The sequence below is a fragment of the Triticum aestivum genome, chromosome 1B, assembly GCF_018294505.1.
Source record: "Triticum aestivum cultivar Chinese Spring chromosome 1B, IWGSC CS RefSeq v2.1, whole genome shotgun sequence".
Taxonomy (NCBI): domain Eukaryota; kingdom Viridiplantae; phylum Streptophyta; class Magnoliopsida; order Poales; family Poaceae; genus Triticum; species Triticum aestivum.
Genome location: NC_057795.1, coordinates 54608481 through 54680569, shown reverse-complemented (window position 1 = coordinate 54680569; position 72089 = coordinate 54608481). Strand labels below are relative to the sequence as shown.

Sequence of the window (72089 nt, the reverse complement as noted above, 5' to 3'; positions counted from 1 at the left end):
TCGGTGCAGCATTGGGATCGGTCGGGTGAATATGAATCGGCTTCATTTCACCAGTCGACTGAAATTCAGAGTCTCTAGCATGCTTCTTGGCTTGGAGCAAATCACTCGGATCTACACTCTTCTGATACTTTTGAAATTCAACTGCTGCCATCTGTGCATCGGCAATTTTGGAACCTTTCTGGAAACATTCATCTGCCTTCTGTTGATTGCCAGTAACTGTGATCACACCTTTGGGGCCAGGCATCTTCAGCTTGAGGTACACATAACATGGTCGAGCCATAAAATGTGCATAGGCTGGCCTACCCAGAATGGCATGATAGGCACTCTGGAAATCCACAACTTCTAATGTCAACTTCTCCTTACGGTAATGCTTGGAATCACCGAAAACCACGTCGAGGGCGATCTGGCCGAGTGATTAGGCTTTCTTTCCAGAGATAACACCATGAAAACTCATGTTGCTCTCGCTAAGTTCGGACATAGGAATGCCCATCCCCTTCAAGGTTTCAACGTACAGGATGTTCAAACCAGTGCCACCGTCCGTCAGTACTTTGGTCAGTCGAGTGCCCCAACCACAGGGTCGACCACAAGTGCTTGCCTTCCAGGAGTGGCTACACGAGCAGGATGGTCAGACTGGTCGAACGTGATGGCCGTCTGAGACCATCTCAGGTATGTGGTCGTCGCCGCCGGAGCGACCATATTCACTTCTCTGTTGATGACCTTCAATCGACTCTTGCTCTCAACATCAGCAAAAATCATCAGAGTGGAATTGACTCTGGGATAGCCATCGTCTTCCTCTTCATTCTCGTCTTTGTCTGACTCCTTCTCCTTCTCATTGGGTTGTTTCTCTCGGAACTGCTGGATCAGGAGTCGACATTGTCGAGTGGTATGCTTCGGGTAAATCATATTACCTTCTTCATCTTTCTTCGTGTGGATGTGACATGGCAAATCCAGCACATCATTCCCTGCTTGATCCTTTACCTTCCTAGGGGGGCCAGGGACCCTTAGGTTTTCCCTTAAACTTCCCTTGAGTCACTGCTGCAATCTCTCCAGGTGCCGCTGGTTCGGCCTTACGCTTCTGTTTCCATCGGCCTCTTGGCTGATTGGTTTGCTCTTCCCGCTATGGAGTCGATCCTCTTCCTCTCCGTTAGCGTACCGGGTTGCTATCTCCATCATCTGAGTCAGAGTCATATCCCCAGTCTGATCGAATTTCAAGACCAACTCTCCGTATTTGACGCCTTCCTTGAAAGTGCACACTGCCTGATGCTCTGGAACATTTTCGACGGTGTGATGCAAAGTGGACCACCTCTAGATAAAATCTCTCAAGGTTTCACTCGGCTTCTGCACACAATGCTGCAACTCGGTCAATCCCACTGGTCATTTGCAAGTTCCTTCGAAAGTTCTGACGAACACTCGAGTCAGTTCTTCCCAACTGCATATACTGCTCGGAGCCAACTGAGTCAACCACGCTCGGGCTGACCCTTCCAACATCAGAGGGAGATGTTTCATCGCAACCTCATCGTTTCCACCGCCAATCTGTACAGCCACTCGGTAATCTTCAAGCCAAGTTTCAGGCTTAGATTCGCCGGTGAACTTACTCACTCCGGACGCCAACCTGAAGTTGGGAGGAATCACTGCTGCCCTGATGGCCCTGCTACAACACTCGGGACCAGAAACATGCACTTTGCTGCCACTCGGACAATCTCTGCCAGGGTCTTCTCTGTGTGCTCTGTTCCGGTCGACCAGGCCTTGAACGAGGATAGACCTCGCGTCGAAGCCCGATTCCCTTGGGTCGACTGAGGCTCTGTGCTCGCCACTGTGACGGCGCCTGTCATCGTTCCGCCAAGGCACATACGACGCACTCCTTGGGGGAGGCGTGGGTCCTCGACGATGATTGTCACGGTCGAGTGGATGATCATACTTCCCATGGCCTTCACGCCACGGAGGCGATCTTGGGCCGTGAGCCAACTGAACCGTGTCCGCTGCAATGGATCTGCTGTGAATCCTATTCCGCGACTGAGATACTGTTGTGTTTTGCTCTCCTGCTGCCCGGAGCAAGGCCCGGATCTTCGTCAACCCTCTGCCAGCTTCTGACTGGGAAGGTTCGATCGACTCCGCTATTAGGGCCACAGCTGTGAGATTCTAAATCGGAGTGCAGTATACCTTAGGTGGAGTCGGAAAGAGTTGTCGTCGACTGGACTCATGGATCCGCTCCTGAGCCCCCTCGTCGAGAGCCCGTTGAAGGTTATCCAGTCGAGTGCGCTCATCCAAATTAGCTAGGTGCACCTCCTCCAAGGCCCGAGCCTCGGGGGTTTCTCCAATGATGGGCGTGTGGAGTGCATCCATGTTGCAGCGATGAAGTCCTTCCCTTTGCTGCGAAGAGAGGGGCTCGGGTCGGTATTCCTCGTGGACGTGCAACGGATCACCGCCCCCATCTCCGCCTCCTTCACAGCGAAAACCGGGAGGGCTGTGAGGTCCGTCGACCATCAAGACATCAGCCGCAGGGTTGCTACTATCGCACTCGGATGCGGTCTCCGCGGAGCCAGTCGACAGGTCGAATGTGCCGTGGAGAGTTTCGTCGGGCTCGATTGCCGCAACTTGATGGGTGGTCGAACGTCGAGCCACCACGTGTTTCACCCACCGCTGAAGCCGCGATCGACCGGATCGCTTGCGGCGACGAACGGCGGGGAGTGAAAACACGGTCGGGGTCGACTGATACTGAGTCGACGGCTACCGAAGGAGAACACCATGAACATGTTGGGGAAGGTTGCAGAAAATAAAAAAAATTCTATGCTTCACCAAGACAATCTATGGAGTTCATCTAGCAACAAGAGAGAAGAGTGCATCTACATACCCTTGTAGATCGTGAGCGGAAGCGTTCAAGAGAACAGGGTTGAGGGAGTCGTACTTGTCGTGATCCAAATCACCGATGATCCTAGTGCTGAATGGACAGCACCTCCGCGTTCAACACACGTACGGTTGGGGAAGACGTCTCCTCCTTCTTGATCCAGCAAGGGGGGAGGAGAGGTTTATGGAGATCTAGAAGCACGATGGCGTGGTGGTGGAAGCAGCGGCGATCTCGGCAGGGCTTCGCCAAGCTCAGCGAGAGGGAGAGGTGGTACGGGGGGAGAGGGAGGCGCCAGGGACTAGGGTGCGGCTGCCCTCCCTCCCCCCTCTTTATATAGGGGGCCTAGGCGGTGCGCCGGCCCTCTAGAGATCCATCTCCAAGGGGGCGGCGGCCTAGGGGGGGGGGACTTGCTCCCCAAGTCAAGTGGGGCGCCCCCCACCCCTAGGGTTTCCAACACTAGGCGCAGGGGAGGCCCAAGGGTGGGCGTACCAGCCCACCAGGGGCTGGTTCCCTTCCCTCTTCAGCCCACGTGGCCCTCTAGGATAGGTGGCCCCACCCGGTGGACCGCCGGGACCCTTCCGGTGGTCCCGGTACAATATCGATAAACCCTGAAACTTTCCCGGTGGCCGAAACTGGACTTCCTATATACAATCTTCACCTCCGGACCATTCCGGAACTCCTCGTGACGTCCGGGATCTCATTAGGACTCCGAACAACTTTCGGGTTACCGCATACTAATATGTCTACAACCCTAGCGTCACCGAACCTTAAGTGTGTAGACCCTACGGGTTCGGGAATCACGTAGACATGACCGAGACAACTCTCCGGCCAATAACCAACAGCGGGATCTGGATACCCATGTTGGCTCCCACATGTTCCACGATGATCTCATTGGATGAACCACGATGTCGAGGATTCAAGTAATCCCGTATATAATTCCCTTTGTCAATCGGTACATTACTTGCCCGAGATTCGATCGTCGGTATCCCAATACCTCGTTCAATCCCTTTACCGGCAAGTCACTTTACTCGTACCGTAATGCATGATCCCATGACCAAACACTTGGTCACATTGAGCTCATTATGATGATGCATTACCGAGTGGGCCCAGAGATGCCTCTTCGTCATACGGAGTGACAAATCCCAGTCTCGATCCATGTCAACCCAACAGATACTTTCGGGGATACCCGCAGTATACCTTTATAGTCACCCAGTTACGTTGTGACGTTTGGTACACACAAAGCACTCCTACGGTGTCCGGGATATACATGATCTCATGGTCTAAGGAAATGATACTTGACATTGGAAAAGCTCGAGCAAATGAACTACACGATCTTGTGCTATGCTTAGGATTGTGTCTTGTCCATCACATCATTCTCCTAATGATGTGATCCCGTTATCAACGACATCCAGTGTGCATATTCAGGAAACCATGACTATCAGTTGATCAACGAGCTAGTTAACTAGAGGCTTACTAGGGACATGTTGTGGTCTATGTATTCACACATGTATTACGATTTCCAGATAACACAATTATAGCATGAATAATAGACAATTATCATGAACAAGGAAATATAATAATGATCCTTTTATTATTGCCTCTAGGGCATATTTCCAACAGTCTCCCACTTGCACTAGAGTCAATAATCTAGTTACATTGTGATGAATCGAACACCCATAGAGTTCTGGTGTTGATCATGTTTTGCTCGCGGAAGAGGTTTAGTCAACGGATCTGCGACATTCAGATCCGTATGCACTTTGCAAATATCTATGTCTCCATCTTGAACATTTTCACGAATGGAGTTGAAGCGATACTTGATGTGCCTGGTCTTCTTGTCAAACCTGGGCTCCTTGGCAAGGGCAATAGCTCCAGTGTTGTCGCAGAAGAGAGTGATCGGCCCCGACGCATTGGGTATGACTCCTAGGTCGGTGATGAACTCCTTCATCCAGATTGCTTCATGCGCTGCCTACGAGGCTGCCATGTACTCCGCTTCACATGTAGATCCCGCCACGACGCTCTGCTTGCAACTGCACCAGCTTACTGCCCCACCATTCAAAATATACATGTATCCGGTTTGTGACTTAGAGTCATCCAGATCTATGTCGAAGCTAGCGTCGACGTAACCCTTTACGACGAGCTCTTCGTCACCTCCATAAAAGAGAAACATATCCTTAGTCCTTTTCAGGTACTTCAGGATATTCTTGACTGCTGTCTAGTGTTCCATGCCGGGATTACTTTGGTACCTTCCTACCAAACTTATGGCAAGGTTTACATCAGGTCTGGTACACAGCATGGCATACATAATAGACCCTATAGCCGAAGCATAGGGGATGACACTCATCTTTTCTCCATCTTCTGCCGTGGTCGGGCATTGAGCCGAGCTCAATTTCACACCTTGCAACACATGCAAGAACCCCTTCTTAGACTGATCCATATTGAACTTCTTCAATATCTTATCAAGGTATGTGCTTTGTGAAAGACCTATGAGGCGTCTCGATCTATACCTATAGATCTTGATGCCTAATATGTAAGCAGCTTCTCCAAGGTCCTTCATTGAAAAACACTTATTCAAGTAGGCCTTAATGCTGTCCAAAAGTTCTATATCATTTCCCATCAAAAGTATGTCATCTACATATAACATGAGAAATGCTAAAGAGCTCCCACTCACTTTCTTGTAAACGCAGGCTTCTCCATAAGTCTGCATAAACCCAAACGCTTTGATCATCTCATCAAAGCGAATGTTCCAACTCCGAGATGCTTGCACCAGCCCATAAATGGATCGCTGGAGCTTGCATACCTTGTTAGCATTCTCTGGATCGACAAAACCTTCCGGCTGCATCATATATAGTTCTTCCTTAAGATAGCCGTTAAGGAATGCCGTTTTGACGTCCATCTGCCATATCTCATAATCATAGAATGTGGCAATTGCTAACATGATTCGGACGGACTTCAGCTTCGCTACGGGAGAGAAAGTCTCATCATAGTCAACCCCTTGAACTTGCCGATAACCCTTAGCGACAAGTCGAGCTTTATAGATGGTAACATTACCAATCGCGTCCGTCTTCTTCTTAAAGATCCATTTGTTTTCTATCACTCGCCGATCATCGGGCAAGTCTGTCAAAGTCCATACTTTGTTTTCATACATGGATCCTATCTCGGATTGCATGGCTTCAAGCCATTTGTTGGAATCTGGGCCCACCATTGCTTCTTCATAGTTCGAAGGTTCACCGTTGTCTAACAACATGATTTCCAGGACAGGGTTGCCATACCACTCTGGTGTGTAACGTGTCCTTGTGGACCTACAAAGTTCAGTAGCAACTTGATCCGAAGTACAGTGATCATCATCATTAATTTCCTCTCCAGTCGGTGTAGGCACCACAGGAACATTTTCCTGAGTTGTATTACTTTCCGGTTCAAGAGGTAGTACTTCATCGAGTTCTACTTTCCTCCCACTTACTTCTTTCGAGAGAAACTCTTTCTCCGGAAAGGACCCGTCCTTGGCAACAAAGATCTTGCCTTCGGATCTAAGGTAGAAGGTATACCCAATGGTTTCCTTAGGGTATCCTATGAAGACACATTTTTCCGACTTGGGTTCGAGCTTTTCAGGTTGAAGTTTCTTGACATAAGCAACGCATCCCCAAACTTTTAGAAACGACAGCTTAGGTTTCTTCCCAAACCATAATTCATACGGTGTCATCTCAACTGATTTAGACGGTGCCCTATTTAAAGTGAATGTAGCTGTCTCTAAACCGTATCCCCAAAATGATAGCGGTAAATCGGTAAGAGACATCATAGACCGCACCATATCCAATAAAGTGCGATTACGACGTTCGGACACACCGTTACGCTGAGGTGTACCAGGCGGCGTAAGGTGTGAAACAATTCCACATTTGTGACTTAAATATTCTCCTCCACGATCTGATCGTAAGAACTTTATTTTTCGGTCACGTTGATTCTCTACCTCATTCTGAAATTCCTTGAACTTTTCAGAGGTCTAATACTTGTGATTCATCAAGTAAACATGCCCATATCTACTTAAGTCATCAGTGAGGGTGAGAACATAACGATAGCCACTGGAGCCTCAACGCTCATTGGACCGCACACATTAGTATGTATAATTTCCAATAAGTTGGTTGCTCGCTCCATTGTTCCGGAGAACGAAGTCTTGGTCATTTTGCCCATGAGGCATGGTTCGCACGTGTCAAATGATTCGAAATCAAGAGACTCCAAAAGTCCATCTGTATGGAGCTTCTTCATGCGTTTGACACCAATGTGACCAAGGCGGCAGTGCCACAGATATGTGGGACTATCATTATCAATCTTACATCTTTTGGTATTCACACAATGAATATGTGTAACATCACGTTCGAGATTCATCAAGAATAAACCATTGACCAGCGGGGCATGACCATAAAACATATCTCTCATATAAATAGAACAACCATTATTCTCGGATTTAAATGAGTAACCATCTCGTATTAAACGAGATCCAGATACAATGTTCATGCTCAAAGCTGGCACTAAATAACAATTATTGAGGTTTAAAACTAATCTCGTAGGTAAATGTAGAGGTAGCGTTCCGACAGCGATCACATCGACCTTGGAACCATTCCCGACGCGCATCGTCACCTCGTCCTTCACCAGTCTCCGCTTATTCTGCAGCTCCTGCTTTGAGTTACAAATATGAGCAACCGCACTAGTATCAAATACCCAGGAGCTACTACGAGTACTAGTAAGGTACACATCAATTACATGTATATCACATATACCTTTAGTGTTGCCGGCCTTCTTGTCCGCTAAGTATTTGGGGCAGTTCCGCTTCCAGTGACCCTTCCCTTTGCAATAAAAGCACTCAGTCTCAGGCTTGGGTCCATTCTTTGGCTTCTTCCCGGCAACTGGTTTACCGGGCGCGGGAACTCCCTTGTCGTCCTTATTGAAGTTCTTCTTACCCTTTCCTTTCTTGAAACTAGTGGTTTTATTGACCATCAACACTTGATGCTCCTTTTTGATTTCCACCTTCGCTGATTTCAGCATTGAAAATACTTCAGGAATAGTTTTAACCATCCCCTGCATATTGTAGTTCATCACAAAGCTCTTGTAGCTAGGTGGGAGCGACTGAATGATTCTATCAATGACCTCCTCGTCCGGGAGGTTAATGTCCAACTGGGACAAGCGGTTGTGTAACCCAGACATTTTGAGTATGTGCTCACTGACAGAACTATTTTCCTCCATCTTGCAACTATAGAACTTGTTGGAGACTTCATATCTCTCGACCCGGGCATGAGCTTGGAAAACCATTTTCAGCTCCTCGAACATCTCATATGCTCCGTGTTGCTCAAAACGCTTTTGGAGCCCCGGTTCTAAGCTATAAAGCATGCCTCACTGAACGAGGGAGTAATCATTAGCAAGTGACTGCCAAGCGTTCATAACGTCTTGGTTCTCTGGGATGGGTGCTTCACCTAGCGGTCCTTCTAGGACATATGCTTTCTTGGCAGCTATGAGGATGATCCTCAGGTTCTGGACCCAGTCAGAATAGTTGCTGCCATCATCTTTCATCTTGGTTTTCTCTAGGAACGCGTTGAAGTTGAGGTTGACATGAACGTTGGCCATTTGATCTACAAGATATTTTTTAAAGGTTTTTAGTCTAAGTTCATGATAATTAAGTTCATCTAATCAAATTATTTAATGAACTCGCACTCAGATTAGACATCCCTCTAGTTATCTAAGTGATACATGATCCGAGTCAACTAGGCCGTGTCCGATCATCACGTGAGACGGACTAGTCATCATCGGTGAACATCTCCATGTTGATCGTATCTTCCATACGACTCATGTTCAACCTTTCGGTCTCTTGTGTTCCGAGGCCATGTCTGTACATGCTAGGCTCGTCAAGCTAACCTAAGTGTTTTGCATGTGTAAATCTGTCTTACACCCGTTGTATGTGGACGTTGGAATCTATCACACCCGATCATCACGTGGTGCTTCGAAACAACGAACTTTCGCAACAGCGCACAGTTAGGGGGAACACTTTCTTGAAATTATTATGAGGGATCATCTTATTTACTACCGTCGTTCTAAGCAAATAAGATGCAAAAACATGATAAACATCACATGCAATGAAATAGTGACATGATGTGGCCAATATCATATAGCTCCTTTCATCTCCATCTTCCGGGCGCCATGATCATCTTCGTCACCGGCATGACACCATGATCTCCATCATCGTGTCTCCATGAAGTTGCTCGCCAACTATTACTTCTACTACTATGGCTAACGGTTTAGCAATAAAGTAAAGTAATTACATGGCGTTTAATCATTGACACGCAGGTCATACAATAATTAAGAAAACTCATATGGCTCCTGCCGGTTGTCATACTCATCGACATGCAAGTCGTGATTCCTATTACAAGAACATGATCTCATACATCACATATATATCATTCATCACAACTTTTGGCCATATCACATCAGCATATGCGGCAAAAACAAGTTAGACGTCCTCTAATTGTTGTTGCATGTTTTACGTGGCTGCAATAGGGTTCTAGCAAGAATGTTTCTTACCTACGTAAAAGCCACAACATGATATGCCAATTTCTATTTACCCTTCATAAGGACCCTTTTCATTGAATCCTCTCCAACTAAAGTGGGAGAGACAGACACCCGCTAGCCACCTTATGCAACTAGTGCATGTCAGTCGGTGGAACCTGTCTCACGTAAGCATACGTGTATGGTCGGTCCGGGCCGCTTCATCCCACGATGCCGCTGAAGCAAAATAAGACTAGTAGTGGCAAGAAAATTGACAACATCTACGCCCACAACAAATTTGTGTTCTACTCGTGCAAAGAAACTAAGCATAGACCTAGCTCATGACGCCACTGTTGGGGAACGTTGCAGAAAATAAAAAAAATTCTACGCTTCACCAAGATCAATCTATGGAGTTCATCTAGCAACGAGAGAGAAGAGTGCATCTACATACCCTTGTAGATCGTGAGCGGAAGCGTTCAAGAGAACAGGGTTGAGGGAGTCATACTCGTCGTGATCCAAATCACCGATGATCCTAGTGCTGAACGGACAACACCTCCACGTTCAACACACGTACGGTTGGGGAAGACATGTCCTCCTTCTTGATCCAGCAAGGGGGAAGGAGAGGTTGAGGGAGATCCAGCAGCACGACATCGTGGTGGTGGAAGCAGCGGCGATCTCGGCAGGGCTTCGCCAAGCTCAGCAAGAGGGAGAGGTGGTACGGGGGGAGAGGGAGGCGGCAGGGACTAGGGTGCGGCTGCCCTCCCTCCCCCCTCTTTATACAGGGGGCCTAGGGGGTGCGCCGGCCCCCTAGATATCCATCTCCAAGGGGGCAACGGCCTAGGGGGGGGGACTTGCCCCCAAGTCAAGTGGGGCGCCCCCCCACCCCTAGGGTTTACAACCCTAGGCCCAGGGGAGGCCCAAGGGGTGCGTACCAGCCCACCAGGGTCTGGTTCCCTTCACTCGTTAGCCCACGTGGCCCTCCGGGATAGGTGGCCCCACCCGGTGGACCCCCGGAACCCTTCCGGTGGTCCCGGTACAATACCGGTAAACCCCGAAACTTTCCCGGTGGCCGAAACTGGACTTCCTATATACAATTCTTCACCTCCGGACCATTCTGGAACTCCTCGTGACGTCCGGGATCTCATCCGGGACTCCGAACAACTTACGGGTTACCACATACTAATATCTCTACAACCCTAGCGTCACCAAACCTTAAGTGTGTAGACCCTACGGGTTCGGGAATCACGTAGACATGACCGAGACAACTCTCCGGCCAATAACCAACAGCGGGATCTGGATACCCATGTTGGCTCCCACATGTTCCACGATGATCTCATCGGATGAACCACGATGTCGAGGATTCAAGTAATCCCGTATGCAATTCCCTTTGTCAACTATACGGACTGGGTCCGGAACTTGAGGATTTTCCTCATAGCTGCCAAGAAAGCATATGTCCTAGAAGCACCGCTAGGTGAAGCACCCATTTTCCCAGCAACTCAAGACATTATGAACGCCTGGCAGTCGTGTAGTGATGATTACCCCCCTGGTTCAGTGCGGCATGCTTTACAGGTTAGAACCGGGGCTCCAAGAGCATTTTGAGCAGCACGGAGCATATGAGATGTTCCAAGAGCTGAAAATGGTTTTCTAAGCTCATGCCCGGGTCGAGAGATATGAAGTGTCTGACAAGTCCTACAGTTGTAATATGGAGGAAAACAGTTCTGTCAGTGAGCATATACTCGCTATGTCCGGATTACACAACCGTTTGTCTCAGCTGGGAGTTAATCTCCCTGATGACTCGGTCATTGACAGAATCTTCTAGTCGCTCCCACCTAGCTACAAGAGCTTTGTGATGAACTACAATATGAAGGGGTTGGAGAAGTCCATTCATGGGTTATATTCAATGCTGAAATCGGCGGAGGTGGAAATCAAAAAGGAACATCAAGTGTTGATGGTGAATAATACCACTAGTTTCAAGAAAGGCAAGGGATAAAAGAACTTCAAGAAGGACGGCAAGGGAGTTGCCATGCCCGGTAAATCAGTTGCCGGGAAGAAGCCAAACAATGGACCCAAGCCCGAGACTCAGTGCTTTTATTGGAAGGGAAATGGTCACTGGAAGCGGAACTGCCCCAAGTACTTAGCAGATAAGAAGGCCGGCAACACCAAAGGTATATGTGATATACATGTTATTGATGTGTACCTTACCAGTACTCGTAGTAGCTCCTGGGTATTTGATACCGGTGCGGTTGCTCATATTTGTAACTCAAAACAAGAGCCGTGGAATAAGCGGAGACTGGCGAAGGACGAGATGATGATGCGCGTCGGGAATGGTTCCAAGGTCGATGTGATCGCCGTCGGCATGCTACCTCTACATTTACCTACAGGGTTAGTTTTAAACCTCAATAATTGTTATTTAGTGCCAGCTTTGAGCATGAACATTGTATATGGATCTCATTTAATGCGAGATGGCTACTCATTTAAATCCGAGAATAATGGTTGTCCTATTTATATGAGAGATATGTTTTATGGTCATGCCCCGCTGGTCAATGGTTTATTCTTATTAAATCTCGAACATGATGTTACACATATTCATAGTGTGAATACCAAAATATGTAAGGTTCATAATGATAGTCCCACATACTTGTGGCACTGCCTCATTGGTCACATTGGTGTCAAACGCATGAAGAAACTCCATGCATATGGACTTTTGGAGTCTCTTGATTATAAATCACTTGACACGTGCGAATCATGCCTCTTGGGCAAGATGACCAAGACTCCGTTCTCCCGAACAATGGAGCGAGCAACCAACTTGTTGGAAATAATACAGACTGATGTGTGCGGTCCAATGAGCATTGAGGCTCGCGGTGGCTATCGTTATGTTCTCACCCTCACTGATGACTTAAGTGGATTTGGGTATGTCTACTTGATGAAACACAAGTCTGAGACCTTTGAAAAGTTTAAGGAATTTCAGAATGAGGTGGAGAATCAACGTGACAGGAAAATAAAGTTCCTACGATCAGATCATGGAGAAGAATATTTAAGTCACGAGTTTGGTACGCACTAAAGGAAGTGTGGAATCATTTCACAACTCACGCCGCCTGGAACACCTCAGTGTAATGGTGTGTCCGAACTTCATAATCGCACTCTATTGGATATGGTGCATCCTATGATGTCTCTTACCGATTTACCGTATCATTTTGGGGTTATGCTTTAGAGACAGCCACATTCACTTTAAATAGGGCACCGTCTAAATCCGTTGAGACGACACTGTATGAATTATGGTTTGGGAAGAAACCTAAGATCTCGTTTCTAAAAGTTTGGGGATGTGATGCTTATGTCAGGAAACTACAACCTGAAAAGCTCGAACCCAAATCGAAGAAAGTGTCTTCATAGGATACCCTAGAGAAACCATAGGGTATACCTTCTACCTTAGATCCGAAGGCAAGATCTTTGTTGCCAAGAATGGATCCTTTCTGGGGAAAGAGTTTCTCTCGAAACAAGTAAGTGGAAGAAAAGTAGAGCTTGATGAAGTACTGCCTCTAGAACAGGAAAGTAGCGTAGCTCAGGAAGATGATTTTGTGGTGACGGCACCGACTAGAGAGGAAGTCAATGATGATGATCAAGGAACTCTAGATCAAGTTGCTACTGAACTTCGTAGGTCCACGAGGACACATTCCACACCAGAATGGTATGGCAACCCTGCCTGGAAATCATGTTGTTAGACAACGGTGAACCTTTGAACTATGAAGAAGCGATGGTGGGCCCAGATTCCAACAAGGCTTGAAGCCATGAAATCCCTGATAGGATCCATGTATGAAAACAAATTATGGACTTTGACATTCTTGCTCGATGATCGGCGAGCCATAGAAAATAAATGGATCTTTAAGAAGAAGACTGACGTGGATGGTAATGTGACCATCTATAAAGCTCGGCTTGTCGCTAAGGGTTATCGATAAGTTCAAGGGGTTGACTATGATGAGACCTTCTCACCCGTAGCAAAGCTGAAGTTCGTCTGAATCTTGTTAGCAATTGCCGCATTCTATGATTATGAGATATGGCAAATGGACGTCAAAACAGCATTCCTTAACGGTTTCCTCAAGGAAGAATTGTATATGATGCAGCCGGAAGGTTTTGTCGATCCTAAGAATTCTAACAAGGTGTGCAAGCTCCAACGCTCCACCTATGGGCTGGTGCAAGCATCTCGGAGTTGGAACATTTGTTTTGATGAAATGATCAAAGCGTTTGGGTTTATGCAGACTTATGGAGAAGCCTGCGTTTACAAGAAAGTGAGTGGGAGCTCTGTAGCATTTCTCATATTATATGTGGATGACATACTATTGACGGGAAATGATATAGAACTTTTGAATAGCATAAAGGCCTACTTGAATAAGTGTTTTTCAATGAAGGACCTTGGAGAAGCTGCTTACATATTAGGCATCAAGATCTATAGAGATAGATCGAGACGCCTCATCGGTCTTTCACAAAGCACATACCTTGATAAGATATTGAAGAAGCTCAATATGGATCAGTCCAAGAAGGGGTTCTTGCCTATTTTGCAAGGTGTGAAATTGAGCACAACTCAATGCCCAACCTCGGCAGAAGATAGAGAAAAGATGAGTGTCATCCCCTATGCCTCATCCATAGTGTCTATTATGTATGCCATGCTGTGTACCAGACCTGATGTAAACCTTGCCATAAGTTTGGTAGGGAGGTACCAAAGTAATCCCTGCATGGAACATTGGATAGCGGTCAAGAATATCCTGAAGTACCTGAAAACAACTAAGGATATGTTTATCATTTATGGAGGTGACGAAGAGCTCGTCGTAAAGGGTTACGTCGATGCTAGCTTTGACACAGATCTGGATGACTGCAAGTCACAAACCGGATACGTGTATATTTTGAATGGTGGGGCAGTAAGCTGGGGCAGTTGCAAGCAAAGCGTCGTGGCGGGATCTACATGTGAAGCGGAGTACATGGCAGCCTCGGAGGCACCACATGAAGCAATCTGGATGAAGGAGTTCATTACCGACCTAGGGGTTATTCCCAATGCATCGGGCCCAATGACACTCTTCTGTGACAACACTTGAGCTATTGCCCTTGCCAAGGAGCCCAGGTTTCACAAGAAGACCAGGCATATCAAGCGTCGCTTCAACTCCATTTGTGAAAATGTTTAAGATGGAGACATAGATATTTGTAAAGTACATACGGATCTGAATGTCGCAGATCTGTTGACTAAACCCCTTCCACGAGCAAAACATGATCAACACCAGAACTCTATGGGTGTTTGATTCATCACAATGTAACTAGATTATTGACTCTAGTGCAAGTGGGCGACTGCTGGAAATATGCCCTAGAGGCAATAATAAAATGGTTATTATTATATTTCCTTGTTCATGATAATTTTCTATTGTGCGTGCTATAATTGTATTAACCGGAAACTGTAATACATGTGTGAATACATAGACCACAACATGTCCCTAGTGAGCCTCTAGTTGACTAGTTCATTGATCAATAGATGGTCATGGTTTCCTGACCATGGACATTATATGTCATTGATAATAGGATCACATCATTAGGAGAATGATGTGATGGACAAGACCCAATCCTAAGCATAGCACAAGATCGTGTAGTTCGTTTGCTAAAAGCTTTTCTAATGTCAAGTATCATTTCCTTAGACCATGAGATTGTGCAACTTCCGGATACCATAGGAATGCTTTGGGTGTACCAAACGTCACGACGTAACTAGGTGGCTATAAAGGTACACTACAGGTATCTCCGAAAGTGTATGTTGGGTTGGCATGAATCGAGACTGGGATTTGTCACTTCGTATGACGGAGAGGTATCTCTGGGCCCACTCGGTAATGCATCATCATAATGTGCTCAATGTGACTAAGTAGTTAGTCATGGGATCATGCATTACGGAACGAGTAAAGTGACTTGCCAGTAATGAGATTGAACAAGGTATTAGGATACCGACTATCGAATCTCGGGCAAGTAACATACCGATTGACAAAGGGAATTGTATACGGGATTGATTGAATCCCCGACATCGTGGTTCATCCAATGAGATCATCGTGGAACATGTGGGAGCCAACATGGGTATCCAGATCCTGCTGTTGGTTATTGGCCGGAGAGTTGTCTCGGTCATGTCTGCATGATTCCCGAACCCGTAGGGTCTACACACTTAAGGTTCGGTGACGCTAGAGTTGTTATGGGAATTAGTATGCAGTTACCGAATGTTGTTCGGAGTCCCGGATGTCATGAGTGTTCTGGAATGGTCCGGAGACAAATATTTATATATGGGATGTCCAGTTTCAGTCACCGGAATAATTTCGGGGTTATCGGTATTGTACCAGGACCACCGAAAGGTGTCCGGGAGTCCACCGGGTGGGGCCACCTGCTCCGGTGGACTTAGTGGGCTGAACAAAGGGTGGGAACCACCCCCTAGTGGGCTGGTGCGCCCCCCCCCCCAAATCCCAAGGTGCCTAGGGTTGCAAACCCTAGGGGGTGGGGGTGCCTCCCACCAACTTGGGGGGCAAGCTCCCCCCCCCCCTTCGCCATCGCCCCCCCCCCCACTTAGATGAGATCTAAGGGGGTCGGCCCCCTCTCCCCTTCCACTATATATAGTGGGGGTTTGGGAGGGTTGCCACACCCTTCCCCTGGTGTCGTGGAATTAACACGTCAGATGTCCTTTGTGTGAGGACTTAGTCGTGAGGCCAACGCATCTATGTGGTAGCTTGAGAGGGGTTGGCGGAATCGAGAGATCCAACACAACACAAGGGTTTAGACAGCTTTGGGCCCCGGGAAACATCATCCGGTAAAAACCCTACATGTTGTTTGAGGCTAGATCTCATTATCATCATGAGGGAGTCACCGCAAACCGGCTCTCCTCTAGTTGTGTCTAGCCCTAGAGATTGTTTCTTGCTTTTCCCTCTTTTGGGAGCCCTGCCCCTCTTTATATAAGTTAAAGGGGCGGGTTACATGTAGAGTCCATCTCGGACTAAGACTTAAACTATTTTGACTTCCTTTCCTGGGCTTCTTAATGTCTGCTGGTTTAATATTGTCTGCCGGTTTAACATTGTCTGCCAGTTTAACATTGTCTGCTGGTTTAACATTGTCTGCCGGTTTAACATTGTCTATCGGTTTAACATTGTCTGAATACCTACCGGTGCCACCATCTGTCTTAACTCTGTCGGTTTAACACTCACAGGTTTATCGTCTGTCTTAGCCATCTGTCTTAACTCCTGTCGGTTTACCACTCACCGGTTTACCAAGTCCCGGCCAGGTTACGACTCCGGCCAGGTCATACCGCGGGGTATATCCCTCACATTAGCCCCCAGTTTAATTTGGATTTATCCATGTTAAACTGATCCTGATCATCCTTAAGTCCTGGTCACTTCCTTCTTCTAGAAAATCCGGTTTTAATAGGCCAGCTTCATAATCAACTTGCTGACATTGGTTTCTCACAGAAAATGTATTGTGAAGAATAACTCCTTTGATTCAGCTCCCAATGCTTAAAAACAATATTGGTCCTTGAAATACTCATCTGATCTTCAGCCGGTTTAAGAATGTAAAACTTGGCCAGTTTACAGATATTGATGGCACCGGATCAAAACTGTTTGTTGACATCAGATTTTTGAAAATATACCTCTTATATACCCATCACTTGTAGCCCTCAAATCTTAAGAAGGTAACATAGTAACAGCTTAAGACTTGCTTCAATATGAATGTCACAAGCTTGAAGAAATCCAGTTTGTTCATCTCAATCACTAGTCAGAACTGAGTATTCCGCATATGTAGCCCCCAAGTGTCGGGTTGTTATGCTTGCAGCAACCTAGGACTTGTATTTTCCTGATGCTCATAAAAACTTCAACCAGTGTAGCCCCCAAGGGCTGGGTCATTATGCAATAATGAGCAGGGACTTTGTAAATATAATCATGTAAACTTTGAATAGCAACGGTGTAGCCCCCATGGGTCGGGTCAGTAGGATAATATTGAGCTGGGACTTTCATATATACTTCAATAAAAATAACATCATATGATGTAACCCCCATCATGGGGCTTGAATCCATGTCCACAAGTTTAAGAGCCTTATGCTTTACCAACTGAGTAGTGGACCCTTCAATGATAATTGAAAATTGGTGTACCTTGAATTATTGACAGTGGAAATTGGTATCCCCCAAGGGCCGGCTCATTATAATGTGATGAGTCGGGTCTTCAATAAGATGAGCAAAAAATGAATTTGCATTAGCCCCCAAGTGTCATGGTGCATGCTTGAAGCGACATGAGACCTGCATATTTGATGTAATCTCAATTTGAATAATGTAGCCCCCAAGTGCCGGGTTGTAAGCCTGCAGCGACTCGGGACTATTCCTTGAATTGTAGAATAAATCATATCCATTGATAATATGATAGCCATTGCGCTAAAGTGACTTTGAAAACCTTGATCATAATACTGGTTATTGATAACCATAATAAAAATCCAGCAATGTTGGCTATTTGAATAATATACCCAATGATTTATAAGCGCATAATTCCAATGACGCAATCCAAATATATATTGGTGACTTATAGTCCAAAGCCAGGCCGGGTTAATAAACACCGGATTATAAGTGATTATGTACTAACAACTTGTAGTTGAAAGCCGAGCCAGGTTAATGAACACCGGGTTAATTTTGATGACTGATAGTCATGCCGGGTCAATAGACACCGGTTCAACATAAAAAAGAGAAAAAACTCATGACAAAGGCAAATAAAACCGTGTAGTCGAGGCTTTTCAAGGGCTGCCAAGCCCAAATTCGAGGCTTTTCATGGGCTACCAGGCCGCTGAGTTAAACCATTTGACAAAGCCTTTTAAGATGGGCCTCCAACTAACCAATCGTCGTTTTAACTTTGACAAGTTCAAGGTCTCAATGAGAGTAACTGTCAAACGTTCGGCGGGTCATGCCAGGATTACCTGGATAGGAGTGGCTTACTTGATGAAGGCAGGTTAACCCGGGGTTTTTGGTGAATGCACCAGGCTTCCAATCCATGGGTCGATACCCAATTACAAGGGTCCTTTCAAACTCTTTGTTACTTTACACAAAGAGCCCCCAAGTAACTTTGTGAGCTGTGCTCATTGGGTTCCTATGTTTGAGCTATGCGTAGCAACAAGACTCTCTTCGGCCCCTTGGGTGTGAAGCTCCCAAGCTTTGTTGTGGCATGATAGCCGGATTAATGGACAGAACTCCACTTTGTCAGCTAAAGCCCCCATGTAACCAATAATATGATAAGCCAATAAGGCGGGATACCCATGTTTGAACCATGCATCATGGCAACAGGTCCTCTTCGGCAACCTTTAACTTTTTGCAAGAGATAAATTCTTCTTGATCCGGGATTTTGAACCGGATATTGAGAGCGTCGGAGCTTTGTGGGAGATAGATTTCCCCTTGAACCAGATTTTGAACCGGATTTGAGAGCTTCAAAGCTTCATGATAGATAAATTTCCTTTGAACCGGATTGTAAACCAGACATTAGAAAGCTTCAATGAGACTGACTTCCTTTGAGCCGGATTTTAAACCGGATATTTGAGAGCTTCAATGTTTTATGATAAAGATGTCTCTTGATCCAGATTTTGAACAGGAATCCTTTCTGATGAACTGGAACTTCTTCATTGAGCCGGGTTTTTGTAACTGTCATATATTTTTTAAGCCGGAAATTTTCTGACAGCCTTTAAATTTTCATCAATACAGCAGTAGCCTCCAGGACCGTGTTATCTTTCCCTCGATCATCCTAGGGTTCTTAAATTTGCTGAAACTGGCAAGATTCGCTGAGTCATGTCATCGTAGCCCCCGAGTCTTAAGATGTCTCGAGGAGTTGACTTTGAGATTCTCCATACTTGACCGGCATAAATTGTATATCATTGATGTTGATAGCACGATATGCATCCATAGAAGGTTGAGGTGACTGCGGCGAGTTATAAATGATCCCGTATGAGCCGTGTCAGCAACTCGGCCAATGGTTCCTTCCAACTGGTTGTTTGAAGCTAACCAAGCTGTAGTGGCGGCGACTTGTGCACATGTCCATTGAGCCATCTAGCACAGACGGCGGTTGATAATAATTTGCCTTCAATTTGTTGGAAGAAAAACAGGCTACCCAAGCTGTGATTTTCTTATACTTAATAAATGGCTCATCCGGGTAGATGCGGCCCAGTGTGTTGATGTAGACCTGACAGGGTCAGACGAATGAACCGGCCGCGGCGTTGTAAGCCGGTGCAGACGGCAGTTCAATGCAAGCGCGGTAAACCGCGCGAACGGGTGAGTCAACCACGTCATGTTTGATGTAGCGGGGCGGCGATGTGCACATGTGCCCGTCGAGCATCTAGGCATAGACGAGCGCTAGTGAAAAAAATAATGATGATGCTTGCCCCCTTGCCACACCTTTGTAATAAATAATGGTCCTGCGAAAAAATATCACATACCGGAGTAATTGTTCTTTGATAAAACAATTTGTGTTAAGGAAAATAATCTTTAGATGAATATCACCTGATTTTTTTCAGACGACGGATGATCCCTTCAATCGCGATATAAGTGGTTCAGACAAAGCAGCGATTAAAACAACCCCGGTAACTCATCGCGGCAGAAACAGCTTAAAACGGTCCTGACAGCTCAGAAAAGATCATCTGGGTCATGTTTGACCCTTGTTAAAGTAGAGGACTACTTTGCAGAAGTAGCTTGCAGCCTGTGGTTAGTGGTGTGCATGCAGGATGCTATAGTATGTAGGGGCACCGTACCCCCTCAAACTCCTGGAGACTTTGCTTTCAGGCACTGAACCAGACAACTTACTTTCAATTGCAGTCAGCAGCTACTCATTCTAAACTGATGTTTTAGACTCCAGAAAATCACTTCACAAAAGCCAAATTTCAAAACAAGTTTTCCAACAAAAACAATGAACCGCTCCCATCTTCGGTTCATTTCCTTCTTTAGTAAATAGCTCATATTGGATCTTTAACTGATGCAGGCGACTTGGCGTGGGCCACAGCGACTTAGCAAAAACACGCGGCAGTCGAAAGCAGCAAACGCGGCTCAGCCCGAGGCACCGCAGCGGTTCAACGGGGCTCCCAGCGGGTTACAGCCTCGGTGTTTCAGACGACGGGCGGCTCGACGATGCGTAAGGCCGGTGCTGGCGGAGCACCCGATGAGGCGAAGGCTCTCAACAGCTGCAGCGCCTTAAGGCGGCGATTTTGCAGTCCAAGTCGTGGCGCCTCAGAGGCTGGTCAACCTGAAGCCGCAGGGGTGAGGTGTTGCGCAGTCGCGGCGAATCGCTTGTCAAGACCGGTGGGCGACGCGGGCACCCAGGAGAAAAAACAGCGGCAAAAGCCATGGCGGAGAAGGCAGCTCAGGGCGCCGGTTTAAGGCGAATCCGCGCGACGGGAACTCAGGCAGGTGCGAGGACACACCAGTAGCAACCCGACGGCCAAGTCAGAGGGGCATCGGCGACTCAAAGCCTGCATGGGGGTGGTTTAAGGCAGAGGTGGCTCGGCAGCAGGGGTGGCCGGTGACTCAGCAGGGGTCATGGTGAGGGCGGCATGATGGGCGCGTCCAGTATGACCCAGCGCCGGCTTACTGTCAGCGAGGCGGGAAGAACCGGCTCACCGAGCTCAGGAACCAGCCGCAGTAAAGCGGAGGGCGGCCGGAACGCACAGTAGTGGAGGCGACTTGCGGCGATTTGGAGTGGGGCCGAAGCAATGACGGCGGAGGCGGTTCGGAACGGGGGCGGCGTGCCACGATATTGGAGGTAGCCGAGCGCAACCGAGCCGGCTCGAAGTGAGGCGACGGTGGCCGGTCGGTGCGCGGCCGAGGTGGCGCGAGGTGAGTCAACCGTGGCGGGTTGTTCGAAGCAGAGCCAACCAGCGGACGGGGCGGCCAGAGAGCCACCAGTGACGAAGGCAAGACCGCAGGCCTCGTTCAGTATGGCCACGCACCGGCTTGGATGCGGAGGCGAGGGGATTTGATGCCCGAGGTGCGGCGGTTTACGGATGGTGGCTGAAGACGACGGGCGGCTCATCAGGCGAGAAGAAGGCAAGCCAGATCCAACCCGTCCTCTCGTACCACTCTTGACAGCTTTGCTTTAGGCCAGCGATCTGCGCCGGCACACCGGCCGAACTGTTCGGCCGGTCCAGCCCCAGCCGTGCGATGCGATTAGCATGGACCGTTGGATTTCCGCGCTAGGCCACAACCGAACCAACCGTTGCAGCAAAAAAGAAAACGTTTTGTTGCAACCGTTGTACGAACAGCCACAACGAGAAAAACAGGGGAGCTCGATCCCCTGCGTCTGCCTATCCCCGATCTGCGGCGGTGGCGACTGGATCCGCCTATTTTTCATTCCCCGCAGCCGAATCACGTCGAAGAGGGGATCCCCCACCTATTAAGCCGCCTTGGGATTGCTTCAATCATGTCGTACATACGTCATGACCTCCTTGCCGCCATGGATTTGGGCTTGAGCTCCGCTGCCGTTCATGGCTGAAGTCCACTGAGGAGGGAAGACCCTGGTAGTAGAGGACCGATGCTGCAACGATACTACAACCCTGGTGTGGTCTTCCAAGATGCAGCCCGGCATGGCCGGGATGAGATTGATCTGGTATGAATTCCAATTGCAAACCCTAGATCGTTTTGTTCACAAAAAAAATTTGCAACCTTTGATGAGCATGAGATTGAAAAGAGATGTTGTCAACATGCTTGTGCTTGATTGTTGTGGAATATTACTGCGATGGTGTCAATTAATGCTAGTAAGATGTTTCATCCTAATGTCATCTAGTAAAATGTTACAAGCATGTGTTGCATTTTCTACATGCTACTTGCTGGATGTTACATGCTGCATCCTAAAATGCTGCATGCAGGAATTGTTTTGGGATTAAGATTGCCATGCTGCGTCCACTTTTTTTGTTCGCGCTTTTTGCATGTTTTTTCATGCAGCAAAAAAATGACTTGGGTGCTGATTTTGTTGCAGAATGTTGCTGTTGAGCCATCAATTTTCCTTGACGATGATATGCAAAATGTTGCGCATGAAGAAGAAGAATATGGCATCGATCTAAATGATACTCCGCAAAATGATAGTGACGATTTGTTGCAGCCGAACACCGATGGTGTAGCTCCAAATCATGGCAATGCCCGTGTGGCTAGTGACAATGCCAATGGAAATGCTGCAACACTTGTTGATGAACCGGATGAAGATATATCATCACAGCCAGTTGTCCCTTTTGTTGGAATGGTTTTTGACAATGTTGAAGAACCTCAACATGTTTACAATGAATATGCCTCGAAGATGGGCTTTGGTACTCGCATTGTGACATCAAAACGTAGTAGGAAAAATAGCTCGGATCAGAAGCGCATTCTAATCTATAGAGTTTTTGAGTGCATACACTCACGGAAAAATCCTTCGAAGAATGTTGGTGGTAGCATTTCTAACGGAGCTGCAACAAATGAGTGTGAAGATGTTGATATGAGCTATGCGAGTAACAAAAAATCTCCAAGCAAACAAGCTGGCATCTATATGGATGTGAGCGACAAGAGGAAAAGAAACCGGTTGGAGCGGTATGATTGCAAGGCTCGTATGGGTGTTAACCTCAAAGACGATAGCTGGGTTGTGACAGTTTTTGAGGCCGATCACACACACCAGCTGATGTTGCAAAGGGGGCGTCGGATATTTTGCCGCTCTCACAGAAAGATCCTAGATGCAGACATGCAGTACATCACTTCACTACACTATCGCAACATATCAACGGCTAATATGATGGGCTTGCTTGGAGATGCACGGTGTTGTGATCCGAGGAGTTTGTCGTATGTGAAGACTGATGTGACAAATGCAAGAGCAAAGCTGCGAAGGGCCTGTCAGAGCGTGATTTGGAGCTGACAATCGAGTACTTTGAGAGAAGACAAGTGGAGAATCCCAACTTCTTTTTCTCAAAGCTACAAGAAGATGGAGCTATTAGGGCGCTTTTCTGGGTTGATGGGAGAACAAGGGCCTTGTATATCCAAAGTACAAAGATTGTGTGTTTTTCGACACCACATTTTGCACAAATCACTACAACTTGCCCTTTGCTCCGATTGTTGGCATTAACAACCACACACACACTGTTTTCTTGGGGTGTGCTTTGTTGCCTGATGAGACCATCAAAACTTTCAAGTGGGTCTTCCAGCAATGGGTGTTGGCAATGAATAATGAGCATCCGTTGAACATTATGACTGATCAAGATCAGGCAATGGCTACAACCATCTCAATGGTATTTCCAGATTCAACACACAGATGTTTAAAGTGGCACGTCTTCCGGGTTGCAAGGACAAAACTAGGGAAGATGCTGGGCAAGGATGAGCCTTTTGCAGAAGCATTCTATGGTTGCATTAATGGTTCAGATACTGTTGAGGAGTTTGAAGAACGGTGGAAGCAGATGGTCGAGGTGTTTGGTGTGGCTGATAAGAAGCACCTCAAAAACATGTGGAACAGCAGGGAGACGTGGGCTCCTGTGTACTTTAGGAGTAAGTTCTTCCCATTCACAGGAACAACTGGGCGCTCCGAGGGCCTGAATTCCTACTTCAAGACATTAAATCATCATGGAGACTCGGTTTGGACATTTGTGCAACAGTTTGAGCTTTGCCAGGAGCTAATGCTTGATCGTGAATACAATGCGGGCTTCATCAATGAAGCGACGAGGCCGCCACTCTGGGGCAAGTAAGTCCAAAGTCATATATCATTTTTTTTAGTTTTCCAGTATAGTTTGGTTGCAGCATTTGAATGAAACATATGTAGCAATTCTTATTGATGTTGGAAGCTTTTTTGTTTTGCAGTTACAACATTGAAAAGCAGGCTGCAGATTTCTATACCAAAGAGGTATTTTCCAAGTTTCAGAAACTATTGGCTAAATCAACAGGCTATGGGCTGCAATACCAGCTGCAAGGGAATGTCGTCTGGTTTCGCCTTGTTGCAAATGATGGCATCAAACCTAAAGTGTACACGGTGCGTGTTGCCCCTGAAGATCATACATACATGTGTAGTTGCAACATGTTTGAGATGTGTGGGCTGATCTGCCCACATATCATCCGTGTTATGGTGCACCTGAACCTGCAAGCGATACTTGCGAATTACATGCTTCCAAGATGGTCTAAGAGAGCAACCAACCTTGCACCTGAACCAGGCGATGGGCATAGAGCTATGCATTTCGGCGTCCCCACGACAAACACCCTAAAGTTTAACTCTCTCTGCCGGAAGTTTGGGAAACTTGCTTCTGATGCATGCTTCAATGATGAATCTTATAGTTTTGTCTCTAGGCTAATTGATCAGGGCAGTGTTGGGGTTGCTGCGATTAAAGCTAGAGTGACCGATGGGGTTGCAGGAGACGAAGAAGCCCAAGGTCATGCAGCAAATGAACAAGTCTCAGGGGGTCCAAGTACAGGGCAGCAGGATCCACCCCCCGTAGGACTATGAAACCCACCAAAGTCAGCAAAAAGGGGAGGCCAAAAGAAAAAGAGAAGCGTAGGAAGCCACTAATTGAGCTTCGAGAAGATGAAATGAAGAAGAAATCAAAGAAGGACGCAGCGAAAATGAAGAAAGCTCCAAAGCCAATGGAAAAGAAGACTCCATGCAAATACTGTGAAGATGAGGATCACAACATGAAGAACTGCGAACTCCTTGCCGCTTTTCTTGCTGCGAGTGTGAGCGCGAAAGCTCCGGGTGTCGGCCCAATCCTTACACTTTAGGATGTTTCGTGAGGGAAAAAATTGATGAATTACCTTGTAACACCCCATGTCTTATGAATGTTTGTGTTTTGGGATTGCAACATATTACTACATGTGTGGTTTCAAAATGCAGAATGTTGGTTTTTTAATTATGATGGTGCCAACTTCTAATTTTTTTTTGTAAAATAGTACTCAATGGTTGTTGTTACTACAACTTGATTCATTTTTAAAAAGGAAACATGGTTGAAGCTTTTGAAAAGCATTGTTGCAGCTTTTGAAAAACATGTTTGAAGCTTTAAGGAAACATGGTTGTAGCTTTTGAAAAACATGGTTGAATTTTTTTGAAATTATGGTTGAAGCTTTTAGGAAACATGGTTGAAGCTTTTTCAAACAATGGTTGAAGCTTTTTTAAACATGTTTGAAGCAAAAATAATGGTTGAAGCTTTTAGGAAACATGGTTGAAGCTTTTTTAACATGGTTGAAGCAAATATAACAAGTATGAAAAGGAAAAGCCTTCAATGATTTGATTTAAAGTGTTGATTTTTCTATGCAGCAAGAGTTGGGGAAGGAAGCTTATTTACATTATGCTTCCAGCAATAATATCATAGGGATGTAGCTAATTTGCAGGTAAAATGTAGATTTTGGCCCTGCAACAAATCTAACAGAAGGTTGTAGCTATTTTTTGTAAGCTTCCAACAATTTGACTATGACAATGCAGCATCCACATATTGTTTTCATGAAAAAGGTTTCGAGGGGAAAATTGCACAGAGATTCCCTTGAAACTTCTATGGATGAAGCTCATAACCAGCAAAATAATAAACCGTTGTCAATGCATGATCATGTTGGCAAGCAGAAGATCACATCCATTAAAAAACGGAAGAAGTGCTTCATCCAAAAATATCAAGTTATCATCGGTTTACATACCAAAATAACACATATGTTTACCGAAGGTATCATCAGTTTACATACGAACGTGCACTACTCTAATACTATCAGAACGCTACCACCTCAGACATGATTCTAGACCTAACGAAAGAAACGAGCTTGATCGTCTTGAACCCTCCCGCAAATTAAGCCGCCAACTCTTCCTTGAATGCCCGCTCCATTGGGGCATTGTTCATTGGGTGAGTGCAAAGGTTGTGCGCCACATCCATGCGGTATCGCGCCACGTCTTCCTGTAAAAATGAATGTAAAAAGTAAGCAAGTATGATACTAATTATTCTTGTGTTGCATGAGTATTGAAAACAAAGAAAGTAGATTGCAACAAAATGACAAGAAAAACAAATGTGTACCTGCTTGAACTCTTTCATTGACTTCCCATCAAAGTTCTCCACATATTTGAGCCCGAAAAAGCCACAATCACATCTATGAGATAAAAAAAATTATCCTTCATAGTTCCGATGCATAGTTGAAACAACAAATTGTTGAAATGGAACACATGATTGAAGCAAAATTCAAAAAGAAAACTCACAGATTATCTTGCTTTGGGTAATCCTCTAGGTCAACACAGGCGAAGGATCCAACATTGACATTGAATTCGCTGTACTCTTGTGCGAGGGCTGCAAAGTTTGTGATCTACCACCGAAAAACATGCACCAAAGTTTGAAAAAAATAGGATGAGGTGTGTGAAGATGACAACAGGGCATTTATGTAGATGAATCAAAGGGAAAACAGAAAAATAAAAATAGAGAGCATGAGCCTACCAGGTTATTGGCCTGCTTCTTCAAAGGAGATTGTTTTCCTTTTGAATGGATTGAGTCAAATACATTCCACTACTTGTATAGTAAGTTTGCGCAAACAATTATCCAATGCTTTTCATGAACAATTGTGACAAAAAGCTGTAAAACACCAAAGAAAGGAAAAAAAGGTACTCAGAACATGTAAAAAAATGTTACAGCCTAGTAGGAATGAACGTAAGCTTTCCAATGTTGTAACTGCAAACAAAAAAGCATTCAACATCAACTAGAATTGATACATATGTTTCAAAGAGATGTTGTCAATATTAATAATAATTGCTACATATGTTTCGAAGGAAATGCTACATCATTGGACCATATTTTGAAAGTATTTGTGGTGTGAAACAAAAGTAGGCTCTCGAGAAACTTACGAAGTCATATTTATTCGCCTTGAACTTTGTCACAGCCCTTTCAAGCTCGGCTATGAGTTTTGCTGGTTGGAAGGTTGTTGGGTCTTGTTTTAGTAAGATCTACTTGAAAGACACCTCAAAATGGTTAGTGTGTGTTGCAACAAAAAATGTGAAGAAAAAAAGGAATGAAGCATTGCTTGTTTTTGCAAAAACTTACCCCCGCATGGATTGAGAACATGTATTTCTTCAGATTAGTACCACTTGCTGCACGGGATGCTATGTTGTTCATCTCGATACATAGGGACATAACCTCATCATTCATATCCCCGCGAGGCTTGAAGCATACCAGGAATTTCTTGTATCCAATGTAAAATCCACCTATCTTGATGAAAGGTGTCCTGTTACCATAGATGCAACTGAATGAATCATTTGTTTCGAGCAGAAAAAAATAAAAAACAGAAACCAAAAAGAGATAGGGCTTAGGTAGCTCACACTTGTTCATTGGCATGTGATCTCCTCAATGGTTTCCCATGCTTTACATACTTCTCATACGTGGCTGCAGCTGCATCGACCTTTTGCTTCTTTGCCTTGGTATTTTTTACGGCTGGAACTTTGGCCATCCTCTTCTTCCTAGTGTTCTTGTCATGTGTGCTAGGGCCACTGCTTGCATCAACAATTTGCTCTTCTGGAGCGACCATCTTAGGAGCTATAGCAAGCAACAAAAATGGATGAGTTTGCAAGGGATTGTACAAAAGAGAATTTGCTGCAATCACACATATGTAGCGAAAAAAATGACATGGAGAAAAACAAAAAGAAATGATGCAGGAGGAAGGAAGCATACTTGGGCTGTCATCATCGTCTGAAACAGGGAACACCGGGATGTTTTCAAATATGGGGCTGACTGCGCTCTTCTTGGTTATAGGCTCATCCGTGCAATGCATCATCTCGTAGTCTTCGGAGCCCTTTGGGAACAACTCACAGGATGGCTCGTCATCCCAAATGCCGGCTGTTGCACTCCTGGGTGCATCATAGAAGAGTGGGGGACTGTGAGGTGAGATGTTGCCTTCCATCTCGAAACTCACTCGTTGTTGCTCAGGAGTTTCAGCAGCCCGTGTTGCAACTTGTTGCTTCAATCCGGTGACTTCATCCTTGTTAATGCTAGGTGGTGTACCTTCAGCTTGAGCTTGAGCACCAATGCCAGCATTTGCAGCTTTAGCATCATTCTCTTTTCCGCGACATTCGTCCATGATAGGTGTTTCAAAGGAGAAGTTGGGATCACTGGTAGCTGTGATGGCGTCTCCAACATCACAAAGGAGGGCAGCCATCCGGTTGCACTGCAATCCCTTTAAACACTGTCCAAACTTGCCAACAACATCATCCACCTCCGATGCAAAAATACCCTTGTGCTTGTGGTAAAGCATTTGAAACTGAGTTGGTACCTACAAGAAGGCAAGTATTGAACATTTTAGTCATATGTATGGATGTAAAAAAACACAAATGTGGGTGTGGCACATTAGAGATATGGATGAAGCGATAAAACAAGTAGGTATGATGTTGTGTCACTACGTATCAGATAAAGAGTGTGACTATAGCAATTTACTGTCAACTATGTAGGTAGCAAATTAATGATATGGATGTAGCAAAACTATGACATGGTTGAAGCAAAAACAGAATGTAGTTGTAGCACACTAGACATATGGATGTAGCAAAAAAGCATAGTATGTATGAACTTGAACAACATATGAAGCAAAAACAGAACATGGTTGTTGCACATCAACATGAAGGATGCAGCAAAATAAATATACACTTGCAGCTGGGTATAATAAAATAATGCGAAGCCAAAGGTAAACAGGAAATGAATACAATGAAAAAGATAATGTACCCTTAGATCTTGCATGCTAGGGAATGATTGCTGCAGCCAATCGTTGAGCGATGATGATAGGTGTGGTTCAGCATCAACATTTTGTTGAGCCTCATTTGATTGAGAGTCCTTTGCTTGAATTTCAGCACCTTGAATTTGGCTGCCTTGGCCACTAGTTCCTTGGCCACTAGGTGCTTCAGCACCAACTCCCTTCCCACTAGCTGCTTCAGCACCAACTCCCTTCCCACTAGCTGCTTTAGCACCAACTTCCTGTCCCACAAGTTGTGCTGCATAGGGGGTGTTGCACAAACTCAGGATCTAGGAAAACAAAACATGAGTGGCATAAATAAGAAAGCTTCCATTAACTAAATTGGAAAAGCAAAGATTGCTACATGGGTGTGTTAATACTCATTGACAAAAGAAAATACATAGGCGGGATGTAGCGAAATTACATGGGTGTGTTTCCCGTAGAAAGGTTGGACAAGAGTGAGCTGGTTTTTGTCAACTTTATCCAACCACTCAAAATCCTTTTGACAAACAAAACGTATCCTTGGCACAGAATAATCAATAGCATGCTCATTTGGGAGGCCAGCCGGAATATCAACATGATCCATGTATATGATCTGCATGGAATGGAAAAGGACATTAGCCAACAAAAAACATAAAGGCATGAAGGTTTCATGCAGCAAAGGGGAAAGATGGAGGTATTTCGTAATGTTGCGTTGCATACCGCTAACATGGGAAGGCATGAAGCAATCTGAAACTCTTTTTCTGCGTTTGCTTGCATCCTCTTCTTCTCTTGAAAGACTCCAACCTCCTCCATAGCTCGTGCCAACAAGTGCTCATCCCAAACGAATTCATGCACCAAAGACATATCTTCGAGGGAAGCAAGATACTCGAGATTCACCATATTGCCTGTGCCTGGGCACAAAACTGTTGCCAACGCAAGGAGTGCCCAAGTCCTATTTATCATAACCACGTCCTCCTCACTGCAACTAGTGAGCAACTTGACAACATGGGCGATTGGAGCCCTATTCCCCTCCTTGTAGATGTTGCGAAGATCATGTTCATCACTCTTCTTTAGAAGCTTCACGGGTCTATCACCGGATGGCACGTTGAAAATCCTTTTCACCATAAGCTTGCTGAAGGTGATAGATTTGTTCTTGTGTTTGAACTCAGAGAGTACGTGATTCGTGTTCATCGCAACAAACTCAATGAGCTCATGGGGCACCTTGAAAGACCGGATGTCCAACAAGTCTCCAAACGGGCCCTCCCTTATGATTCTCTATTTTTCCGGTGATATTTGCTTCCCAATCTGAGCCAGCCTTTTTGAGTTAAACCTTGACTTAAGGCCACATAGGTTGCCTTTCTTCTTAATCTTCTTCTTAGCCTTCTTACTCCCCTCATTCTCACCAGAGTTACCTGCAACATCTACAAAAAAGGAAAAAACACAAGTCAATAAAACCATAAAACTGAACCATCAGAAGCTAGGAAAAAACATACATGAACACCTAAAAAATTCTGTAAAACCTATGAAACATACAAGCACACACAAAGCACTCTGAAAATTAGCATTTATTATAAGTACGTCTGCTATAGAATAAAACCTAGGAGATTTTGCAGCACCAAGAGGCCTATTTACAAATTTACATCAAATTAATTAGAGAAGTGGTGCATGGATCAGAATTAACTAGCGCAGGAGGTATCAAATGGTGCGTGGCCTGATTGTATGTTAGCCAACCGAACCTCAAATTCTACTCCCTGAAATAATTGTAATTCTAGGTTTGTCCCAAGCCAAATTTGATTAAGCTTGACTGACTCTACAAAAAAATGTGCAAGATATGTTTTATATGGAATCTCTCATTCATGAGACTAATCAAGTATTCTAGCTGTTAATATATCATATAAACACGGTCAAGATTTATTAAACTAGTTTGAGTCAAGATAAGACAATCATACTAAGGTGGCACTCACAAATCCTGATGTTAATTGGGTATTCCAGTTTGTTTTTTCAAGGAAACCAGAGCTTGAGCTTTGTACGATTGCAGCATTTCTTTATCCCCATCTCCACATTGAAAAGATAAAAAAACACATGGGCACGTAGCATCCTGGATGGCTGCTTCCAGCTCTTTGTGGCGCCCGTTGTAGCATCCTGAGAACCGATTGTAGCACCGACCAGCTCCCTCCAGTCTAATTTACCGTTTTGAGCTCTGCAGCTCGCCGCGGTCACCGGTTCCAGCAAAACCAGTACGCAGGTTGCAGCTACCATATTCCCATCCCAAATCCATAGCGGCCAGATTCAAATTCACCACCGCGCCCCCTCCCTCTGCCCGCGGGAACCCCACCCCGCCCCCTCCCTCTGCTCGCGGGAACGCAACCCCGCCGCCTCCCTCGACCTGCAGGAACACCAACCCATCCTCGTCCGCGCCGGCGCCGGCGCCGGCCCGCGGCTCTCCACGCCCTAACCCTAAATCCAACGGGGGAGGGGAAGACAAAAACGAAAATGGAAAGCTCGAGGGGAGAGTTACTATCGGGGGGGCATAGATAGCCGGAGAATAGAGATCCGCCCTAGGCCGCCGCCGCCGCCCTGCGCGAACAAGCCCGTCGCCCGCGGTCGCCCTGCCTCGAAACGAAACCCCGAGCGGTTGCAGCAAAATCACTTTGAAAAGGATAACCCCATGCGCATTAAAAAAGGAGAAGTCTGGTAACACGTGGCGCGACAGTGTCCTTGGATCAAAAAAAGATCCAACGCACGGGGTGCGACCGGCGCAACTGTTTGGTCGGCGCCCCGGCCACAAACACTTCCCTTTGCTTTAATGGATTACTTGAAGTCCACTTTTGCATTGACTTGGTCTTGGCAGATCGGAGTTGCATTTGGTGTCTCTTGAATCGGCAGCAGTGATGACTTAATCCGAGATCGAATGGAGCAGCGCAGGCATAATCGATGGACGAGTCCGGGTCACGGACGACTCTGTTTCCTTTGAGTTGCAGAAAACCACCTGGTCACTAATCATTTGCAAAAGGCACCGCGGATTCAGTAAAAGTGTTGCAGATTGCACTGAACATGTAATTTGGCACGGTTGAGGACGTTTCCGACAAGTGGGACCCGGTTGTAAGGATATGAATCAACAAACAAATAACACACACACCCCTATATCTAACAAAGAAAAGCAATCAACCCCTCCCCTATGGAGCAGCGCGAGCTCGGCCGACACGGCGACGCCCTAACCCTGCTGACCATCGGGATGCCGTGGCAGGGAGCGTGAGCCCCGGCAGGGCGGACATGGAGATGAGGAGGAGGTGGAGCAGATAGGAGATGGACATGAGCGAGCAGTCGAGCGCGGCGTGCGCGCCCCCGAGCGTGTCACGGTGGCAGACGGTGACCGCGAGCAGGTCGGCGCGCCCGCGGCACAGCCCCACGGCCTCCTGCTCGGTGTGCCCATGTCACAGCGCCTTGGCCTCCTGCTCGGCGCGCCCGGCAAGCTATGGACCACACGGCCGCGCCCTTCTCTATGACCCCGACTCGTCTGGGAGCCACACTGCTCAGCGACGGCCATGGCAATGGAGCTGCGGCGTGCCGCCGCTGCTTCATGTCGAGCGAGCAGAGGACCGCGTCGTCCCTGCCTCGTCCGCTCTTGGACCTCTGCATCGTCCTCACCGCCCACTAGTGAGCTCCTTGCGCCGCCTCCGGTCCCTTTCTTATCCTCGTGCTGCGCCGCTGCTGACTTCTCCGCCTCGCTGTCGTTTTGCTGCAGGAGCCGAGGCCATCGCCCCCTCTCAGTTCGTCGCGCCGCCTCCAGTTTCGCCGGATCCCCTGCCTGTAGGCCCTTCCTGGCCGGATCCCGCCGCCACGCTGCCGTTCCTCGCCTGCAGCTCCACTCAGCTGCCGTCGTCCTGCTTCTTCCCGGTGAGAGGAAGGAGATGCCCTCCGTGGGGGGGGGGGCTTGATTGCTTTTCTTTTATAAGATCCAGGGAGGTATATGTCAATTTGTTGCCAAATCAGCTCCTTATAGTCCGGCCCCACTAGTCAGAAAATGGTTAAACGGGCTAAACCACCTGTTCAGTGCTTTTTGCAACACTTTTACTGAATCCGCGGTGGCTTTTGCAAATGGTTAGCGACCAGGTGGTTTTCTGCAAGATAAGCCCCAAATGTGGTGGTTTCTTGCAATTCACTCGTTTCCTTTCCTTGAACCTTTTCTTTGACTTTAATTTTTATTCCACTTTGTTACAGCACGCCCGGTCCTCCGATCCAGCTTAGCTCCAATGTCTATCTTATTTCAATCTAGTTTCGCCAGATCATCTAGACATAGAGGCGCGTACTACTATATAGCTCCAGCTCTTAATCCAAAAGCAATGACTTGTCAGTTCTGCCTACGGCTATCCCATGCCGGTTTATCTTGTACGCTTCCTCTATGCCGGTTTAATCACGAGCTTCTCGATCCCTCAGAGAGATCCCTCCAAGAACTCATCACCACCGTGCAATCGCCCCATGGTGGGTGCCAACTGTTGTGGAATTAACATGTCAGATGTCCTTAGTGTGAGGACTTAGTCGCGAGACCAACACATCTATGTGGTAGCTTGAGAGGGGTTGAGTGGAATCGAGAGACACAACACAAGACAAGGGTTTAGACAGCTTCGGGCCCCGGGAAACATCATCCGGTAAAAACCCTACATGTTGTTTGAGGCTAGATCCCATTATCATCACGAGGGAGTCGCCGCAAGCCGGCTCTCCTCTAGTTATGTCTAGCCCTAGAGATTGTTTCTTGCTTGTCCCTCTTTTGGGAGACCTGCCCCTCTTTATATAAGTTAAAGGGGCGGGTTACATGTAGAGTCCATCTCGGACTAAGACTTAAACTATTTTGACTTCCTTTCCTGGGCTTCTTAACGTCTGCCGGTTTAACATTGTCTGCCGCTTTAACATTGTCTGCTGGTTTAACATTGCCTGCCGGTTTAACATTGTATGAATACCTGCCGGTGCCACCATCTATCTTAACTCTGCCGGTTTAACACTCACCGGTTTACCGTCTGTCTTAGCCATCTATCTTAACTCCTGTCGGTTTACCACTCACCGGTTTACCAAGTCCCGGCCGGGTTACGACTCCGGTCGGGTCATACCGCGGGGTATATCCCTGACACCTGGCGTAGCCCTCTCCCTCCCCAACACCACCTCCTCCATAGTAGTGCTTGGCGAAGCCCTGCCGGAGAACTACAAGCTCCACCCACGCCGTCGTGCTGCCAGAGCTCTCCCTCAACTTCGCCTCTCCCCTTGCTGGATCAAGATGGAGGATATGTCCCTGGGTTGTACATGTGTTGAATGCGGAGGCACCGTCCATTCGGTGTAGATCGGATCTTCCGTGATTTGAATCGCCGTGAGTACGACTCCATCATCCGCGTTCTAGTAATCCTTCGGCTTAGCAATCTTCAAAGGTATGAAGATGCTCATCCTCTCTCTCTCTTGTTGCTAGAATCTCCTAGATTGATCTTGGTGATGCGTAGAAAATTTTGAATTATTTCTACGTTCCCCAACAGTTTCTTGGCATTATTAGTGGTTTCTTGCATTATTATGGGGTTTCTTGTAAGGAACAATGTACTATTAGCGACAAAAGGCTATTCTAGGTTGTGTTGTACTCCAACAAGTACTACTAGCGGTCGCGGGAGTGTATACCTCATTTTGTGGGTTCGATCCCGGCCGAACGCACGGCGACCATTTTTTAAAATAGTAACTTCGCTATGAGCCAATATTTTACACGGGTAGTTTGAGTTTTGAGGTCAAACGGACGTGCGACACCACAATTTGAGTGCACTTGATAGCCTAGCCACGTGAACGGGTTTTCCTTCCTAGCATCTCGTGACTCGCGTGCTCGCCCTAGCCGCATCTCACTTGCAGCTTCCTCATCAGCTAGTAGCATATTTAAACTAGCGCCTCCCAATTAAGCCCGAGGAGCCAGAAAAGCCTGGCGGGGCATTGGGAACTGTGCAATATGGCTCTGATCGTAAAGTGCTCTACTACTACTCTATAGCTTGTGGCATTGCATGCAAGGACTTCACTCGACTATCGGCTCTATAAAAGAAATTCATCTTGACATGTTTTTTTAAACGGAGGCAAAAGCTTCACATCATCTCATTCATAAAGAAGGAACTACTAACAAAGTTCGATGAGATCCATTACACCTCCACAAATGGAAGCGAAAATCCTAGTCTTGCTGTATCAAATAACTCAAATATTCTGCCCCCGTGGTAACCGTCGTTGATAAACAGGATGCTAGTGTGTGCGTGAGAGGAGCAGCTGAGTAGGCCAGCTACATGAGAGGAGCGGCTGAATAGAGCACCGAGAGTACCCACTAGGCCACTACGCAGGTGTACTTTCCCTGCATTGATAGTACAACAATGGTTCTAGAGAACAGTAGTACCCTCCATTTCCAACTGTAGCTCCTTGGCCCTGAGATTCAAGAGTTCAAAACTGGTGCACTATACTAGAAGTACAGTACATCGCACTACTAGTAGAGAAAGTAGTACTAGTACTGCTACAGTACGAGTACGTACTCCTCCGTCACATAATGTAAGACGTTTTTTGACACTAGTTGGTGTGTACAAAAAATAGCAAAAATATACCCAAAATTTCTTAATCCACGCCAAAAACTACTACCTAGTGCCAAAACTTTCTTACTAGTGCTATTATTTACAGTATAATGCAATCCCATAACGTCCCATAATGCTAGTACTAGTAGTAAATAATAGCCGCACACCTTCGCTAAGGAACGATCTATAGTTGGAAGGGACGAGGCCCTGCGGTTACTATGCTCTTATCTCCTCCTCGCTAGTTCCCCTCCCCTCGAAGAGAAGGTAGTTCCTTGCTGCTCCCATGGATTCGCCAGGCGGTTCTCCTCCTCGTCGGGGCTAGGAGACCTTGGACGATGATCCTCTGGGAGAAATCGCATGCCGCTTTGAGGTCCTCATCGCCACAAGACTCGGTGCTTCTTGCACCAACTTTTTCAAGATGGTGCTTAAATAGGCTTGGGAAAAAGCCATGCTTGTTGGTCTTCGATGCGTCCTCGAGGAGAAGGTTCTTCTATGGGACAATCCTTTGAACAGTCCACCGCTCCCTGGCCATGGTTGCACATTGACTCCGCTAGAGTTGCCGACGTTGAGAGGTAGTCGGATTTTGTCCGATGAGCAGGTCAGTAATGGAATTTAATCATGTAGTACTTAGTTATTCCATTTCCATCCCGTAATTTCTCCGATGCGCACCGTCTTATATATAGGTCTGGGTCAGTGCCAACGAAGATTGGCTTGCATACCTCCGGCCTGATACCTCCATCATTTTGCAAAACATCCATAGTAGTGCGGCCATTCCCGTAGCCCCTTCTCCACCATTGGGATCGGCCTTCCGGACTGGTTGGGCTTGAATACGTATGATGATGCCTACATGAGATTGAAGAAGATAGAAATTGCGGACCCGCCGACAAAGCGACGCGGCTACAACGATTACTATCTCACCGTGGTGTTCAACATAAGGATTGCCATCAATGCAAGAGGCAGTAACGGCAGAGGCTGGCGCATGTTGGCGGCAGCAGATTTGTACCCCTAGACGTTCGAAGACACCGTGCGCCATCTAGGCCGCATTTTCACGGTGACAAGCCAGGGGGCTTGTTTCATCTGGTTGCCATCATACGGTACAGGAGATTACAAACGGAATGCACAAACCATCATTTGCATCCCTAACGGTACTCCATTATTTTGCAGGGACCAGTCATCCCCCGATCAAAATAAGATCACCGATCCTGGATGTGCATTTGCATCCACGATTCGGTCTAACCTAGAACCTTGTAGCTGACTTTGGCATATTGGGATCAACTATCTTAGCAGTCATTACCCATGGTACCACTGATGTGCAACATGGTCACACAATCTACCATGATCGGACCATCACCATCTACCCAGGTATTCCATTTTGTAACCCTCTCGCCTTCTCTTTCATTGTTGTACTACTTACTAGTACTAGTAGGAGTACTTTTGACCTTGGAGGACACGTATAGCTAGCTTTTTTTTAGGGCTTCGCGTAAGACTTGAACCCACTAGCTGCCACCATTTTTGTTTTTCCATGTCTTACTATCTCATCCATGTAGCCAAGAGTGGCTATATATAATAAGCCGGTTATTTTACTTCCTCTATACTAGAGTAGTACTATTTGCTGCATGGTATTACTGACCGCCATATTTGAGCACAACATTATTATGCATGGACCTTGACTATGTACGTCACCATGTGTCCAGATCTGAGATGCCGCATGTACCAGATGAACGGCGCCGAGTTTGACCCCCGTGATGCTACGTAGGTGCCGAGGAACACTCTTGGAGAGTACTCACTTTTTATTTGGGACAGCTACCCCATTGTGAAGCGAATGCCACCTTCCGTGCACGACATGTAAGGCTTGATGTTCATGAAGCATGGTTGTGTCTTCAGTGTGCACCGCCGGATGAACAACATGCTGGGACACGCTATCCCTGATTTATGCCGCTTTAGATTGGATGACTCTCCATCGTGTGGAACCAGACTAGAAAGCTGTGACAATGATTCATGTTGCCCACCGCTATGGATCGTGCCATCCATGAAGAACACATAGGAATGGAACATAGAGGAGGACATGTAGCCCATCTATAACGTGTAAGTGGAGTGCGGTAAATTGTGAACGGCAGTGCTGTGAATATATGTAGATTAGTTATGCACAAATTTATCACATGAATTGGAGATGAACTTGTGTGGCATACTGGCATTTGTCCTTTAGATGTTATTACTAGTAAATGTGTTATTTGTACGTGCAACTTGTGTGGTTGTTGCACGGGCTCCAACATGCTCTTTGAGAAAAAAAGGTGGCAAAACTTTGGATATAGGTGACGTGGCGGCATCATAAGTAGCATTGTGTTGGAAATATGTCCTAGAGGCAATAATAAAAGCATTATTATTATATTTCCTTGTCCATGATAATTGTCTCTTATTCATGCTATAATTGTATTATCCGGAAATCGTAATACACGTGTGAATACATAGACCATAACATGTCCCTAGTGAGCCTCTAGTTGACTAGCTCGTTGGTCAACAAATAGTTATGGTTTCCTGACTATGGACATTAGATGTCATTGACAATGGGATCACATCATTAGGAGAATGATGTGATGGACAAGACCCAATCTTAAGCATAGCACAAGATTGTGTAGTTCGTTTTGCTAGAGCTTTTTCAATGTCAAGTATCTCTTCCTTAGACCATGAGATCGTGTAACTCCCGGATGCCCTAAGAGTGCTTTGGGTGTATCAAACGTCACAATGTAACTGGGTGACTATAAAGGTGCACTACAGGTATCTCTGAAATTGTCTATTGGGTTGACACGGATCGAGACTGGGATTTGTCACTCCGTATGATGGAGAGGTATCTCTGGGCCCACTCGGTAATGCATCATCATAATGAGCTCAAAGTGACCAAGTGTTTGGTCACGAGATCATGCATTACGGTATGAGTAAAGTCACTTGCCGGTAACGAGACTGAACGAGGTATTGGGATACCGATGATCGAGTCTCGGGCATGTACCGTACTGATTGACAAAGGGAATTGTATACGGGGTTTGATCGAATCCTCGACATCGTGGTTCATCCGATGACATCATCGAGGAGCATGTGGGAGCCAACATGGGTATCCAGATCCCGCTGTTGGTTATTGCCCGAGAACCGTCTCGGTCATGTCTACGTGTCTCCCGAACCCGTAGGGTCTACACACTTAACGTTCGGTGACGCTAGGGTTGTATGAATATGAGTATGCAGTATACCGAATGTTGTTCGGAGTCCCGTATGAGATCCCGGACGTCACGAGGAGTTCCGGAATGGTCCGGAGGTAAAGATTTATATATAGGAAGTCTTATTTTGGTCGCCGGAAAAGTTTCGTACTTTATCGGTATCGTACCGGGAGTGCCGAAAGGGGTCCGGGGGTCCACCGGGGGGTCCAACTGCCCCGGGGGGGCACATGGGCTGTAGGGGGAGTGCCTTGGCCTATGTGGGCCAAGGGCACCAGCCCCAAGAGGCCCATGCGCCAAGAAGACTTGGAGAGGGGAGAGTCCAAAGAGGGGAAGGCACCTCCGAGGTGCCTTGGGGAGGATGGACTCCTCCCCCCCTCTTCGCCGCACCCCTTCCTTGGAGGAAGGGGCAAGGTTGCGCCCCCCCCCCTCTCCCTTGCCCCTATATAAAGGGAGGGGAGGGAGGGGCAGCCGCACCCATAAGCCCTGGCGCCTCCCTCCTCCCTGCAACACCTCCTCCTCCTCCCGTAGTTGCTTAGCGAAGCCCTGCCGGAGTTCTGCTGCATCCACCATCACGCCGTCGTGCTGCTGGATCATCATCAACCTCTCCTTCCCCCTTGCTGGATCAAGAAGGAGGAGACGTCATCCGCTCCGTACGTGTGTTGAACGCGGAGGTGCTGTCCGTTCAGCACTAGGTCATCGGTGATCTGAATCACGACGAGTACGACTCCATCATCCCCGTTCCATTGAACGCTTCCGCACGCTATCTACAAGTGGTATGTAGATGCAATCACTCTCCCATGATTCGTTGCTAGATGAACTCATAGATGGATCTTGGTGAAACCATAGGAAAAATTTTAATTTTCTGCAACGTTCCCCAACAGTGGCATCATGAGCTAGGTCTATGCGTAGTTCTCTATTTGCACGAGTAGAACACAATTTTGTTGTGGGCGTAGATCTTGTCAACTTGCTTGCCGCTACTAGTCTTATCTTGCTTCAGCGGTATTGTGGGATGAAGCAGCCCGGACCAACCTTACACGTATGCTTACGTGAGACCAGTTCCACCGACTAACATGCACTAGTTGCATAAGGTGGCTGGCGGGTGTCTGTCTCTCCCACTTTAGTTGGAGAGGATTCGATGAAAAGGGTCCTTATGAAGGGTAAATAGAAGTTGACAAAATCACGTTGTGGTTATTCGTAGGTAAGAAAACATTCTTGCTAGAACCCAATTGCAGCCACGTAAAAGATGCAACAACAATTAGAGGACGTCTAACTTGTTTTTGCAGCAATTGTCATGTGATGTGATATGGCCAGAAGTTGTGATGAATGATGAATGATATATTGTGATGTATGAGATCATGTTCTTGTAATAGGAATCACGACTTGCATGTCGATGAGTATGACAACCGGCAGGAGCCATAGGAGTTGTCTTTATTTTTTGTATGACCTGTGTGTCATTGAAGAACGCCATGTAAACTACTTTACTTTATTGCTAAACGCGTTAGTCATAGAAGTAGAAGTAGTCGTTGGCGTGACAACTTCTTGAAGACACGATGATGGAGATCATGGTGTCATGCCGGTGACAAGATGATCATGGAGCCCCGAAGATGAAGATCAAAGGAGCTATATGATATTGGCCATATCATGTCACTACTTTATATAATTGCATGTGATGTTTATTATGTTTTATGCATCATGTTTACTTAGAACGACGGTAGTAAATAAGATGATCCCTCTAATAATTTCAAGAAAGTGTTCCCCCTAACTGTGCACCATTGCGAAGGTTCGTTGTTTCGAAGCACCACGTGATGATCGGGTGTGATAGATCCTAACGTTCGAATACAACGGGTGTAAGCCAGATTTACACAAGCAATACACTTAGGTTGACTTGACGAGCCTAGCATGTACAGACATGGACTTGGAACACGAAGGACCGAAAGGTCGAGCATGAGTCGTATAGAAGATACGATCAACATGGAGATGTTCACCGACGTCGACTAGTCCGTCTCACGTGATGATCGGACACGGCCTAGTCGACTCGGATCGTGTAACACTTAGATGACTAGAGGGATGTCAAATCTGAGTGGGAGTTCATTCAATAATTTGATTAGATGAACTTAATTATCATGAACTTAGTCTAAAACCTTTGCAAAATATGTCTTGTAGATCAAATGGCCAAACGCTCATGTCAACATGAACTTCAACGCATTCCTAGAGAAAACCAAGTTGAAAGATGATGGCAGCAACTATACGGACTGGGTCCGGAACCTGAGGATCATCCTCATAGCAGCCAAGAAAGCATATGTCCTTGAAGCACCGTTAGGTGACCCACCTGCTCTCCCAGCACTGCAAGACGATTTGAACGTTTGGCAAACATGTGCTGATGATTACTCCCTCGTTCAGTGCGGCACGCTTTACAGCTTAGAACCGGGGCTCCAAAAGCGTTTTGAACATCACAGAGCATATGAGATGTTCGAGGAGCTGAAACTAGTTTTCCAAGCTCATGCCCGGGTCGAGAGATATGACATCTCCGACAAGTTCTATAGTTGTAAGATGGAGGAAAATAGTTCTGTCAGTGAGCACATACTCAAGATGTCTGGGTTGCACAACCGTATGACCCAGCTAAATATTAACCTCCCTGATGAGGCGGTCATTGACAGAATCCTTCAGTCGCTCCCACCAAGCTACAAGAGCTTTGTGATGAACTACAATATGCAGGGGATGGTAAAGACCATTCCTGAAGTATTTTCTATGCTGAAGTCAGCAAAGGTTGAAATCAAGAAAGAACATCAAGTGTTGATGGTCAATAAGACCACTAAGTTCAAAAAGGGCAAGGGTAATAAGAACTTCAAGAAGGACGGCAAGGAGGTTGCCGCGCCTGGTAAGCCAGTTACCGGGAAGAAGTCAAAGAATGGACCCAAGCCTGAGACTGAGTGCTTTTATTGCAAGGGGAAGGGTCACTGGAAGCGGAACTGCCCCAAATACTTAGCGGATAAGAAGGCCGGCAACACTAAAGGTATATTTGATATACATGTAATTGATGTGTACCTTACCAGTACTCGTAGTAACTCCTGGGTATTTGATACCGGTGCCGTTGCTCATATTTGTAACTCACAGCAGGAGCTGCGGAATAAGCGGAGACTGGCGAAGGACGAGGTGACGATGCGCGTCGGGAATGGTTCCAGGGTCGATGTGATCGCCGTCGGCACGCTACCTCTACATTTACCTACGGGATTAGTTCTGAACCTTAATAATTGTTATTTGGTGCCATGTTTGAGCATGAACATTGTATCTGGATCTCGTTTAATACGAGATGGCTACTCATTTAAATCCGAGAATAATGGTTGTTCTATTTATATGAGAGATATGTTTTATGGTCATGCCCCGATGGTCAATGGTTTATTCTTAATGAATCTCGAACGTAGTGTTACACATATTCATAGTGTGAATACCAAAAGATGTAAAGTTGATAACGATAGTCCCACATACTTGTGGCACTGCCGCCTTGGTCACATTGGTGTCAAACGCATGAAGAAGCTCCATGCTGATGGACTTTTGGAGTCTCTCGATTATGAATCATTTGACACATGCGAGCCATGCCTCATGGGCAAGATGACCAAGACTCCGTTCTCCGGAACAATGGAGCGAGCAACCAACTTGTTGGAAATCATACATACCGATGTGTGCGGTCCAATGAGCGTTGAGGCTCGTGGAGGATATCGTTATGTTCTCACTCTCACTGATGACTTGAGTAGATATGGGTATGTCTACTTAATGAAACACAAGTCTGAGACCTTTGAAAAGTTCAAGGAATTTCAGAATGAGGTAGAGAATCAACGTGACCGAAAGATAAAATTCCTACGATCAGATCATGGAGGAGAATACTTAAGTCATGAATTTGGTACACACTTAAGGAAATGTGGAATCATTTCACAACTCACACCGCCTGGAACACCTCAGCGAAACGGTGTGTCCGAACGTCGTAATCGCACTCTATTAGATATGGTGCAATCTATGATGTCTCTTACCGATTTACCGCTATCATTTTGGGGATACGCTCTAGAGACAGCTACATTCACTTTAAATAGGGCACCGTCTAAATCCGTTGAGACGACACCGTATGAATTATGGTTTGGGAAGAAACCTAAGCTGTCATTTCTAAAAAGTTTGGGGATGCGATGCTTATGTCAAGAAACTTCAACCTGAAAAGCTCGAACCCAAGTCGGAAAAATGCGTCTTCATAGGATACCCTAAGGAAACCATTGGGTATACCTTCTACTTAAGATCCAAGGGCAAGATCTTTGTTGCCAAGAACGGATCCTTTCTGGAAAAGGAGTTTCTCTCGAAAGAAGTAAGTGGGAGGAAAGTAGAACTCGATGAAGTACTACCTCTTGAACGGGAAAGTAGTGCGGCTCAGGAAAATGTTCCTATGATGCCTACACCAACTGAAGAGGAAAATAATGACGATGATCAAGGTACTTCGGATCAAGTTGCTACTGAACTTCATAGGTCCACAAGAACACGTTTCGCACCAGAGTGGTTCGGCAACCCTGTCCTGGAAATCATGTTGTTAGACAACGGTGAACCTTCAAACTATGAAGAAGCGATGGCGGGCCCAGATTCCAACAAATGGCTAGAAGCCATGAAATCCGAGATAGAATCCATGTACGAAAACAAAGTATGGACTTTGACTGACTTGCCCGATGATCGGCGAGCGATAGAAAACAAATGGATCTTTAAGAAGAAGACAGACGCGGATGGTAATGTCACCATCTATAAAGCTCGACTTGTCGCTAAGGGTTATCGGCAAGTTCAAGGGATTGACTACGATGAGACTTTCTCTCCCGTAGCGAAGCTTAAGTCCATCCGAATCATGTTAGCAATTGCCGCATACTATGATTATGAGATATGGCAGATGGACGTCAAAACGGCATTCCTTAACGGGCATCTTAAGGAAGAACTGTATATGATGCAGCCGGAGGGTTTTGTCGATCCTAAGAATGCTAATAAAGTATGCAAGCTCCAGCGATCCATTTATGGGCTGGTGCAAGCATCTCGGAGTTGGAACATTCGATTTGATGAAATGATCAAAGCGTTTGGGTTTATGCAGACTTATGGAGAAGCCTGCGTTTACAAGAAAGTGAGTGGGAGCTCTGTAGCATTTCTCATATTATATGTAGATGACATACTTTTGATGGGAAATGATATAGAATTCTTGGACAGCATTAAGGCCTACTTGAATAAGTGTTTTTCAATGAAGGACCTTGGAGAAGCTGCTTATATATTAGGCATCAAGATCTATAGAAATAGATCGAGACGCCTCATAGGTCTTTCACAAAGCACATACCTTGATAAGATTTTGAAGAAGTTCAAAGTAGATCAGTCCAAGAAAGGGTTCTTGCCGGTACTGCAAGGTGTGAGATTGAGCTCGGCTCGATGCCCGACCACGGCAAAAGATAAAGAAGAGATGAGCGTCATCCCCTATGCTTCAGCCATAGGATCTATTACGTATGCCATGTTGTGTACCAGACCTGATGTAAACCTTGCCGTAAGTTTGGTAGGAAGGTACCAAAGTAATCCCGGCAAGGAACACTGGACAGCGGTCAAGAATATCCTGAAGTACCTAAAAAGGACAAAGGACATGTTTCTCGTTTATGGAGGTGATGAAGAGCTCGTCGTAAAGGGTTACGTCGACGCTAGCTTCGACACAGATCTGGATGACTCTAAGTCACAAACCGGATACGTGTATATGTTGAATGGTGGAGTAGTAAGCTGGTGCAGCTGCAAGCAGAGCGTCGTGGCGGGATCTACATGTGAAGCGGAGTACATGGCAGCCTCGGAGGCAGCGCATGAAGCAATTTGGGTGAAGGAGTTCATCACCGACCTAGGAGTCATACCCAATGCGTCGGGGCCGATCAAACTCTTCTGTGACAACACTGGAGCTATTGCCCTTGCCAAGGAGCCCAGGTTTCACAAGAAGACCAGGCACATCAAGCGTCGTTTCAACTCCATCCGAGAAAATGTTCAAGATGGAGACATAGATATTTGCAAAGTACATACGGATCTGAATGTTGCAGATCCGTTGACTAAACCTCTCTCGCGAGCAAAACATGATCAGCACCAGAACTCTATGGGTGTTTGATTCATCACAATGTAACTAGATTATTGACTCTAGTGCAAGTGGGAGACTGTTGGAAATATGCCCTAGAGGCAATAATAAAATCATTATTATTATATTTCCTTGTTCATGATAATTGTCTCTTATTCATGCTATAATTGTATTATCCGGAAATCGTAATACACGTGTGAATACATAGATCATAACATGTCCCTAGTGAGCCTCTAGTTGACTAGCTCGTTGGTCAACAGATAGTTATGGTTTCCTGACTATGGACATTAGATGTCATTGACAGCGGGATCACATCATTAGGAGAATGATGTGATGGACAAGACCCAATCTTAAGCATAGCACAAGATCGTGTAGATCGTGTAGTTAATCTAGGCCGCATTTTCACGGTGACAAGCCAGGGGGCTTGTTTCATCTGGTTGCCATCCTACGGTACAGAAGATTACAAACGGAATGCACAAGCCATCATTTGCATCCCTAATGGTACTCCATTATTTTGCAGGGACCAGTCATCCCCCGATCAAAATAAGATCACCGATCCTGGATGTGCATTTGCATCCACGATTCGGTCTAACCTAGAACCTTGTAGCTGACTTTGGCATATTGGGATCAACTATCTTAGCAGTCATTACCCATGGTACCACTGATGTGCAACATGGTCACACAATCTACCACGATCGGACCATCACCATCTACCCAGGTATTCCATTTTGTAACCCTCTCGCCTTCTCTTTCATTGTTGTACTACTTACTAGTACTAGTAGGAGTACTTTTTACCTTGGAGGACACGTATAGCTAGCTTTTTTTAAGGCTTCGCGTAAGACTTGAACCCACTAGCTGCCACCATTTTTGTTTTTCCATGTCTTACTATCTCATCCATGTAGCCAAGAGTGGCTATATATAATAAGCCGGTTATTTTACTTCCTCTATACCAGAGTAGTACTATTTGCTGCATGGTATTACTGACCGCCATATTTGAGCACAACATTATTATGCATGGACCTTGACTATGTACGTCACCATGTGTCCAGATCTAAGATGCCGCATGTACCAGATGAACGGCGCCGAATTTGACCCCCGTGATGCTACGTGGGTGCCGAGGAACACTCTTGGAGAGTAGTCGCTTTTTATTTGGGACATCTACCCCATTGTGAAGCGAATGCCACCTTCCGTGCACGACATGTAAGGCTTGATGTTCATGAAGCATGGTTGTGTCTTCAGTGTGCACCGCCGGATGAACAACATGCTGGGACACGCTATCCCTGATTTATGCCGCTTCAGATTGGATGACTCTCCATCGTGTGGAACCAGACTAGAAAGCTGTGACAATGATTCATGTTGCCCACCGCTATGGATCGTGCCATCCATGAAGAACACATAGGAATGGAACATAGAGGAGGACATGTAGCCCATCTATAACGTGTAAGTGGAGTGCGGTAAATTGTGAACGGTAGTGCCGTGAATATATGTAGATTAGTTATGCACAAATTTATCACATGAATTGGAGATGAACTTGTGTGGCATACTGGCATTTGTCCTTTAGATGTTATTACTAGTAAATGTGTTATTTGTACATGCAACTTGTGTGGTTGTTGCACGGGCTCCAACATGCTCTTTGAGAAAAAAAGGTGGCACAACTTTGGATATAGGAGACGTGGCGGCATCATAAGTAGCATTGTGTTGGAAATATGCCCTAGAGGCAATAATAAAAGCATTATTATTATATTTCCTTGTTCATGATAATTGTCTCTTATTCATGCTATAATTGTATTATCCGGAAATCGTAATACACGTGTGAATACATAGACCATAACATGTCCCTAGTGAGCCTCTAGTTGACTAGCTTGTTGGTCAACAGATAGTTATGGTTTCCTGACTATGGACATTAGATGGCATTGACAACGGGATCACATCATTAGGAGAATGATGTGATGGACAAGACCCAATCTTAAGCATAGCACAAGATCGTGTAGTTCGTTTTGCTAGAGCTTTTTCAATGTCAAGTATCTCTTCCTTAGACCATGAGATCATGTAACTCCCGGATGCCCTAAGAGTGCTTTGGGTGTACCAAACGTCACAACGTAACTGGGTGACTATAAAGGTGCACTACAGGTATCTCCGAAAGTGTCTGTTGGGTTGACACGGATCGAGACTGGGATTTGTCACTCCGTATGACGGAGAGGTATCTCTGGGCCCACTCGGTAATGCATCATCATAATGAGCTCAAAGTGACCAAGTGTTTGGTCACGGGATCATGCATTACGGTACGAGTAAAGTGACTTGTCGGTAACGAGACTGAACGAGGTATTGGGATACCGACGATCGAGTCTCGGGCATGTAACGTACCGATTGACAAAGGGAATTGTATACGGGGTTTGATCGAATCCTCGACATCGTGGTTCATCCGATGACATCATCGAGGAGCATGTGGGAGCCAACATGGGTATCCAGATCCCGCTGTTGGTTATTGCCCGAGAACCGTCTTGGTCATGTCTACGTGTCTACCGAACCCGTAGGGTCTACACACTTAAGGTTCGGTGACGCTAGGGTTGTATGAATATGAGTATGCAGTATACCGAATGTTGTTCGGAGTCCCGGATGAGATCCTGGATGTCACGAGGAGTTCCGGAATGGTCCGGAGGTAAAGATTTATATATAGGAAGTCCTATTTTGGTCGCCGGAAAAGTTTTGTACTTTATCGGTATTGTACCGGGAGTGCCGAAAGGGGTCCGGGGGTCCACCGGGGGTCCACCTGCCCCAGGGGGCCACATGGGCTGTAGGGGGTGCGCCTTGGCCTATGTGGGCCAAGGGCACCAGCCCCAAGAGGCCCATGCGCCAAGAAGACTTGGAGAGGGGAGAGTCCAAAGAGGGGAAGGCACCTCCGAGGTGCCTTGGAGAGGATGGACTCCTCCCCCCCTCTTGGCCGCACCCCTTCCTTGGAGGAAGGGGCAAGGCTGCCCCCCCCCCTCTCCCTTGCCCCTATATAAAGGGAGGGGAGGGAGGGGCAGCCGCACCCATAAGCCCTGGCGCCTCCCTCCTCCCTGCAACACCTCCTCCTCCTCCCGTAGTTGCTTAGCGAAGCCTTGCCGGAGTTCTGCTGCATCCACCATCACGCCGTCGTGCTGCTGGATCATCATCAACCTCTCCTTCCCCCTTTCTGGATCAAGAAGGAGGAGACGTCATCCGCTCCGTACATGTGTTGAATGCGGAGGTGCTGTCCGTTCAGCACTAGGTCATCGGTGATCTGAATCACGGCGAGTACGACTCCATCATCCCCGTTCCATTGAACGCTTCCTCACGCGATCTACAAGTGGTATGTAGATGCAATCACTCTCCCATGATTCGTTGCTAGATGAACTCATAGATGGATCTTGGTGAAACCGTAGGAAAAATTTTAATTTTCTGCAACGTTCCCCAACACATTGTTGCTATAGTTGTAGTACACTCCTACTAGGACGACAACTCCTATAAAACCTTGCGCTTGGCTCTTTGCCTCTTCGGGAGGTTCAACAGTTCGTACTCGTGTGAACCTTGCACTTGGCTCTTTGCCTCTTCGGAAGGTCCAACAATGATGATACTACAGTACAATATGCTTCTGGCAATCTGACACCAATTGAACTGATGCACGTCCACCGCGAGGGCGAAGGTGAGGGAGAGGGAGAGGGTGAGGGCGATGTAGTCAAAACCCTCTCCTCGTCCTGCGAGCCACGGCGCGCGTGGGCAAGGGAGAGGCGTAGTAAGCAAGCTTCTCCTCGTTCGGCGAGTTGACGGGACACATCAAAGTAGTACTAGTACTAGTCCATACTGCATCCTTTCCGGTTAATATGGCTTAATGTGAAACAAGAAAATACACAAGCGGTCAACGTATGTAACAATACGCTCTTTATTCCCCATCTCGGTCAGAGAGAACTATTCAACTAGTCTTCACAGTGAAGTGACAATACACGCTGCATCAGATGGGACACTTAATTAATAAGCTGAACCAACATGTTGGTGTTACTAAATCAGCCTTACCCAATAATGCCATCATGTTTGCCAGTAGAGCACACTTCCGCAAATATGCCTATGCACCTCTCACCTCCATTAACTGGCATATGGGCCCTCTTGTGGTAGACCCACATGTCATCAGTGTAACTATTTACACTCCGAAGGACGGTATATCCTGGTAGTAGTACTAGTAGAATTGAAATTTAATGCACTTTCTTTGCTGCCTTTCACTCTTCTTCCTCCTCTCTTCTTCTTCCTCCTCTCTTCCCCATCGTCGGCCGCACACCATTTCCCCCTGCTCACTGCTCGCCCGCCCGCGCCATCTTCCTTGGTAGCTTGCGCGTACCATATCCCCCCACTCACTGCTCGGCCACACGAGGAGAAGCTTCTTCACTCGCCCTCCCGAATCCACTTCCTCGCTGGCTCGCAGGCACTGAAAACCCAAATGGAAGAACCGACTGACACGCAGAGCCGCGTTGGAATTCCCTCCTCGATGTTCTTTTGGAGCAGATTTGTAATCTTATGGACCTACTCAGCACCGTCTGTCTGGCCGCATGCTCGGTGTCTTTGTACCATCTACTCATCTGCAACCGGCCGGCTCTTTTCAAGACACCCTGCTTGCTGATGCCTGATCCTCGCAAGTGGCCCAGACACCGACTTGACAATCCTACGGAGGTTGTCGTGGTGCCCCTCGACATGCTACCACTACCCGTCCACCCGTCCTTCATGCACGGCCACTACTGGGCGAGCATGAAGGCCAACTGGATCGTCCTCATCCACCAATCCGGTAGTCCATGGCGTCTCGTGGATATCTACACCCAGCGAGAGATCACCCTTCCATCATTGGATACTGCTGCCGTTGAGCCTCACGGCCCGCCGAACACTCCTTCCTACTACGCACGAGACGCGTCAAGCTTTTGGCTCGACCTCTGTTTGTTGAAAGTTGTAATCTGCAAAGTGCCCACACCATCAGAAGACTACATGGATTACAAGCTCATTTCCTTGTTCAACATGGGATTAGTCTATTTGGAATCCGGTCGCCATACATGGTTATGGCTCATCGTCAATCCTGTTGAGGCAACATTTATGTCTGATGCTATAGTGCACGATGGCATCGTTTACGCGGTCGACGCATAGATTGGCTGCCTATACTTGTGGAATCGATTATCGTGTAATTGCTCTATCTCATCTCATCTTTACCTTATGAATACGACTGTCTGTTCATTGTTACAAATTTAGAATAGATAGTATGTCTATAACCACATCATTGTTATATGTTTCTCTCATTTCCTAGATTTTTATGACCACACATGTTATTGTTAGAGTTGATATGAGAACAATTGGCATCTAATGATTGTTAGAATAGATATTATGAGCATAACCTCATGATTGCTATACATTACTCTCATTTCCAAGATTTTTGTAACAACGCATGTTATTGCTTAGAGTTGATATGAGAACAGTAGTAGTAAGTGCTATGGTAGAATATGAGTAGGCTCTGTCATAGTTGTTTTCCTCTCATTGTTACATGATGTTTAAACCATAACATATTGCTAGAATATGAAAGCCATTGGCTTATTTTTTAACTTGGGGTATGATTATGACCACGGCATTGCAATTCTCTGTCTACAATATGTGTCACTCTTATAATAATCTTAATTCCACACATACTCCGAACATGATTGTTTATTTTTATCCTTTTGGTCTCCAATTTGAATTGTTGCAGCAAACGCAAATGCGCTGGCCTTCATGATTCCAGGACCTGGAATCATACCAGCCGATGGGTGGTGGTTTATCACTCGTTCAGCTGACGGCGCTCATTTGATACTCATTCGCACGTACCAAATTGACCAAACCATTACATCAAACCACATGCAGTACAATGCCTGGGGCGTTCGTGACATTGATGGCTATGGTTGCTTCGTGTTTGAGAAAGATCTCAGCTCCGTTAGGCCAAACGTATTCAATTGGAGGCGGGTTTACAGCCTCGGCAACCACTCCAGGTTCCTCAGCCTCAATTATCCGATCATCCCACCAATCATCGATCATATCACCGGCGATGATTACCGTGCTATGCAACTTCCATTCGGCAAGGGGGGCTGTGTTTACACATCATACCATGGGTTTCATGAATCACCATATCCAGAGATTCGTCGACACAGCTTGCTGCCAGATAATCTTTAGTGTGTGAAAGGCATCAAGCTTCCATGCGATGGATAGCTTTTGCAAACCCGACATGCAGCGATGTGGTTCATGCCAATAGCAAATATGCACAACTTGATTCATACTGATATCTAGACTGAGCCATGTATTCTACTGTTGTAGCATGACCCTCTTTTCTTGTATATTATATATTGTTGTTAGTTTGAAGCACTCCTCTGGTTTGAAGGATAGATACCTTTCTGGGATCAAGTGCATCCTAACTCGCCTGCGTAGGATGTATATATATATATATATATATATATATATATATATATATATATATATATATATATATATATATAATATCAATTAGGCTTCAAGTGCATATTTGTTAGTTAAACCTATGGTTAAAATGTGACACTAGATACGACTAGTAAGTAGTACAGTAGCAGTACTAGTATACGTCGGTCAAATTATTCATCATGTCCACACATTGAATTGACGTGACAACACGCTGCGCGTGAGGTGACACAAGAATCCCGACGGCATGTTCGGGTAGTCTAGACTTCAGGTTTGGAGTACCACTTATCTGTCGAAATCTTTCATCATTCACTTAAAATAGTCGATTGATCATACATTGAGTACCATATAACTGGAATTAACCGATGCAAGTCGAAGAAGGATTGGCCGGTGCTGCCGACTGGCGTCAAGTTCGATCCCACAGATCAGGAGCTGATCGAGCACCTTGAGGCCAAAGTGAGTGTTGATAGTGCGAGATATCACCCTCTCATCGATTTGTTCATACCAACCATCAACAGCGAGCACGACATATGCTACACCCATCCTGAGAAACTTCCAGGTAAGACACTGATCGGCTGTCTACTTGTACAAACATATTCCTTTGTTTATAGCTCTATTTTTCTTTTTAGACGCAGACCTAGTGAAGCAATTACAATTGACAGTTAATAAAAAGTGAAACAAGTGACTGCAACATGCCAAAGATGTTATGAAAATGCCAACTACGTACACTAAAACCTGTTTCGACAATTCTACAGGTATCACACTGAGTGGCCTAAGCAAGCATTTCTTCCAGCGTAATTCCAGGACGTTCAAAAGGGGCACGTGGACGCGTCGCAAGATACAGTCGGAGTGCGGCATGCACGAGATGTGGCATAAGACCGGCAATACCTTTCTGGTGATGGTCAACCATCAGCAAACGGGCAGCAAAAAGATTCTGGTGCTGCACACCAATAAGAACTTCAACTAGCAGAGAACCAACTGGGTGATGCACTAGTACCACCTCGAGGACCTGGAGCAAGAGAAGGAGCGGGAGCTGGTGCTCTGCAAGATTTTCTACCAGACGAACACTTAGGGCTAGGAGTAAAAATATTATAACTTAGTTTGGTATTGGTACTTATACTACCTTGTCGTCCGCAAGTTGGTATTGTTGTTAACGATCTTTTGGTATGAACTGGGCATTTGCTTCCAACCATCATGCCGAAGGTCGACCGTGGATATAAAGCTGAATCATTTGTTTCGAAATAAATTTTCAGGCACCTGATTTCTATTTGATGGGTAGCATAAGCACCTGTCGTTCGAATTCCCAGTTCTCCAAATTTTTCGAAACGAGTGCATGCACTTATTATCACAATGAAAAAACAATATCCCTGCTACATCCCAGTTATCAGTTTGTACTTGCAGAATTCTCTCGTTTATTGATCAGGTCTATTATTTTTTCAGGTCGAGCAAGTTTCAACTGAGATGTAGACTGCTCAGGCTTGGTTTTGTTTTTAACAGGCCCAACCCATGACGACAACGGGGCACAAAGATCCAGTAAGTATCTGCTGGCCTCTGGCCGGCCAGTGTTAGTTATATTTTTTCTTACAACATCCGCAGATAGTTTTTTTACTGAATCAAACACACAGTACAGTTCTATTTTCCTCTTGAAATGCATGTCCTACATCCGTTTTCTAATCTCTACCTATAGTTTTACTAGTTCATATACACGTATCATTATATTGAAAATATATAAAATTCTCTTTTCCTACTTACATCTTTATTTTTGTTGTTGTTTTTCCTCCCAGCGCTGATTTTTTTACCACTAGTTTTTCCTTAAACCAACTCAATTGTCCCACGTCTTATTTTCTTACAAAAACAAAACAAATATTTTTGGCAAATCAATAAGTTTTTAGAAAATGTTTATCATTTCAGGATTACAACAGTTCAGACTCCATCAAAATATGCAAAATAATGTTGAACTTTTTGACCGTGGTCCTGGACAGAAAATGGGTTGTAATAAATTACTTAAGAATTAGCAAATGGACTGCAAATTATTAAAAAAATAGCAAATGGGCTCTATGTTGTCTGCCACAGATTTGGAGGCTGACTTGTGGGCTTACTAAGTTCATGCGTACACAAGGTTTCTCAAAAAAAAAACTTAGTCAACAATCGACTCTACCAGCGTCAGACCGTTAGATGTCAATCTAATGGCAATCGTGCTTATTCAGTCTGTGATCTTCCCACCACAGCCGCCCAAACCAGTGCCGTCGGAACCGCCTGCTCCCGCCTCCCGTGGTCGGCTGTGCTGCCGGGCAGGCCTCACGATCCCATCATACTCGCATCCCTGGCCTGTCTATCCCTCTACTCACCCACACCTCCTGTTATTTTCAGGCGACGGCAGCCGAACCAGTCCACCCTCATACTCTCCACCGCGCTACAAGAAAATCTACTTGTAGAGACATGCAATTTCATAGCTAGATACGTGTTATTTCATCTCTAGGCAACCATAGAGTCGATTTAGTAAAGCGTCTTTAGAGCGTCTTCTCACGGACCGTCTAAAAACATGTAGACACGCTAGCTAAGCATGTCTACATGGCATGAGACGCTATATTGAGACGTTCAGAATTGTCTCTAGGTATGTAGAGACATTATGCTAGATGCGCTCTATCACGTCTCTAAATATACATAAGCTTCTTTGTAAGCATGGAATATTTTACTTTAGGACTGTGCTAACGACCAGTCGACTGGTCGTTAGCGATAGATCCGCACGACCGTAACCCAACTTCCTCTCGCGACCCGCACGCTCGATTCCACCGATTTTTCTTCTTCTCTCGAAAACCGTATACGTCAATAGTAAATCGTCAGCGGTTTTTCTGGTTTTTTGGCTACATACATAAAGAAAATAAAAGTGCTGGAAAGGGGACTTGAGCCCAGGTCTATTCATTAGAGTTTGAGCCCAATAACCAACTCAGCCACCCTTAGTTGTTGTCTATCGAATATAAACAAGGTTATTTTAACCTTTCTTTTTTCTGTCATATCAGCGAGAATAATTGTTTTTCCTTGGTAACTTTGGCATGACCAGTGTGATAACTATGACTTGAGCAACATGATAACTATACTATAACAAGCCCGATAACTATAATATGAGAAGGTTAATGACTATACGATGAGAAGCACGATAACTTTAGCATGGGGTTGTGGTAACTTCACACTGGGGTATGTTTCGACAACAAAAAGTTACCGGGACATGTTTCAGTAACGTTTTTCACATGGGTAAAGAGTTATCAAATGTGTTGTATGTAAGTTATCAGTTGTCTGGTGCGTAAATTACCATGCTATTTGCACTAGGTTACCAGGACATATTTCTAGAACTTTTCGCCCAAGGATCATGCACCACAAATCTGATAACTCACGCACCGCTGTAAAGAACATGATATTTTATACGCACGAACCTGATAACTCACGCACAAACACCGTGATAACACACGCACAACAAATATTTTCGCCCAAGTAAAAAGTTACTGTGGTGTTTGTACATAAGTTATCAGCGTTGTGGGCACACAAAAGTTACCGGAGTTGCATTTTAAACAACTTTTTTTCCACAAATTAAAGTTATCAGGGTGTTTGTACCTAAGTTATCAGGTTTGTTGGCGTATATTACCATGCTATTTATACAGAATTTAGAACAGATGTGTCTTCAACATTTTTTCCCCGGATAAAAATTACCGTGGTGTTTGGACCTAAGTTATCTGGTCTATGGTGCGCATATTTCCATGCTATTTATATTGAAGTCATCAAGTTGTGTATTTAACCAATATTTTCTGTCGGGTCAAAAATACCGTGAGTATTACGTAGCACTGAAGATGCCGGAGTATATTTAAGCAACTTTTTTCTGGGTCAAAGTTAACATAATATTTGTTCATCAAGTTATGAGATCTATATCTCGCCAAAAACAAGTCATTTTCGTGGGTCGGACCACTAGCACGCTATAACAATGTTTATACAAAAGTTATCACAGTGTTTGTATATAAGTGATCAAGTTTGTTATGCGTGAGTTACCATGCTAATTACACATAAATTATCGTCAAACAACACTCCCCCACTGGAACAAACTTATCATGTATATGGTACTTATATTATCATGCTATTTTCACACGAGTTGCTAGGGTGTGTTTCAAAAATTGTTTTTCACCTGATCGAGGTTTCCACAATATTTGTACATAAGTTATCAAAGTTGTGGTGAATAAATTATCATGTTAAGACCATGAACTTAGCTCACATCTATGTACAAAAAAGTACAAGAGTCTAGTCTTCTATATTAAATCATGAGCTCAATTCACATCTCTAATATATTTTTGATAAAAATGTATGTTTTGTATATTTTTTGGTAAAATGTTTGTAAGAAAAAAGAAACGACAGCAGTATAACACTCGAACAGATCTGTAGTAGAAGAGTCTGCCTCAACATGAAGGTATGAAAAATATCTAACATGAATCAAATCACAACATAGAGTTTGTTTAGGTGGTTGCTGGTAGATTTCTAATACTTCTGGATCTGTTAGATCCCAGGTTCGACTCCCCTTGCCCTCCTATTTTTTTACTGAAATTAAAAATAAGAGGTGCGAGAATTCTGGATCGGGAGCGGGCGGGAGCGGGAGCGATCGTAAATATCGATCGAAGGAAAAAAACAGACGAGAGCGATCGTACGTGCCTATTGCTAACCACCAGTCGACTGGTGGTTAGATTTCTCGTTTACTTTAAATATTATTTGAATTATTTAGAATGTGCAATTCATCATTTCAAATTCAGTTACTTTATCACACCACAAATGCATGTGCAGAATGATCAACAAATATCATGATATAAAGGCATCTGCCCATATCAACCATTACAGTCATAAGCAACAAATATCATTATATAAAAGGCATCCGCCCATAGCACCAATTGCATTCACAAGAATACCATTTGCACAATTAGCATCCTTAGTAAAAACAGGAAGTGCACTAACTAGTAGGAACAAACACCTTGAGTTCATAATTGAATCAAATCAGACATTCATATGAAAGATACAAATAATTATGAAAAGATCCTGCAAACTAGAACAAAGTTTTCCTATGAAGCTAAAATCTAATACATAAGTCAACTATTTGTTCATTTAAAGACTAATTCTTCTATACTTGCTCCTGACTCCTTCTATGCACTCCTTTTCTAAAATTTCAGCTACCCTGAAAAAGGAGGATAACAAAGAAATTTAAATGGCAGTCGACCATCCATTTGCAATACAACTTCCATCAGTCTTAACAAATTGTTTCCCCCGCATAATTCTGATGAAGTTTTAACTCGGAATATCCCTATAACATGTACCACCTCTCCACTCGCCCCTGCATGCAAGAATATCACAGTGGCTTATAACTGGACCATATACATCACATTACAAATGTTTTTGAAAAAAATGTTTGAGCGTACAAATTATTTTAATTTGGCTACTTGGTTTAGGAGGCTTTTTTGGTAATGAATCATCAATCTCTGGAGGGCCTTGTAAATTTTCTTCATCTAGTCGTACACTTTCAGCAGCCTGCACTCAGATGTTCAAGCATCGAAGCCACTAAGGTACCCTCAACACAATATTTTTGCCAAGACAATGTTAAAATAATATGTTAATCAACAAGCTAATGATCTGTAACGTGTGTATAGAAACGTATGTCAAGGTCATGCAGTGTAGTGCACTATCTAATAAACAACTGAACCATGCAAGATCCGATAGGAACATAACAGAGACTAGAAGAAAACTGCATACATATTAAAGGGGTCTGGCACAAATAGGTCGCCTTCTATGCAGAGAGCTAAATCTAGTAATATATCACCTTGTCCTATCAATACTGCTTCATAAATGAGTTGGCCAGCATACCAATTACTATTGAAAGAAACCAAAATGAATTGTTGTAAGCAATGTTCTGTTATGTAACTGTGTCTGGTACATCAGAGGTAAGAAAAAGGTAGCATGCATTACAATAGTTGATGAGAACAGAATTGCAGTGATAGAGGCAAATATTGAAATAAACACATTAAACTTTATGATTACCTCTTTAAACTAAGTCATGGTTCCTATACAAAATTTTATGTTTAGTGCAAATTAACATAGCATACTTTTTACACCAGAGTGAAAAACGCATGGTTCGGTTGCTCAGAATTTTGCCTTCGTAAAAAAAGCAGAACATACGATTTATCATGTAGTGTATATATAGCGCATAGCTATTGCAGACCTTTGCATTTGCCTGCCAAACATATGCTAATCTGTCAACTTAACATTGATTTGTCAACGAAAATCTCAGCTATAGCTGAAAAGGCAGAACCTTTATTTGGTTCACATAATCACAGCGATAGTTATATATTACTACTCACCAGTAGGTAGCTCTGCGTCACTTTGGGTGAGATTTGATTTTGGACCCAAGGGAGCGCGCTACAGAAAATAGCGTGGCCTCTGAAAATATGCTATTAGCGTGCTATAGCGCGCTATAACGTGCTATTAGCGAGACATTGTACACTGATTTATTTAGCGAGACAATTCTCTATATGCTATAGCGTGCTATTAGCAGCGTTATAGCGCACTATTTTTTTCAATGGGAGCAATGGATGGAAATTAGGCTGAAATCAGTACCTCAAGACAGTGCTCACATATTTCCAAGACCCCTGCAGGCTATACACAATGACACAAACCTGACAATTCAGCAGTGATGGATATACCTATCTCAAGAGAAAGAAGAGATCTGGTTCGGATTGCTGTTTACAGGTTAGAGGTTTCATCTATCTACAAAGATAATAGTAGGAGTTATCAGACTACCCAGTTTGCTTAATAAAGGCAAATTTTAGTTAGTTGATTATGAGAACCCCTGTATCCTGGTACTTGTAGTTGCGGTCAGTACAAAAGAAGTTACCATGCCGTGCACAGTGACACAGCACTATCATGTTTTATGCTCCAGGTTAAATGGAAAGTGAGGTTATTTTGGCCTGTTTACCTAACACGACTTGTACTACTTTTGAGTTTCACCATATAAAATTTGATTGGACCAAACAGTTGCTAACATACTTTTGACCAAATCTGTCAGAATTGATATCTAGGCAAGCAAACAATTCACCAAACACTTTGAGTGCATTGTCTACATGAAGGAAGTAAGGAGACGGAGGTAGAAGAGGATAGAGACTTGAGATGTATATAAACGAAGGAGGCCACTTTGATTGATTTAATGTTAATGGTAAAACTGTAGGGGATATGAGATAAGGGATCACCTGCTTGACGTGGCGGAGGCTGTTGATGCTGGCTGGAGGCGGGCGCTGCTTGCGGGCGGTGTAGCGACGGAACTCGCCGTGGTGATTCGGGTGAGAGACGCGACCGCTGTGGATGTGCCTTGGTGGGGGGGAGTACGGCTTCGTGTTGGTGGGGACGCCGAACGCCGGCGGGGCTCCAACTACCGACGCTGTGCATGGAGAAGAACGGGAGTCTGCGTCGGGCGGAAATAGCGGCAGAGGGCGGCGCTTCAGGGTGAGGCTGGCGCCGTGTGGGGTGGGAGATCCGGCGGCGCCCGGGGTTGGCTTGAAGTCGGCGCAGATTGGATCGGGAGGTTCAAAAATGGGGAGGTGGGGAGATGGCGTCGTGGGGAAAAATAACTGGGATTATAATTGAGTAAAGTGCACCATAAGTCCCATAACTATCCGAGGTGTGTCAATCTAGTCCTAAAACTTCAAAAGTGTAGATTCAGGTCCCCAATCTTTTTAAGTCATGCAACACAGGTCCCAAACTCGCTATGGCTGCATTGACTCGCAGACGTGGCGCTTGGACCGTTGCCACGTCGGCCCAGGGCGTGTGGCGGGAGAATTCCCGCCGCTGGTGGTTGAGCTCTTTTGCAATTTAGCCCATTAAATGTGTTGCCTTCCTCAACCGCAGTCCTCACTCCACTCCAATCTCTTTCTCATCAGTTCATCCTATCTGCCGCCGCCGTCGTGCCATGTCTGGAAACTCGTATGCGAGCTCGGCGGCGGCGAGACGCAGCAGGAACCAGCCGGCGCGGGTGCCGCTTCTAGTCCTTCCGCCGCCGCCGCGAACAGCCTATCCGGTGCCGCTCCCATTGGTGCAGTGCACTCACAGAATAGAGAAATGATGTTGCAACTTAACAGACATATATATATAGATGAGAATTACCACAATTCCAGGAAGTAGTACATAATATTGTCATTACATAAAAGGAAGCAACTATGTAATGTAGTACTGGGATGCAAACTGCATGATGCAGTACCAGATTACATAAGGCCAAAATAAGGCCTTCACTTTCAGAAGGCCCTAACCATCTCAGTCCAAAAAGAAATCAAATTCTGTCCAAAAAGAAACCAAGTTATCTCCAGCTTGTTCACTTCAACTTCTACTTCTTTTTCCTAGGAAGAACATTCTCCTTCTCCTTGATGTTCCGCTTATTTTTCTTCTTCTTTGGTAATTCATGGACTATATATGTGGTCTGTTTTGTCACTGGCAGATCATCTCTTTGGCTTGCAAGAAATTGATTTTCAGGAAGAGGTCGTGGTGATTGTGATTGTTGGGATGGTTGTGACTGTGAATGTGCAAACATGTAGTAGATCAGTTTTTGAATGAGTTTGCATGAGATTTTCAAAAGTTCAAAAGAACTTACAGATTGCATTAGTATGTCTAGTAAACACATGTTCTGCTCATACACTTGTACCACACCAGATCCTTGAGCACTTGCAGAACATGTGGTCTACAATTCAAGAACAATTACATCAGTTTTGGAGAGTGAGTTAGCAACTTACACACTACAAGTACTGAAGTGAAAATTATCTAGTAGTTGTTACCTGAGCAGTTGAAATAATCTTTCTTTTCACTGGTAATTTGGTCTTTTTTGCAATACGCCTAGGAATTGAGGTTTGTCCCTGTACCGCCTCCTCTTGTCTCCTTTGCTCTGCCTCAGGTTGTTCCCCTTGCCCTCCCTCATGTTGATGAACTTGCCCTACCTCGGGCTGTTGTCCTTGTATTCCTTTCTTAGGGCAAGTTCTTTTATTATGATCAATGGACCTGCAAATACTGCAATGAGAAACGGCCCTGCCTCAGGTTGCTCCCCTAGCATCAAGTATCCACCTTCATTTTTCATTGATACAAAACAATTTCAGTTCACAATATAAATTCAAACCGCCTACGTACATCTAAAACTAGAATAGAAAATATATACCAGAAGATCTTCTTTTAAAGGCTGTAGAAACCACTTCCATGTTAGTGTATCCTCCACTTCAACTACGGCCATAGCAATAGGGAAAATACAGTTGTTTGGATCAATACCTACAGCAGTCAACAATTGTCCACCATATTTTGTTTTGAGATGGAAACCATCAACGCAGATGACAGGTCTACATCCAGCTAAAAAGCCTCTTTTACAAGCATCTAATGACATGTAACATTGGTAGAATCTGCCCTCTTTGAGTTTCATAAACATGCTGCTGCCAGGGTTGGATCTTCTGATCTCTTGTGTGAAGTCCCACATCATTGAGTATTGTTTCTCCTCATCTCCATGAATTTTCTTTATTGCTATTCTTCTAGCTCTTGCTAGCTTGCTCCTTGAAGGTTCCATGTTGTAGTCCAACTGCACCAACCTTGCAAAATTTGTCAATGTCATCTTTTCATCAGCCCTAAAGTTCTCCAAATATTTGCCTGCTAAATATCTTGGCGTGAATGCATTAACCTCCCACTATTTACTACAGGTGTGATCTCCCACATAAGTTTTCACCACAAAACTTGTGTTTCTACTATCTGGTGATATAAATAGATACCATGGACAGTCATCAGAGTAGTGTGCCCTAATTCTTTGTCTATCATTCTTTGCATATTTGATTTGTACCCTATTTTGCACAATGAACTCTTGAATTTCCCGTCTAAGATTAGCTGCAGTAGGGAATTTCAGTCCCAATTTGAATGTTGGAGCTTTCAATTCCTCTGGCTTGAAGGACCTGAGCTTCACTTTCTTCTTTTTCTTTTCCTTCTCTTTCTCTGTAACAATTTCATGTTCTGGTTCATTTCCCTCATTCTCTGAAGCTAGCAGTTCTAGCTCATCACTGTCATAGTCACTATCCCTTTCATATTGTGTTGCTTTCTTTTTCTTTGCTCTAACATCCTTACTGAAGTCATCCACCCACTCCTCAAACAGATTATCATCATCATTGTCGAAGTCGTTGTCTGAGTCAGCCCAATCTGCATAAGTATAGTCACTGTCATCACTATCATTATCATCGTTTTCCTCCACTTGTTCTGTATTTCTCCCTTTTTCTCTCTGTCCAATGTTCACTTCACCAGCTGACATATTCAGTTTCCCTTTCTGTGCCTTTCCGTACCTCTTTCTTGTGGCTTCCCAGGACTCATGACAGTAGGCATTGGAGGTGATACAATTATGCATATGTCATCCATAGCTATCTCATTGTAAATGTCACCATGATCCATGTATAGCTTGAAATGTTTAAACTTTAGCACAACAACAGTCATACTAAGGCAGTCTGCATCTCTATCAATAATTCTCAGCCCATTATCCAAATTCACGCCAGGAAGTAACCAGAAACACTGCACTTTACTTGGATCATAACCAAGTTGTTGCATAAAATCTGTAATCCAGAGTGGCGACCAGGTTTCAACCTCACAATGATAAAAATAGTCAGTCTTGCAATCCATGTATTTCTTGCTTGCTCCAAAGCCGACAAAGAAACCCCCATGGTTAATCTGTACCGAGAACAGCTCCTGCTCGGGTCCTATGAAGGGAAAACAGAGCATCTTGATCACTGAACTATGCAATCACCAAATTAATTGACACATTAGGCCTGAATTGGCACAATATATAACACATATAGATTTGGACAGGGGGATACATCTCAATCAACAAATTAATAAACAAATTTGAATTGAATCGGCGCAATATGTATGCCTTAATGCCCAAATCGCAATAATCGATTGAAATTTCTCAGCCAAAGTTGGGGTATGAGGCATTAGGCTTAGGGTTCTTACCATACTCGGGAGGAGGGTCGTTGGGCAGCCGCCGCGATGGCGCCATCGGACCAAAGCCGCTGTCGTATGAGCAGGCTCCAGATCAGGTTCTACAGCTCTCGTCGCCGGGCATCAAGCACGCACATCGCCGGTCGCCTCCATGTCGCCGCCTCTCCAAAGCTTCGTGCGTGGAAGAGAGCGGGATGTGAGAATAAGATGAAACACGTTCCCCAGGGCTTTCTTGCAAATATACGCAATACCGGTTACTGGGTGGGTCCCCTGTGTCGATGTGGCAATGGTCCAAGCGCCACGTCTGCGAGTCAATGCAGCCATAACGAGTTTGGGACCTGTGTTGCACGACTTAAAAAGATTTGGGACCTGAATCTGCACTTCTGAAGTTTTAGGACTAGATTGACACACCTCGGATAGTTATGGGACTTATGGTGCATTTTACTCATTATAATTATATGACTCAGAAAATTTCAGGAGACGCGGGAAGTTTAGGCGGTAAAGAAAATAGATTGAGAGCACCAAATGTGATTAGGATAAAATAATTTTGTTGGCAGCAACCAACCACATATGGATAAATATTACTGCATTTGTTTTTAACAAAGGAAAACACATGGTTTGGGTCGAGGATTGCCAGCGGCGGCCAAATCCTTCTCCGGAGGCATGCCATGAAGCAGCAGGGAGGCCGACTGAGGGCACTCGGCAATAGCCCTGGCTCTGACGCGTAGGTGGTGGATTAGGGCCATCTGTCGCCGAAGTCAATGGCGACGACCAATCCAACGACAGCGGCAGCCATGGCAGGGCTCAGAGCTCGCAAGGAAGAGGCCCTAGGTCACTGGCTTGCTGTGGAGGATGCCTACGTCTTCTGCGGCAACACGGGATCCTCGGGGAGCGGCAGATATCGACCGGGCACTTCAACAACATCAAATCAACGGCGGTCGTCCAAGGCCGGAGGCGGGGAAGATCACATTGTGGCACCCTATCCGGTCCTTCACTACTCGAATTCATTGGCTAAGAGGACGAGGGAATCTCGTCAGAGCTTCCTAGAGAGGTCATGGCACTTGGGGTTGCCGTTGGACGTGTGTGTGGCTGACGACGGCAACCTGGGGGCTCTCGGGCGTTCTTGTAGGAGAGGGCTAGAGACGGGAGAGAACTAGGGAGAGAGAGAGAGAGATAGAGAGAGAGAGAGAGAGAGAGAGAGAGAGAGCGCAGAGATTGGTGTGGGAGAGACATAGGTTGGGGCATCGGGTTGGCCGGAGTTGGTAGAGACATAGCTGTGAGAGAGAGAGTTTTCCTTTTTGTTTTTTCTTGCTAGGCCCACATGTAAGTGAGATAAAAAGAGGTGAGAGGGAGCGAGTTTTTTTTCTTTTTTTCTGAGGGATGAGGTGGCCCCCATGTAAGTGACATACGCAATGAGGGTAAAAATGTCCAGGAAACGTCCCTTAGACGGTCAAAGGCCTTTGACCGAATGAAAACGGCATGGAAAGGTATTTCCATAGGCGCACATAATGGAAGAGGGGCAAAGTTGAGCACTATTTTTATTTAGAGGTAAAGATGAGGTTGGACAGAAATTAGGGCGGAAATTAGGGGGGGAGGGGGGGGAATGTAAATGTCCCTTTTTTATACAGTGACGAAATTTTGAAACCTCAAACTATTTTCGATAAATGTGAACTAGTTTTGAAAACGCTAACAAATTTTGAATACTTTAAACATTATTTTAAAATTAAAATAAACAGGAAAGGAAGAAAATAAAAAAAGAAACAGAAAAAACGAAAAAGAAAAGAAAGTATGGCTCGAAAACATGTGCATTTTATTAGTAGCAAATACTCCCTCCGTTTTTTTAGTCTGCATATAAGGTTTGGTCAAAGTCAAACTTTATGAAATTTGACAAACTTTATATTAGAAAATATCAACATTCACAATATGAAATCAATATTATCAGATGCACCATGAAATGTATTTTTATACTATATAGTTTTTGTACTGTAGATGTTCATATATTTTGATATAAATTTAGTCAAACTTTATATAGTTTGACTTTGACCAGATTTTATACGCGGAGTAAAAAGAAACGAAGGGAGCACTACTGTTTTTTACCATTCGAAAGAAATACTACTGTTTTTAGCAAAATAAAAATAAACAAATACTACTGCCAGCTTAATTTGCTAGCACACGCGTTCTCAAAAAAAAAACTGGGCTGCTATAGCCTGGACAGCGCTATTTATATAAAGAACTTTCATCCTGATTTTATCCAAAGAAGGCCATAGTGTGGTGGCTTGCTCACGCAAATTTTGGCCGTGGGTTGCGGGTTCGAAACTTTATTTTGCTCTTTTTTTTATCTTATTTCTCGCTCGCACTGACATATGGGCCCCAGGTTGATGTGGCCCCGTGCTGATGTGTCATATGAGAGAATACGCAATACATATGTAACGTGTAGAGCCAGGAGGACCATATTGATCACCCATTTTCATGTACTGAAACCCTACTGAAGCAATACACAAGTTCCGAGATTAAGTTAGACGTCGTCAACGACTATAAAGACTATAGATGGCAATTATCTCATAAAACTTCAGGAAGCTAAAATTCTCGAAGCCAACTTGGGCTCTAGGGTATTTTTGTGAAGGAGGGAAACCCAACTTCTCGTTAACAAGGAACCTAGAGGGGGAATCCTATTTAGCGCCACAGGCGCTGGTTATAGGCAATTTTGCAAACCGGCCTGCAGAACCTCCCGCTCGCGGTGCTTTGGGCCGGCCCAGTTTGCCTTCGTTTTGTCTTTTTAAAGAAACAAAAAAAGGTGCTACCCTGGGGATCGAACACGTGACCTCACGCTACGAAGAAGACACAGTTTATTCTCTTGCATTTGAACCACTAGACCATCACAGTACATGTGATTTGATGATCAGATGACTTGGCTTGCGAGCGAGCGAAGGAACAGGGTCGCGGTCGAGCGAAAGGAAACGGTAGAGCGAAGTTGTTTGTTGGGCCGGCCCACGAGCTCCAGACTGTGAGCGCCAGCTTACCTAATTGGCGCCTGCTGCGCCAATTAGGAGCTCCCAACCTAGAGTTGGACTTATTTAAGGCTGTAATGCCACCGACAAGAAAACGATTATTCAATCTCCTGGAGCTTCTCCTCGCTCGGCCAGGACAGCACGGTTCGGCTCGCTCACATCTTCCATGTCCCTCACGTTCTCTTCTCGAAACCTCACCGCCCAATTCCCGCCGCCACGCCTGGCTGCCCTTGTCGCCTGCCAGATCTTCTCCTCTGCCTATAGATCCGTTCTTCCCATCCCGTTCCCTACCGGATCCCGTCCTCGGCGCTGCCAATCCCACTGTCAGCAAGGAGCTGCGACCCCATGCGAACAAGGAGCTAACCCTGACACCATTGATGCCCTCCCGAGCGAGGAGTGGTCTGTGTGCAGTTTGGCTCGAAGTGGGCTCCGTCTAGCCGGCCCAAGGTGGCAACAAGAGGCCTGCAACGTCCCCAGTTGGGCTGCCAGCTCAACAGAGCGCTTGGAGAAGCTGCCTCGCTGCCGAACATTTCGGCATATCCTATATGCGCCTTCTAACTAGGCCGGCCCGTTCCGCCCTTGTTTCCTCTTTTTTTGGAACGCAAAAAGTGCGATTACAGGGATTCGAACACAAAATCCCCTTGTTGCAACCACACGGGTACAGCCACCACAACAACTGCCCACGAGTGATTAGTTACCTCGTTTACCTCTTTTGTACTTTATTCTTTAGTATGGTTACTTTTTTATTCTTTTTCTTTTTTCTTTATTCTCATCTTTCTTTGTTTTCTTTAGTGCGCATTTTTTTAAATTCGATGAACTTTTTCTGAATCAACGAACTTATTTTCAAATTTGATGTACTTTTTTCCAAATCGATGAACTTTTTCCAAAATCTATGAACTTTTTCAAAAATCTATGAACTTTTTCCAAATTTGATGAATTTTTTGTCAAAATCAATGAACTTTTCAAAAACGATGAACTGTTTTTAAACATTGATGAAATTGTTTTCAAATTCGTGAACTTTTTTCTCAAATTAGTTCTTGAACTTTTTCCTCAAATTATTGAACTTTATTCAGTTTTCTTGAACTTTTTTTTGTTTCGTGTGAACTTTTTCAAATATGTGAACACTTTTCAAACTCACTAACTTTTCTTAAATTACTGATCTTTTAGAAATTTCGTGAACATTTTTCATTGTTAGTGAACTTGTTTTAATACATGAGCCTTTTATTTTTTTCAAAAAAAAATCGCAAACTTGTTTTTAATCTGTGAAGTTTTATTTTCTGTAATTACGCAGCCCATATTGTCCTCAAAAGCTATCGAGGTACTACTAAACACAAGTACCAGGCATCTTTCGTGGGCCGGCCCAGCAAGGCGCTGCTGTAAGCGCCAGTTCGTTAGATGGCGCTGAAGGCGCGGAGTAGGAGCTCCCAACATTCCAGGTCGCCGCGATAAGTGAGAAGCTAAGCGAGAAGTGGGATTTCAAAAGTTTTGGAGAAGTTGGGGAGTTTCGGCCCGTAATATCCACATAATATAATAAAAAAAATTATAAATCTCGTGCTGTCGCAGATCAAAGCGGCTGAGTACAACTCAGAAAAATAAGATATGTGTCCTCGCCCAGTGAGCGTGACGCGGAAGTAGCAATAAAAAGAAACTCATGGACCGAAGTGGCAACAGGAGTGTACGTCGTCGAGCCATTGACACCATCGCATACGGCACTTCGAGATGGAAAGGCTATGTCAACGACGTGACATAGTGAAACTCCAACCCTCGGCTATCTACGAGCTAGAACTAAGCCCCACTTTTTTGCGAGGGGAATTGCGTACATTCGGGGATAATTAAGGTTTTCTGTCTTGACAAGAGAATATTACAAAGATAATATAATATTACAGAGCGTATTATTAGGGTTACAATCAAATACAAAAATGCCTCTCGTTTCATTCTTTGGTGCAGTTATTTGGGTCATGTTTAAATTTTAGCACAACTAATTTTAGTAGCAATCTGATTTTTAAAAATATGATTATTCAAAAATTCTCACAAGCCTAACATAAGAATAGAATCATCTACTAAAGCGTCTCACAAACCGTCTCTAAGTCAATAAAAATTACATACTTATTTTCTAAATGACTAATTATATGAAAAGTTTGTTGGAAATATGTCCTAGAGGCAATAATAAAAAGATTATTATTATATTTCTTTATTCATGGTAATAGTCTATTATTCATGCTATAATTGTGTTATCCGGAAATCGTAATACACGTATGAATACATAGATCACAACGTGTCCATAGTGAGCCTCTAGTTGACTAGCTCGTTGATCAACAGATAGTCATGGTTTTCAGACTATGGGCATTGAATGTCATTGATAACGGGATCACATCATTAGGAGAATGATGTGATGGACAAGACCCAATCCTAAGCATAGCACAAGATCGTGTAGTTCGTTTGCTAGAGCTTTTCTAATGTCAAGTATCTTTTCCTTAGACCATGAGATCGTGTAACTCCCGGATACCGTAGGAGTACTTTGGGTGTACCAAATGTCACAACGTAACTGGGTGACTATAAAGGTATACTACGGATATCTCCAAAAGTGTCTGTTGGGTTGAGACGGATCGAGACTGGGATTTGTCACTCCGTATGACGGAGAGGTATCTCTGGGCGCACTCGGTAATGCATCATCATAATGAGCTCAAAGTGACCAAGTGTCTGGTCACGGGATCATGCATTACGGTACGAGTAAAGTGACTTGCCGGTAACGAGATTCAATGAGGTATTGGGATACCGACGATCGAATCTCGGGCAAGTAGCATACCGACTGACAAAGGGAATTGTATACGGGGTTGCTTGAATCCTCGACATCGTGGTTCATCCGATGAGATCATCGAGGAGCATGTGGGAGCCAACTGTTGGAAATATGCCCTAGAGGCAATAATAAAAGTATTATTATATTTCATTGTTCATGATAATTGTCTTTTATTCATGCTATAACTGTATTATCCGGAAATCGTAATACACGTGTGAATACTTAGACCACACAATGTCCCTGGTAAGCCTCTAGTTGGCCAGCTCGTTGTGATCAACAGATAGTCATGGTTTCCTGACTATGGACATTGGATGTCGTTGATAACGGGATCACATCATTAGGAGAATGATGTGATGGACAAGACCCAATCCTAAGCATAGCATAAAAGATCGTGTAGTTCGTTTTGCTAGAGCTTTGCAAGTGTCAAGTATCTCTTCCTTCGACCATGAGATCGTGTAACTCCCGGATACCGTAAGAATGCCTTGGGTGTACCAAACGTCACAACGTAACTGGGTGACTATAAAGGTACATTACAGGTATCTCCGAAAGTAGTTGTTGGGTTGACACGGATCGAGACTGGGATTTGTCACTCCGTATGACGGAGAGGTATCTCTGGGCCCACTCGGTAATGCATCATCATATTGAGCTCAATGTGACCAAGGTGTTGGACACGGGATCATGCATTACGGTACGAGTAAAGTGACTTGCCGGTAACGAGACTGAACAAGGTATTGGGATACCGACGATCGAGTCTCGGGCAAGTAACGTACCGATTGACAAAGGGAATTGCATACAGGGTTTGATCGAATCCTCGACATAGTGGTTCATCCGATGACAACATCGAGGAGCATGTGGGAGCCATCATGGGTATCCAGATCCCGCTGATGGTTATTGACTGAGAGAGTCTCGGTCATGTCTGCATGTCTCCCGAACCCGTAGGGTCTACACACTTAAGGTTCAGTTACGCTAGGGTTATAGGGATATGTATATGCAGTAACCCGAATGTTGTTCGGAGTCCCGGATGAGATCCCGGATGTCAAGAGGAGTTCCGGAATGGTCCGGAGGTAAAGATTTATATATGGGAAGTCCTGTTTCGGGCATCGGGACAAGTTTCGGGGTTATCGGTATTGTACCGGGACCACCGGAAGGGTCCCGGGGGTCCACCGGGTGGGTCCACCTGTCCCGGGGGGCCACATGGGCTGTAAGGGGGTGCGCCTTGGCCTAATGGGCCAAGGGCACCAGCCCCACATAGGCCCATGCGCCTAGGGTTCAAGGGGGGCAAGAGTCCTAGGAGGGTAAGGCACCTCCTAGGTGCCTTGGGGGGAGGGAAAACCCCCCTTGGCCGCCGCACCCCCTAGGAGATTGGATCTCCTAGGGCCGGCCACCCCCCCTTGGCACCCCTATATATAGTGGGGGGAGAGGAGGGACTTCATACCTGAACGCCCTGGCCTTTGGTTGCCTCCTTCTCCCTCCTCAACACCTCCTCCACCTCCATAGTGCTTAGCGAAGCTCTGCCGGAGTACTGCAGCTCCATCAACACCACGCCGTCGTGCTGCTGCTGGTGCCATCTCCCTCAACCTCTCCTCCCTTCCTTGCTGGATCAAGAAGGAGGAGACGTGGCTGTTCCGTACGTGTGTTGAACGCGGAGGTGTCGTCCGTTCGGCGCAGGTCATCGGTGATTTGGATCACGTCGAGTACGACTACATCATCACCTTGCAAGCTTCCGCACGCGATCTACAAGTGGTATGTAGATGCAAACTCTCTCCCTAGACTCGTTGCTTAGATGAACTCATAGATGGATCTTGGTGAAACCGTAGGAAAAATTTTAATTTTCTGCAACGTTCCCCAACAGTGGCATCATGAGCTAGGTCTATGCGTAGTTCTCTTTGCACGAGTAGAACACAACTTTGTTGTGGGCGTGGATTTTGTCATCTTACTTGCCTCTACTAGTCTTTTCTTGCTCAACGGTATTGTGGGATGAAGCGGCCCGGACCAACCTTACACGTACTCTTACGTGAGACCGGTTCCACCGACTGACATGCACAAGTTGCATAAAGTGGCTGGCGGGTGTCTGTCTCTCCCACCTTAGTTGGAGCGGAATCGATGAACAGGGCCCTTATGAAGGGTAAATAGAAGTTGACAAAATCACGTTGTGGTGATTCGTAGGTAAGAAAACGTTCTTGCTAGAACCCAATTGCAGCCACGTAAAAGATGCAACAACAATTAGAGGACGTCTAACTTGTTTTTGCAGCGATTGATCATGTGATGTGATATGGCCAGAAGTTGTGATGAATGATGAATTGTGATGTATGAGATCATGTTCTTTGTAATAGGATTCACGACTTGCATGTCGATGAGTATGACAACCGGCAGGAGCCATAGGAGTTGTCATTATTTTTTGTATGACCTGCGTGTCATTGAATAACGTCATGTAAACTACTTTACTTTATTGCTAAACGTTAGTCATAGAAGTAGAAGTAGTCGTTGGCGTGACAACTTCATGAAGACACGATGATGGAGATCATGGTGTCAAGCCGGTGACAAGATGATCATGGAGCCCCGAAGATGAAGATCAATGGAGCTATATGATATTGGCCATATCATGTCACAACAATATAATTGCATGTGATGTTTATTATGTATTATGCATCTTGTTTACTTAGGACGACGGTAGTAAATAAGATGATCCCTTATAAAATTTCAAGAAGTGTTCTCCCCTAACTGTGCACCGTTGCTACAGTTCGTCGTTTCTAAGCACCACGTGATGATCGGGTGTGATGGATTCTTACGTTCACATACAACGGGTGTAAGACAGTTTTACACAGCGAAAACACTTAGGGTTAATTTGACGAGCCTAGCATGTGCAGACATGGCCTCGGAACACGGAGACCGAAAGGTCGAACACGAGTCGTATGGAAGATACAATCAACATGAAAATGTTCACCGACGACGACTTGTCCATCTCACGTGATGATCGGACACGGGCTAGTCGACTCGGATCGTGTAACACTTAGATGACTAAAGGGATGTCTAATCTAAGTGGGAGTTCATAATTTGATTAGAACTTTATTATCATGAACTTAGTCTAAAACTTTTGCAAATATGTCTTGTAGATCAATGGCCAACGCTAATGTCAACATGAACTTCAACGCGTTCCTAGAGAAAACCAAGCTGAAAGATGATGGCAGCAACTATACGGACTGGGTCCGGAACCTGAGGATCATCCTCATAGCTGCCAGGAAACAATATGTCCTAGAAGGACCGCTAGGTGACGCTCCCGTCCCAGAGAACCAAGACATTATGAATGCTTGGCAGTCTCGCGCTGATGATTACTCCCTCGTTCAGTGCGGCATGCTTTACAGCTTAGAACCGGGGCTCCAAAAGCGTTTTGAGCATCACGGAGCATATGAGATGTTCGAAGAGCTGAAACTAGTTTTTCAAGCTCATGCCCGGGTCGAGAGATATGATGTCTCCGACAAGTTCTACAGTTGTAAGATGGAGGAGAACAGTTCTGTCAGTGAGCACATCCTGAAGATGTCTGGGTTGCACAACCGTATGACCCAGCTGAACATTAACCTCCCAGATGAGGCGGTCATTGACAGAATCCTCCAGTCGCTCCCACCAAGCTCCAAGAGCTTTGTGATGAACTACAACATGCAGGGAATGGAAAAGACCATTCCTGAAGTGTTCTCGATGCTGAAGTCAGCAGAGGCTGAAATCAAGAAAGAACATCAAGTGTTGATGGTCAATAAGACCACTAAGTTCAAGAAGGGCAAGGGTAAGAAGAACTTCAAGAAGGACGGCAAAGATGTTGCCGCGCCTGGTAAGCCAGTTGCCAGGAAGAAGTCAAAGAATGGACCCAAGCCTGAGACTGAGTGCTTTTATTGCAAGGGGAAGGGTCACTGGAAG

At 45.3% G+C, this 72089-nt stretch overlaps 1 pseudogene; it reads right to left on the bottom strand.

The window, feature by feature from the left end:
* Window positions 1-26194: 26194 nt before the first annotated feature.
* Window positions 26195-31312, bottom strand: LOC123076971 (uncharacterized; annotated as a pseudogene).
* Between the last annotated feature and the right edge of the window lie 40777 nt (window positions 31313-72089).